Below are 66,840 nucleotides of genomic sequence, written 5' to 3' on the forward strand. Positions count from 1 at the left end.
GGCATCGTGCCGCAGGGCGACGATCCGACGACGTGCGGCCGCACAGCCTTTCGCCTCGAGTGTTACGCGCGGGGCTACAACAGCATCCGCGTGCGCTTCTTCCACGAAGAGTCAGGTTGCTACATGTTCAGTCGCTCGACGTTCTCGTGCTTCCGCGACTTGCGCATGAAGGAGCCCATGAGCGTGCGAGGCAAGTCGGGCTTGACGTGGGAGTACTCGACGCTGGGCTACCTAAGAAGTATGAACCAGCACAGACGGTACGTGGGCGCGCGTGACGACGGCTTGTTGCTGGACGTGAGCATGCGCGGCGACGCGGCGCGCGTCGAGTTTGTGGCCTGTGACGGACCTGCCGAGGCGTATACGCCGCCGGACATCCACCAGGTTACGCGCACGTACAACCACGAAAAGTCCATCCAGTACACGGAGTCGCAGAGTATGCGAGACTATAAGGCGGCCGAGCTCATCAAGTCGTCGCCCACATCCTCCACCACGACCCCCACGACGGAGCGAGCAGCAGCGGTGGCCGCGTTGCCACCACTGGTTGAATCGGTATGAACGGACAGGTTTCTGAAACTCGTCGTCTACCAAACGAGCTGAACGCGCAGCAGCCTCAGGCAACGCAGTGAGCAGGCAAGCCCGCAGTTTTGGCGTATTGCAATTTGGCTATCAGCGCGATCGCGGCATTATGAATCCATAACAGCTGAAAGGCTCTGACCAGCCTCTTCGACAGGCTTGGACTCAGAGCACAGGTCGACAATGGATTGACGCAGCGCGGCAGGGATCGTCAGCGATTTGTATTTTAATTGAAGAAGTTTTGGAGTGAGCGTCTGGCATAGGCACCAGATTGTATTCAACCGGCCGTGACGCATCCAGCGGAGAAGAAGCTGTTCTCCATAATTTATCAAGAGCCATGGACTGTCTTGTTCTTGCCGATCGGACGCAGATCGCTGCAAGTGGTACGCGAAGGCGTTTCGTTATCCAAGCTGCTCTCGACGCTCAGCATTTTGACTTTTTTTCATAGGAATGAAGTCGAGCAACATATACTTACCTCGAATGCAAGACATGTACTTGAAGTAAACTGCTCTTCTTGGCTTCGTGATGCTGCACTCAGTGAACCCGTCGCAGTTCCCAGGCTTGAAAACCACAAGTACATCAAGTCCGCTATCTTCCTGCGCAGCACTCAGTCCGACACATGCGAATCGACCGTGCATCTTGAATCACCAAGCAGATTCAATTCTCGACGAGGCTCGGACGGGCCTCATCAAATCATGAGCTTCAATGGGGTTGCAACAGACCTCCTGCGCCGCTTTTCCTAACAAATTCGTGAGCAGCAAGCAGTGCAAACTCGCTCAAACTCCAGACCAAGACGCTGCGTCTCGGAGATCACATTTTCCTCTGGGACCGCAGTTACTGGCCGTTCTCCTATCGGCGTCATGGTATGGGTGACACTGCAGAGGACAAGTTTGCCACGTGTGGACACACAATTTGTCATTAGTGAAACAACCCACTTGTTTCGAGTCCTGTGTTGTCTGCGCTAGCAGAAAACATCTCTCATTCGTCTACCGACGTAATAGTCGAGTACGGCGAGTGCGGCGAGTACCGCTGCTACATCGGCCAGCGACTACAACAGAACTGCGAGCGTGCTGTGCACATTCTCACACCAGGGCATGGCAGTACGCCATTCATGGACCAATTGCTCAAGCAGGACGTCATTGCGTTGCAGCAGGAACTTGCAATCCTGTGGATGCAAGCAAAAGACCCGCTAATAGGGACTGCGAACACTCACGCTATCGACAACCACAGTCTCGGAGCAAGGTCGACTGTTTCTCGGCTGAAATGGCCAGTGCTCGCAACGAGCCAGCCCGCTACATTTCCAAGCCCCATTCTTCTCGCCCGCCTCCTCTGGAAGAACACTATCCGGTGGCGCAGTTCGATCGACATTTTTGTGGGGATCCTCAACGACTGTGACCTCACTGTCTACAAGACAAGCTCCTTCTTGAAAGCGTCGCCTGTTAGACCCGCTCTGCTCAGCACTCGATCAAACACAGGCGCTCTCACGAGTCGTTGACTCAATGCAACGGACGCAAAGCAGACAAAAACAACACCAGACAGCCTGTCCATTGTCGCCTGGGCCGTCGGTTCGCCCCACTCGATTGTAGGTTGAACCCTATTTCGAGTGCTCGCTATCGTGCGTCACGCGCTCATCTTACCCGCGTCAATGCCCTCATAATATCCATTTGCTTGCTCGATGATTCATTTTTGGACTCACGCCCAGCGTGGTGCTTGCAGTGCTTGCCGCCACCTTGGTCTCCGCCATTGGCCTCGCTTCCTCTCTTGCAAAATCAGGCAGGTCTGCGACAGGTGCCACTCCCGTGATAAAGTGGTCCGCTCGTTACCTCGACCGACCGACACTAGCGAATTCCCCAGGAAGAGCACAGGTCGATAGCTGGAGGCCATGGGCGGCGTGTACACGCGCGTGCAGAGCATTTCGTCGCTGCGGCCGGGTGACCACATCTGCATCTGGGACTACAGCCGCTGGCCATTCACGTACCAGCACCACGGCATCGTGTGGGCCTCCGGAGACCAGCCCGCGGACATCCGCGTATGCCACGTGTGGAGCCCGTTGGAAGGGTACCGAGAGGCTCAGGCGGACTCGTGCTTCCGTATCTCGACGCTCGAGGAGTTCCTGTACAGCCGCAGTTTGAATGACCTGCGACTCGTGGAGTACCATACGTCGGCGTTCCGAGACTTCCTGTCCAAGTGGGGGGAGGTCCATCGAGGCAAGTCGGATCTACCCGAAGTGGTGCTGGCGCGGTGCAAGTTCCTGCTGGGCCTAGGCAGGGGAGACTTTAACATATTTACACAGAACTGCGAGCATGCGGCCCACTGGTGCAAGACTGGGCAGCAATGGTCCAAGCAGACGCTCACCGTCGTTCGGGACCGCGTGCCCTTCGAGAAGCGGATGTCAAAGGAGGACGTGGACGCGCTGGACAAGGAGATCGACGAGATCAAGGCCGTCTCGCAGACGGTGGTGAACAACGTGCTCAGGTTATCTGGTTCCAAGGTGTACGTCCGTGTTCATGGCAATGAGTATGCTCGTATTATGGAAGATGGAGTGCACATTGGCGTCGTGCCTCAGGGAGAGGACCCCGCCACGTGCGGACGCACAGCCTTCCGACTCGAGTGCTACTCGAAGCAGTACAACTGCGTCAAGGTGGCGTTCTTCCACGAGGAATCGGGGCGCTACATGTTCAGCCGCTCGACGTTCTCGTGCTTCCGCGACTTGCGCATGAAGAAAGCCAACTGTCTGCGCGGTACATCCGGCATGCGCTGGGAGTACTCGTCAGCTGGCCACCTCAACAGCATGAACCAACACCGCCGGTACATTGGCAGACGTGACGACGGCCTGTTGGTGGACGTGAGTCTTCGCGGAGACGCGTCCTACTTCGAGTTTGTGCCGGTGCCCACACAAAAGGCCAAGGCCAGAGGACAGGTCGGTTCGTACGTGCCACCCGACATTACGTTGATCACCCGAGCCTACAACCACGCCAAGAGCGTAGAGGAGACCAGGTCGATGAGCATGCTCGAGTTCGAGGAGGAGCAGGGCGGGCTGCCCGAGATCACCCACCTGTGAGGAGGACAACGACACAGCCGACGTCGATCACCTGGTTCAAGCTCCGATCGCAGTGACGATCCAGAGCGGTGGCCGTGGTTGAAGAGGCTTGGTACATTAGAGAACTATGAAATGGCACATCCCGTACAAAATTTGTTTGCTTTACTTGCCAAACAGCAACTTCAAGAAGAAGAAAACAATCATCAACTCTTGTCCACGAAGAGAAACTGCAGCATCTTGCTTACATTGTCTTATGAAAGCAACCGCCCTGCAGGAACACTGAAGCAAGACGAACGAGTCGTTGGTCGAGGTGGAGAGTGCATGTACATGCCAGTCTTGTTTGCCACATGTCGTGCGGTGCGTCGCGATCGTTACGTCACTACGAGCTAGCCAATTCTTGCCAACACCTTGTCGCCAACACACGATGGGTACTCTTGTGACGCTGGGCGTCTTGTCGTCGTTGCCAAGCATGGCGCAGGGTATCCGATACCCGTGCAATTCCGTCGTGTCATCGGGTCGGGCCGCCTGATGAAATGCACATCGTGCTTACGCTCCCAACACGGCGGCCGAGACGCAAATTTATCCCAGGATCGTAAATATGGGGCCAAGTGTATGTGTGACTGGTTGGCGAAGGTTCAGCAACGAGCGCAACCGTTACCGCGCCAAGTTGCACTCGCCAGTGCGGGCCGAGCCCAGCTCACCGTCCGCTGCTCATGATGCTGCAAAATTAGCACCGAGCCGTGCAAAATGATGCCATGAAGCTGGGTTGAACTTTGCTCCTCGGATTGGGCGAAATTCGCTGCATGCAATTCAAAAGCACGGGAAGAGGCCAGCTGCTTCTCCTCATTTACCAAATTGCAGCCTGTGCACGAGAGCTCTCCCACTGGAAGTCCAAGGCAGCACCTCTGCAGCATCGTCGTCTCCGTTTCCCTACGGTCCAGTGCATCTGAGTCTCGAGCCGTATCTCTGCGCGCTACAACCCCACGACTGCAAGTCAAGTGAAGGAACACGCCAAGCGTCTTCCAATACAAACCGCCTCGCCTGCAGGTCTTTTGCCATTGCCGCTTTCGCTCTGAGATCCCGACGGCCTTCACTCTGGAAAGGAAACCTTGAAGTTGCTTTTTTGCCATGAACGTCATCTACTCGGTCAAAGATTACGTGAGCAACGTCTTCCACTCGGACGCGGGCTCCGGCGCCATCGACGTGGTGGCCGTGCAGCAGCCCGACGGCTTGCTGCGCTGCTCACCCTTCCACGTGCACTTCGGCTCGCTGCACAAGGTCAAGCAGGAGGACAAGCAGCAGGTGACGCTCCACGTCAACGGCCAGGTCGTCCACGGCGTCCGCATGAAGGTACAGTACGCATCGGCAACTTGCACAATGGGGAGTGACGGTCGTCCTAACTGTTGTATCTTGTTTGCAGCTCGGCGATGCGGGAGAGGCCTATTTCGTCCACCAAGTGCAAGAACCTGTGGACGAAAAGGACTATTTAGCGTCGCCATTGCCCAGCCCCATTAGCAGCATCGGCGACGCAGAAGAACTGGTGCAAAACGACACTTTCGTCGCAGAGGAGAGTGCAACCGGCGCACTGGAGCCTGAAGACGAAGAGGATGCAGCGCTAGACGAGTTGCAGTTGCAACAAGTTGCAAATACAAAAAGAAGCGAGTCGTTGATGTGGGGCTGGGGCGCCCTGCCAATTGTGCGCAACGGCGAGGAAGAGGATGATCTGCCTCGGATGGTCAAGAGCGCTTCGGTTTATTTCGATGCGGTGGACGTTGAGGCCAATGCGTTGAACGCTGCAGCTGAAGAAGCTGGGGACTACTTCGACCACCCGTCCATGTCGCTTTGCGGCCACCTGCTGGGCCAAGCGGAGACGGAGGAAGAAGTGCATCGGATTTTTGCAGAGCACATTGTCACGTTCGATTTCTTCCGCGCAAACCCTGCAACAATTCTTGAAAACCCAAATTTACGGTTTTTCGTGGACGGGAAACTGTCGTCATATGATGCAGATATGCAGGCATATCTCGTGTCGCGGGTGCTGTTCCCGTACTCGCGACACTTATCGCTGGGTACTTCTCCAATTGATAAGAAAATATCCAAGTCATGCACGGACCTGGACATTATTACCCAACGGGACACTGAAGTCACTATGGAGGCCGCCAAGATTTCTGTTTCGAGCCTATCATTCACCCGTGGACCTACGACGCTGGAGTCGTTGGAGGAGGTCTGCAGCGACGATGACGGCACACAAGACACTGCTAGTTTTACCAGCGAACCGTACTTTAAGAAGAGTCTGCAGCCTTCCCAAGCAGAGTTACTCGAGATGGGTCTACGCGTGGGTACGAACGATATTGCGTTCGTGCTGCGGTCGCAAGGTGCGGGCGAGGTGGCCCGCGTGGAGGCGAAGCTGTATTTGTGGCCGGTTACGGCGAAGGTTGTCATTGCTCAGATTGACGGTGCGGTCTCGAGTAGCGCTGCCACAGGGAGTATGTTTAAGCGCAGGGACCCCGCTGCGATGCACCCAGGAGCTGTGGAGTTCTACTCGAAGTTGGCACGGAACGGCTACCGCGTTGTATACGTCACGTGCCACGGTCTCTCGCAGGCGAACTTGCTCCACACCTTGCTGCATGATAGCGCTGGAGAAGACGGGGAAATCGCACTGCCAATGGGTCCGGTACTGCTCTCTCCTGATCGACTTCTTGCTACGTACAGCAACGAGATGATCGACGCGCAAGACTTTAAACTTGCAGCGCTTGGCGCGCTGCGTGTGCTCTTCCCGCGAGAGGTGAACCCGTTCTACGCAGCGTTCGGCACAACCCAGACCGACAGCATTGTCTTCACCCAGGTCGGTGTTTTTTCAGGAAAGGTGTTCGTCGTCGACCCGGCAGACGGTAGTCTACGACACCGGTCTCTGATGGGTTTCCATGAGTCGTACACAAGTCTGCTGGATCGCATGGACGCCATGTTCCCACCCATCTACTCCCCGACGACGCAAGTTCCAGTGCCTCCGCATAGTAACTCACAGCTACTCGTGCCGATACTCCAGTCGGTGCCAAGCAACCTCAGCACCACTTCACGCGGGTCGTTCGTCGAGGACGAGGAGCAACTCGTGTCGGAAGCTGTGGCGTCGCAAGTTCGCTCGCGAAATCTCGCCGACGAGGCGTACAACGACATCAACTTCTGGCGAATCGAACCAGGCCTCATGTAGCCCAAGTAACCCCATTAACTAACTAATTGAGAATTGTTTTTCTAGGAAGCTCTTGTCGTGCTGCGGTGCAAGTTCTGCTGGATGCCAGGTTGTCGTGGGTGGTTTCGCGGGGATTCGAGACTCAAGTGGCCAAGGCCCGGAGCACTTCGAAACGGGCGACTGCCCGACGCTTCATTTCGAATTCGCCTCCAAGCGCAGCTTCTCGCCAGCATTCACACCTCAAGATGCGGCGTCGTTTGATGAAAGAGAAGCCCGAAGGAGAATTATCCGATCACCTCCCAGAAGTGGCGGGACACCCAGGAGCCGAGGATCGAGCATCGAGTGGACCCGGCGGACCGACCCCCCACCATGCAAAAGGCGTAGCATGGGCAACCCCGGCACCCAAGTATTTGTTCACGAGTCCGGTACCCCCTGCGCGAGGGAGTCTGGACACGATGCGTTCACTGGATCTGAGGGACAAGAAGAAACTGCGTTGCATTTGGCTCGCACCCGACGAAGGTAACAACGAGGTGGCAGCTTTGATGATGAAGTGTGCAGAGATGTGATGCTGCAGTGTTTTGCAGGTGACCAGCAGATCGTGCGGCCCCCGCCGCTGGATAGCATGCAATACGCACAAATTAGTGTGAGTCGGGACCTGGTTGTGCAATTGATTTTTTTGCTCGGTCTAATTGATTGCTGAACCTTGCACAGGCGACAATGTTCGGTCACAACGTTATGGAGAAAATTAAGCGTGCGGACACCCTCTCGGTACAACTTGAGCGCAGTGACCGCTTTATGGACGCCATGCACACTTACGAGCAGTCTGCTAAAATGCTCGTACGTTGCTTCGTATCTCGGCATTGACGTACTACTGCTAACAGATTGACCTTCATGAATTGCACCCGCAGCTCCGATGTATACAAAAGCGAGAGGAAGCCCCCGGTGTTATGATTGATGAGCTCAAATGGCTGCGCATCGACTACGAAATTCGCTGTGTACAGCTCGTTGCGCTTTGTATGTGTGGAGCACGAAAGTCTGCGGCAGGAGGAGATAACACTGCCTTTCTGGTACGCCTGAACTCTCATTATCTTAATGAACTGACCGCAGTGCTCTAACAATTTGGAGCTCGACCATCTTGTAGTTGCTGAAGAAGGCGGAGGAATTGACGGCTCGGGATGGACTCCAATACTGCAAAAAGCACGTTCAGCGCGCTGCAGTTTACCAGAATATGGCAAACTACTACAAGAAGCAAAAGAAGTACCAAGCGGCGCTACAGGTTGCAGAGAAAGCTGTGCGCATCAACGATAAGCTCTCGCCCAGTGACCGTTTCCCCATCGCGTACTTCTTGCAAGCGTGTCTACACGGGTTATTGCAGACGCCCTCCAAGGCTGGATTCATGTATACAGCGTGCCTCACAGTTGCTGAGGCACAGCGTCCAAGCCATGCAGCGAGCGAGAGTCCACAAAGTGCTGAGGTGTTTCACACGCTCAAGGCTGCAACTCTGCACAACCTGGCAATTGAGTGGGCCAATTTAAATATGCCCGACCAAACTCGCGATGCACTAGCGAGCGCTATGGAGGTTGGAGTTCACTACCTTCCCCAAACGCACCCCGTGGTCGTGCGTATACTAGAAACCTACAAGGTTATGCGAGAAAATTTCCTGTTCCACAGCAGCAGAAGTGCTACAGCATCAGTTGGGGATCCCCCACAGAGCGCTGCTCGACCAAGTGCTCCTGTTCGTCCTACCTCGCCACCGCCTCTCGAAAATGGTACCAAGCGACCCTTACCACCCAGAGCACAGAAGGCTTCACACGAATCACCAGGTGACCTGACTAGCCCTCGAACCAGACGACTATCGTCTCGTGCAGCATATCATCCGGAATCCGAAGATATTAGCCCTGTGCCGCCTTCGGCTCGGCGACCTACAAGTCCGACGACAACATCTGTAGTATCGCCACGCGCGCGGGCCGCCAAGAGACCAACCACAACGCCAGCAGTGCCAGCAGGGTTTTCAGGGCAGACCCTGCCGCTTGGAGCCACGCGCACGTCACATCTTTGGGCAGTACCAGACAGGATTTATGGCCATTCGTTGGGGGCGAAATACAACCCCCACAAAGAGCGCGTTCTTGAAGAAGCTCGGACATTTGGTATTCGACGACGAGCAGCAATCCGAATACAGGTACGTTAAAGAGAGCAAGGTAGAGGGCCCGGGAGATGCTATCGACAAAGCTAACGCTTCTCTTGTTATAATAGAAATCATGGCGGAGTGCTCTTCAGCGGCATCGCGCCGTAAAACGAAAGGAAAAGGCCTCCACCCTGATCCAGAGTACTCTACGCATGTACTATCAGAAGACCCGGTATGAGCAAACACTTCACAAGATACGACGGGTGCAAGCTGTATGGCGTGGTGGCGTGTCACGGACGCGTAGGACAGCGACCCTGGCATCGATAGTGCAGATCCAAACTGTGTGGCGCTCTCGAAACGAACGTGCCAAATATGCGATCAAGAAGATCCGATTGGTGGTACTCCAGTCCGTGGTGCGTGGGTTCTTGGCAAGAGCGACACGAACTCGAAAATTGAATGCCGCGTTGGAGATTCAAGCGCAAATGCGACGGCATTTGTGCCAGCGAGAGTTTAACAGAACCATTTCTGCCGCTGCTACAATCAATCGCGTGCTACGCGGCATGTACGCTCGGAAGATGCTGTCGAACGCGATTCAGTGCGTGGTGAGAGCTGTTCTGGATGAAATGGAGGAGTCTGTGGTTGTTAGCGAAGCGGAGCTCCGTACAGCTAAGGCAGCCGTCGAAGGCGTACTCGAGCATATTGTGACAGCGGCCTCGCTTGAGCCCGAAAATGATTCTGACCATCCCCAGCAAGACACCGATACTAACATTGTCGACGATGATGCTTATAATGACAATGTATCTGCAGCTGAAGTACACGTACCAGCTGACAAAAGTATTGAGAGCAACAAAGCAGAGACGAAAGAGGACATTGATGGTACTGAACCGATCAATAGCCAGGCGGAAGAATCGGAAGCAACTTCGATTGATGATTCCAGCAATCATGGAGTGCGCACGGTTGATCAAAAGCACGAAGAAGCAAACACGATGACAGCAAGCAACAAACGCACTGGAACACATTCACTCTTCCCGTTGATAAAAAGCGGTTCGGACTGTGCAATCATCGAAGCCATGATGAGCAGCATGATTTCCAGGTTTGTAGATATCTCAATCATCAGTGCAATCGAAGATTGCAGCAATGATATCAAACATGCCGCTATCATACCCAACCAACAGAACAACAACGACACTTCCAGCGACCTCATACCATTCCCAATTCCACAAATTAAGGAGCTGCAAGAACCGGAGCTACCAGAATCAACGAAGACCACCATTAGACCCAGTGAGTCGGATACCGAGACGACTACAGGCGACGAAGCGGTAACAACAATCATACCAAATTTGGTCACTGCCACCGCCAGCACTACACAAGCCGTTAAAGAGGTTGACTCGATAGAGTCACCCGTGACAGAAAAAATCAAGAGGATGGCGGAGAGCGTGGTGGAGACCGAGTCGGCGGTGGAAGCTACCGAGGCGGAGCCCGCGATGGCTGAGGCGGTCGCAACGGTCGAAACGAAGCCGGAGCCGGTGGCGGTGGACGCAGACGTGGACGCGGTGATGACAGCGGTGCTCTCGCAGGTGGAGAGCGTGGTGGAGACCGAGTCGGCGGTGGAAGCTACCGAGGCGGAGCCCGCGATGGCTGAGGCGGTCGCACCGGTCGAGACGAAGCCGGAGCCGGTGGCGGTGGACGCAGACGTGGACGCGGTGATGACAGCGGTGCTCTCGCAGGTGGAGAGCGTGGTGGAGACCGAGTCGGCGGTGGAAGCTACCGAGGCGGAGCCCGCGATGGCTGAGGCGGTCGCACCGGTCGAGACGAAGCCGGAGCCGGTGGCGGTGGACGCAGACGTGGACGCGGTGATGACAGCGGTGCTCTCGCAGGTGGAGAGCGTGGTGGAGACCGAGTCGGCGGTGGAAGCTACCGAGGCGGAGCCCGCGATGGCTGAGGCGGTCGCACCGGTCGAGACGAAGCCGGAGCCGGTGGCGGTGGACGCAGACGTGGACGCGGTGATGACAGCGGTGCTCTCGCAGGTGGAGAGCGTGGTGGAGACCGAGTCGGCGGTGAAGCTACCGAGGCGGAGCCCGCGATGGCTGAGGCGGTCGCACCGGTCGAGACGAAGCCGGAGCCGGTGGCGGTGGACGCAGACGTGGACGCGGTGATGACAGCGGTGCTCTCGCAGGTGGAGAGCGTGGTGGAGACCGAGTCGGCGGTGGAAGCTACCGAGGCGGAGCCCGCGATGGCTGAGGCGGCCGCACCGGTCGAGACGAAGCCGGAGCCGGTGGCGGTGGACGCAGACGTGGACGCGGTGATGACAGCGGTGCTCTCGCAGGTGGAGAGCGTGGTGGAGACCGAGTCGGCGGTGGAAGCTACCGAGGCGGAGCCCGCGATGGCTGAGGCGGCCGCACCGGTCGAGACGAAGCCGGAGCCGGTGGCGGTGGACGCAGACGTGGACGCGGTGATGACAGCGGTGCTCTCGCAGGTGGAGAGCGTGGTGGAGACCGAGTCGGCGGTGGAAGCTACCGAGGCGGAGCCCGCGATGGCTGAGGCGGCCGCACCGGTCGAGACGAAGCCGGAGCCGGTGGCGGTGGACGCAGACGTGGACGCGGTGATGACAGCGGTGCTCTCGCAGGTGGAGAGCGTGGTGGAGACCGAGTCGGCGGTGGAAGCTACCGAGGCGGAGCCCGCGATGGCTGAGGCGGCCGCACCGGTCGAGACGAAGCCGGAGCCGGTGGCGGTGGACGCAGACGTGGACGCGGTGATGACAGCGGTGCTCTCGCAGGTGGAGAGCGTGGTGGAGACCGAGTCGGCGGTGGAAGCTACCGAGGCGGAGCCCGCGATGGCTGAGGCGGCCGCACCGGTCGAGACGAAGCCGGAGCCGGTGGCGGTGGACGCAGACGTGGACGCGGTGATGACAGCGGTGCTCTCGCAGGTGGAGAGCGTGGTGGAGACCGAGTCGGCGGTGGAAGCTACCGAGGCGGAGCCCGCGATGGCTGAGGCGGTCCGCACCGGTCGAGACGAAGCCGGAGCCGGTGGCGGTGGACGCAGACGTGGACGCGGTGATGACAGCGGTGCTCTCGCAGGTGGAGAGCGTGGTGGAGACCGAGTCGGCGGTGGAAGCTACCGAGGCGGAGCCCGCGATGGCTGAGGCGGTCGCACCGGTCGAGACGAAGCCGGAGCCGGTGGCGGTGGACGCAGACGTGGACGCGGTGATGACAGCGGTGCTCTCGCAGGTGGAGAGCGTGGTGGAGACCGAGTCGGCGGTGGAAGCTACCGAGGCGGAGCCCGCGATGGCTGAGGCGGTCGCACCGGTCGAGACGAAGCCGGAGCCGGTGGCGGTGGACGCAGACGTGGACGCGGTGATGACAGCGGTGCTCTCGCAGGTGGAGAGCGTGGTGGAGACCGAGTCGGCGGTGGAAGCTACCGAGGCGGAGCCCGCGATGGCTGAGGCGGTCGCACCGGTCGAGACGAAGCCGGAGCCGGTGGCGGTGGACGCAGACGTGGACGCGGTGATGACAGCGGTGCTCTCGCAGGTGGAGAGCGTGGTGGAGACCGAGTCGGCGGTGGAAGCTACCGAGGCGGAGCCCGCGATGGCTGAGGCGGTCCGCACCGGTCGAGACGAAGCCGGAGCCGGTGGCGGTGGACGCAGACGTGGACGCGGTGATGACAGCGGTGCTCTCGCAGGTGGAGAGCGTGGTGGAGACCGAGTCGGCGGTGGAAGCTACCGAGGCGGAGCCCGCGATGGCTGAGGCGGTCGCACCGGTCGAGACGAAGCCGGAGCCGGTGGCGGTGGACGCAGACGTGGACGCGGTGATGACAGCGGTGCTCTCGCAGGTGGAGAGCGTGGTGGAGACCGAGTCGGCGGTGGAAGCTACCGAGGCGGAGCCCGCGATGGCTGAGGCGGCCGCACCGGTCGAGACGAAGCCGGAGCCGGTGGCGGTGGACGCAGACGTGGACGCGGTGATGACAGCGGTGCTCTCGCAGGTGGAGAGCGTGGTGGAGACCGAGTCGGCGGTGGAAGCTACCGAGGCGGAGCCCGCGATGGCTGAGGCGGTCGCACCGGTCGAGACGAAGCCGGAGCCGGTGGCGGTGGACGCAGACGTGGACGCGGTGATGACAGCGGTGCTCTCGCAGGTGGAGAGCGTGGTGGAGACCGAGTCGGCGGTGGAAGCTACCGAGGCGGAGCCCGCGATGGCTGAGGCGGCCGCACCGGTCGAGACGAAGCCGGAGCCGGTGGCGGTGGACGCAGACGTGGACGCGGTGATGACAGCGGTGCTCTCGCAGGTGGAGAGCGTGGTGGAGACCGAGTCGGCGGTGGAAGCTACCGAGGCGGAGCCCGCGATGGCTGAGGCGGTCGCACCGGTCGAGACGAAGCCGGAGCCGGTGGCGGTGGACGCAGACGTGGACGCGGTGATGACAGCGGTGCTCTCGCAGGTGGAGAGCGTGGTGGAGACCGAGTCGGCGGTGGAAGCTACCGAGGCGGAGCCCGCGATGGCTGAGGCGGCCGCACCGGTCGAGACGAAGCCGGAGCCGGTGGCGGTGGACGCAGACGTGGACGCGGTGATGACAGCGGTGCTCTCGCAGGTGGAGAGCGTGGTGGAGACCGAGTCGGCGGTGGAAGCTACCGAGGCGGAGCCCGCGATGGCTGAGGCGGTCGCACCGGTCGAGACGAAGCCGGAGCCGGTGGCGGTGGACGCAGACGTGGACGCGGTGATGACAGCGGTGCTCTCGCAGGTGGAGAGCGTGGTGGAGACCGAGTCGGCGGTGGAAGCTACCGAGGCGGAGCCCGCGATGGCTGAGGCGGTCGCACCGGTCGAGACGAAGCCGGAGCCGGTGGCGGTGGACGCAGACGTGGACGCGGTGATGACAGCGGTGCTCTCGCAGGTGGAGAGCGTGGTGGAGACCGAGTCGGCGGTGGAAGCTACCGAGGCGGAGCCCGCGATGGCTGAGGCGGCCGCACCGGTCGAGACGAAGCCGGAGCCGGTGGCGGTGGACGCAGACGTGGACGCGGTGATGACAGCGGTGCTCTCGCAGGTGGAGAGCGTGGTGGAGACCGAGTCGGCGGTGGAAGCTACCGAGGCGGAGCCCGCGATGGCTGAGGCGGCCGCACCGGTCGAGACGAAGCCGGAGCCGGTGGCGGTGGACGCAGACGTGGACGCGGTGATGACAGCGGTGCTCTCGCAGGTGGAGAGCGTGGTGGAGACCGAGTCGGCGGTGGAAGCTACCGAGGCGGAGCCCGCGATGGCTGAGGCGGTCGCACCGGTCGAGACGAAGCCGGAGCCGGTGGCGGTGGACGCAGACGTGGACGCGGTGATGACAGCGGTGCTCTCGCAGGTGGAGAGCGTGGTGGAGACCGAGTCGGCGGTGGAAGCTACCGAGGCGGAGCCCGCGATGGCTGAGGCGGTCGCACCGGTCGAGACGAAGCCGGAGCCGGTGGCGGTGGACGCAGACGTGGACGCGGTGATGACAGCGGTGCTCTCGCAGGTGGAGAGCGTGGTGGAGACCGAGTCGGCGGTGGAAGCTACCGAGGCGGAGCCCGCGATGGCTGAGGCGGCCGCACCGGTCGAGACGAAGCCGGAGCCGGTGGCGGTGGACGCAGACGTGGACGCGGTGATGACAGCGGTGCTCTCGCAGGTGGAGAGCGTGGTGGAGACCGAGTCGGCGGTGGAAGCTACCGAGGCGGAGCCCGCGATGGCTGAGGCGGTCGCACCGGTCGAGACGAAGCCGGAGCCGGTGGCGGTGGACGCAGACGTGGACGCGGTGATGACAGCGGTGCTCTCGCAGGTGGAGAGCGTGGTGGAGACCGAGTCGGCGGTGGAAGCTACCGAGGCGGAGCCCGCGATGGCTGAGGCGGTCGCACCGGTCGAGACGAAGCCGGAGCCGGTGGCGGTGGACGCAGACGTGGACGCGGTGATGACAGCGGTGCTCTCGCAGGTGGAGAGCGTGGTGGAGACCGAGTCGGCGGTGGAAGCTACCGAGGCGGAGCCCGCGATGGCTGAGGCGGTCGCACCGGTCGAGACGAAGCCGGAGCCGGTGGCGGTGGACGCAGACGTGGACGCGGTGATGACAGCGGTGCTCTCGCAGGTGGAGAGCGTGGTGGAGACCGAGTCGGCGGTGGAAGCTACCGAGGCGGAGCCCGCGATGGCTGAGGCGGTCGCACCGGTCGAGACGAAGCCGGAGCCGGTGGCGGTGGACGCAGACGTGGACGCGGTGATGACAGCGGTGCTCTCGCAGGTGGAGAGCGTGGTGGAGACCGAGTCGGCGGTGGAAGCTACCGAGGCGGAGCCCGCGATGGCTGAGGCGGTCGCACCGGTCGAGACGAAGCCGGAGCCGGTGGCGGTGGACGCAGACGTGGACGCGGTGATGACAGCGGTGCTCTCGCAGGTGGAGAGCGTGGTGGAGACCGAGTCGGCGGTGGAAGCTACCGAGGCGGAGCCCGCGATGGCTGAGGCGGTCGCACCGGTCGAGACGAAGCCGGAGCCGGTGGCGGTGGACGCAGACGTGGACGCGGTGATGACAGCGGTGCTCTCGCAGGTGGAGAGCGTGGTGGAGACCGAGTCGGCGGTGGAAGCTACCGAGGCGGAGCCCGCGATGGCTGAGGCGGTCCGCACCGGTCGAGACGAAGCCGGAGCCGGTGGCGGTGGACGCAGACGTGGACGCGGTGATGACAGCGGTGCTCTCGCAGGTGGAGAGCGTGGTGGAGACCGAGTCGGCGGTGGAAGCTACCGAGGCGGAGCCCGCGATGGCTGAGGCGGCCGCACCGGTCGAGACGAAGCCGGAGCCGGTGGCGGTGGACGCAGACGTGGACGCGGTGATGACAGCGGTGCTCTCGCAGGTGGAGAGCGTGGTGGAGACCGAGTCGGCGGTGGAAGCTACCGAGGCGGAGCCCGCGATGGCTGAGGCGGCCGCACCGGTCGAGACGAAGCCGGAGCCGGTGGCGGTGGACGCAGACGTGGACGCGGTGATGACAGCGGTGCTCTCGCAGGTGGAGAGCGTGGTGGAGACCGAGTCGGCGGTGGAAGCTACCGAGGCGGAGCCCGCGATGGCTGAGGCGGCCGCACCGGTCGAGACGAAGCCGGAGCCGGTGGCGGTGGACGCAGACGTGGACGCGGTGATGACAGCGGTGCTCTCGCAGGTGGAGAGCGTGGTGGAGACCGAGTCGGCGGTGGAAGCTACCGAGGCGGAGCCCGCGATGGCTGAGGCGGTCCGCACCGGTCGAGACGAAGCCGGAGCCGGTGGCGGTGGACGCAGACGTGGACGCGGTGATGACAGCGGTGCTCTCGCAGGTGGAGAGCGTGGTGGAGACCGAGTCGGCGGTGGAAGCTACCGAGGCGGAGCCCGCGATGGCTGAGGCGGTCGCACCGGTCGAGACGAAGCCGGAGCCGGTGGCGGTGGACGCAGACGTGGACGCGGTGATGACAGCGGTGCTCTCGCAGGTGGAGAGCGTGGTGGAGACCGAGTCGGCGGTGGAAGCTACCGAGGCGGAGCCCGCGATGGCTGAGGCGGCCGCACCGGTCGAGACGAAGCCGGAGCCGGTGGCGGTGGACGCAGACGTGGACGCGGTGATGACAGCGGTGCTCTCGCAGGTGGAGAGCGTGGTGGAGACCGAGTCGGCGGTGGAAGCTACCGAGGCGGAGCCCGCGATGGCTGAGGCGGCCGCACCGGTCGAGACGAAGCCGGAGCCGGTGGCGGTGGACGCAGACGTGGACGCGGTGATGACAGCGGTGCTCTCGCAGGTGGAGAGCGTGGTGGAGACCGAGTCGGCGGTGGAAGCTACCGAGGCGGAGCCCGCGATGGCTGAGGCGGCCGCACCGGTCGAGACGAAGCCGGAGCCGGTGGCGGTGGACGCAGACGTGGACGCGGTGATGACAGCGGTGCTCTCGCAGGTGGAGAGCGTGGTGGAGACCGAGTCGGCGGTGGAAGCTACCGAGGCGGAGCCCGCGATGGCTGAGGCGGCCGCACCGGTCGAGACGAAGCCGGAGCCGGTGGCGGTGGACGCAGACGTGGACGCGGTGATGACAGCGGTGCTCTCGCAGGTGGAGAGCGTGGTGGAGACCGAGTCGGCGGTGGAAGCTACCGAGGCGGAGCCCGCGATGGCTGAGGCGGTCGCACCGGTCGAGACGAAGCCGGAGCCGGTGGCGGTGGACGCAGACGTGGACGCGGTGATGACAGCGGTGCTCTCGCAGGTGGAGAGCGTGGTGGAGACCGAGTCGGCGGTGGAAGCTACCGAGGCGGAGCCCGCGATGGCTGAGGCGGCCGCACCGGTCGAGACGAAGCCGGAGCCGGTGGCGGTGGACGCAGACGTGGACGCGGTGATGACAGCGGTGCTCTCGCAGGTGGAGAGCGTGGTGGAGACCGAGTCGGCGGTGGAAGCTACCGAGGCGGAGCCCGCGATGGCTGAGGCGGCCGCACCGGTCGAGACGAAGCCGGAGCCGGTGGCGGTGGACGCAGACGTGGACGCGGTGATGACAGCGGTGCTCTCGCAGGTGGAGAGCGTGGTGGAGACCGAGTCGGCGGTGGAAGCTACCGAGGCGGAGCCCGCGATGGCTGAGGCGGCCGCACCGGTCGAGACGAAGCCGGAGCCGGTGGCGGTGGACGCAGACGTGGACGCGGTGATGACAGCGGTGCTCTCGCAGGTGGAGAGCGTGGTGGAGACCGAGTCGGCGGTGGAAGCTACCGAGGCGGAGCCCGCGATGGCTGAGGCGGCCGCACCGGTCGAGACGAAGCCGGAGCCGGTGGCGGTGGACGCAGACGTGGACGCGGTGATGACAGCGGTGCTCTCGCAGGTGGAGAGCGTGGTGGAGACCGAGTCGGCGGTGGAAGCTACCGAGGCGGAGCCCGCGATGGCTGAGGCGGTCCGCACCGGTCGAGACGAAGCCGGAGCCGGTGGCGGTGGACGCAGACGTGGACGCGGTGATGACAGCGGTGCTCTCGCAGGTGGAGAGCGTGGTGGAGACCGAGTCGGCGGTGGAAGCTACCGAGGCGGAGCCCGCGATGGCTGAGGCGGTCCGCACCGGTCGAGACGAAGCCGGAGCCGGTGGCGGTGGACGCAGACGTGGACGCGGTGATGACAGCGGTGCTCTCGCAGGTGGAGAGCGTGGTGGAGACCGAGTCGGCGGTGGAAGCTACCGAGGCGGAGCCCGCGATGGCTGAGGCGGTCGCACCGGTCGAGACGAAGCCGGAGCCGGTGGCGGTGGACGCAGACGTGGACGCGGTGATGACAGCGGTGCTCTCGCAGGTGGAGAGCGTGGTGGAGACCGAGTCGGCGGTGGAAGCTACCGAGGCGGAGCCCGCGATGGCTGAGGCGGTCCGCACCGGTCGAGACGAAGCCGGAGCCGGTGGCGGTGGACGCAGACGTGGACGCGGTGATGACAGCGGTGCTCTCGCAGGTGGAGAGCGTGGTGGAGACCGAGTCGGCGGTGGAAGCTACCGAGGCGGAGCCCGCGATGGCTGAGGCGGCCGCACCGGTCGAGACGAAGCCGGAGCCGGTGGCGGTGGACGCAGACGTGGACGCGGTGATGACAGCGGTGCTCTCGCAGGTGGAGAGCGTGGTGGAGACCGAGTCGGCGGTGGAAGCTACCGAGGCGGAGCCCGCGATGGCTGAGGCGGCCGCACCGGTCGAGACGAAGCCGGAGCCGGTGGCGGTGGACGCAGACGTGGACGCGGTGATGACAGCGGTGCTCTCGCAGGTGGAGAGCGTGGTGGAGACCGAGTCGGCGGTGGAAGCTACCGAGGCGGAGCCCGCGATGGCTGAGGCGGCCGCACCGGTCGAGACGAAGCCGGAGCCGGTGGCGGTGGACGCAGACGTGGACGCGGTGATGACAGCGGTGCTCTCGCAGGTGGAGAGCGTGGTGGAGACCGAGTCGGCGGTGGAAGCTACCGAGGCGGAGCCCGCGATGGCTGAGGCGGCCGCACCGGTCGAGACGAAGCCGGAGCCGGTGGCGGTGGACGCAGACGTGGACGCGGTGATGACAGCGGTGCTCTCGCAGGTGGAGAGCGTGGTGGAGACCGAGTCGGCGGTGGAAGCTACCGAGGCGGAGCCCGCGATGGCTGAGGCGGCCGCACCGGTCGAGACGAAGCCGGAGCCGGTGGCGGTGGACGCAGACGTGGACGCGGTGATGACAGCGGTGCTCTCGCAGGTGGAGAGCGTGGTGGAGACCGAGTCGGCGGTGGAAGCTACCGAGGCGGAGCCCGCGATGGCTGAGGCGGCCGCACCGGTCGAGACGAAGCCGGAGCCGGTGGCGGTGGACGCAGACGTGGACGCGGTGATGACAGCGGTGCTCTCGCAGGTGGAGAGCGTGGTGGAGACCGAGTCGGCGGTGGAAGCTACCGAGGCGGAGCCCGCGATGGCTGAGGCGGCCGCACCGGTCGAGACGAAGCCGGAGCCGGTGGCGGTGGACGCAGACGTGGACGCGGTGATGACAGCGGTGCTCTCGCAGGTGGAGAGCGTGGTGGAGACCGAGTCGGCGGTGGAAGCTACCGAGGCGGAGCCCGCGATGGCTGAGGCGGCCGCACCGGTCGAGACGAAGCCGGAGCCGGTGGCGGTGGACGCAGACGTGGACGCGGTGATGACAGCGGTGCTCTCGCAGGTGGAGAGCGTGGTGGAGACCGAGTCGGCGGTGGAAGCTACCGAGGCGGAGCCCGCGATGGCTGAGGCGGCCGCACCGGTCGAGACGAAGCCGGAGCCGGTGGCGGTGGACGCAGACGTGGACGCGGTGATGACAGCGGTGCTCTCGCAGGTGGAGAGCGTGGTGGAGACCGAGTCGGCGGTGGAAGCTACCGAGGCGGAGCCCGCGATGGCTGAGGCGGCCGCACCGGTCGAGACGAAGCCGGAGCCGGTGGCGGTGGACGCAGACGTGGACGCGGTGATGACAGCGGTGCTCTCGCAGGTGGAGAGCGTGGTGGAGACCGAGTCGGCGGTGGAAGCTACCGAGGCGGAGCCCGCGATGGCTGAGGCGGCCGCACCGGTCGAGACGAAGCCGGAGCCGGTGGCGGTGGACGCAGACGTGGACGCGGTGATGACAGCGGTGCTCTCGCAGGTGGAGAGCGTGGTGGAGACCGAGTCGGCGGTGGAAGCTACCGAGGCGGAGCCCGCGATGGCTGAGGCGGCCGCACCGGTCGAGACGAAGCCGGAGCCGGTGGCGGTGGACGCAGACGTGGACGCGGTGATGACAGCGGTGCTCTCGCAGGTGGAGAGCGTGGTGGAGACCGAGTCGGCGGTGGAAGCTACCGAGGCGGAGCCCGCGATGGCTGAGGCGGCCGCACCGGTCGAGACGAAGCCGGAGCCGGTGGCGGTGGACGCAGACGTGGACGCGGTGATGACAGCGGTGCTCTCGCAGGTGGAGAGCGTGGTGGAGACCGAGTCGGCGGTGGAAGCTACCGAGGCGGAGCCCGCGATGGCTGAGGCGGCCGCACCGGTCGAGACGAAGCCGGAGCCGGTGGCGGTGGACGCAGACGTGGACGCGGTGATGACAGCGGTGCTCTCGCAGGTGGAGAGCGTGGTGGAGACCGAGTCGGCGGTGGAAGCTACCGAGGCGGAGCCCGCGATGGCTGAGGCGGCCGCACCGGTCGAGACGAAGCCGGAGCCGGTGGCGGTGGACGCAGACGTGGACGCGGTGATGACAGCGGTGCTCTCGCAGGTGGAGAGCGTGGTGGAGACCGAGTCGGCGGTGGAAGCTACCGAGGCGGAGCCCGCGATGGCTGAGGCGGCCGCACCGGTCGAGACGAAGCCGGAGCCGGTGGCGGTGGACGCAGACGTGGACGCGGTGATGACAGCGGTGCTCTCGCAGGTGGAGAGCGTGGTGGAGACCGAGTCGGCGGTGGAAGCTACCGAGGCGGAGCCCGCGATGGCTGAGGCGGCCGCACCGGTCGAGACGAAGCCGGAGCCGGTGGCGGTGGACGCAGACGTGGACGCGGTGATGACAGCGGTGCTCTCGCAGGTGGAGAGCGTGGTGGAGACCGAGTCGGCGGTGGAAGCTACCGAGGCGGAGCCCGCGATGGCTGAGGCGGCCGCACCGGTCGAGACGAAGCCGGAGCCGGTGGCGGTGGACGCAGACGTGGACGCGGTGATGACAGCGGTGCTCTCGCAGGTGGAGAGCGTGGTGGAGACCGAGTCGGCGGTGGAAGCTACCGAGGCGGAGCCCGCGATGGCTGAGGCGGCCGCACCGGTCGAGACGAAGCCGGAAGCCGTTGGAAGAAGTACCTCAAACGGAAATGGTTGTTATTGATATGGGTGAAATGCTGGGTATTGTCTTGCCTGGTGTGGATGGATAAGTTTTGTTCCTGGCGGGTGACGTTGTTACCGAAATCGGTGCTTTTGTGGAGTCTTCGGATTCGTTACTATTGAAGCCCGACGGCACGCGAGCTGCCGAGGCAACATGATATTATCCATCGAGCAGAAGCGAAGTGCTCTTCCCAGGTACTCTTCAAACGCAGATCTCAATGATGATCGAGTTGTGAAATTTTGAAGCGAGAGGAATATATTTATTTGCATGCACATTGCAGCGCAATTTGAAAACGGCGCGGCGGGTACCCACCTACAGAGCCTGCTAATCACGTTCATTCATCCAATTGCTCTCGACGGCGGCGACTGCAGGCACGAACCATACATAGTCAGAGCACGATTAAATCATCAAAGTAGTATGACAGTACGTACCTTGCCGTTGGAGGTCTCTTGCTTGCACTCTTCCTGCTCTTGTCATCGCCACCGCTTGCGCTGATGCTTGATGACTTTTTAGCTCCCTCTTGGCTCTCCTTGTTCCCTCCATTTGCTGTCGATTGAGACCTCTCCTTGCTGGTCGTTGATGCCAATCCACTCGGGGCCACCTCCACTTCGTTAGCGAACGTGATCTCCACGTCCTCTTCCGTCGAGACTCCAACGCGCTCAAGCCAATAGTTCATGCTGAGGGCGTAACCAGTGCCGTTAGCAGCCTCGAAGTCGCGCGTGCGACGTTCGGGCATCTCTAGGTCGAGTTGCACTACGTTGTCGCTTCGCCAACGCACATTCATGGGGTCGATCAGTCTGTTGCGTCTTGCGTACTCGCTCTCAATTCGTCGGGCGCCTCGACGAGAAATGGGACGTCTTGGACGCAATGATGCCGGCTTTGTCTCCAAGCGACTAACTTGCCAGGCGTCGTGATCAGCATCATACCGAGCTCGCTTCTCAAGACTTTGAGCCTCATCCAGAGGCACAAAATGGCTCAGCAGTAAATGCTTGAGCTTGAGCTGCCGCGTGAGTTCACGAACCGTGTCGAGCATGTCTTCCTTCTCAGCTTGGAACTCAGCCTTGAGGTCCTCGATTTCAGTGGTCGCCGCCTTGTGCTTGGCCCACAGCTTCTTAAGCTTCCGTGTCTTGTCGTCCACTGCCTCCTGTAGCGTCGTGTACTGCTCTTCAAGCAACATGTTGGAATCTTCCTTTTCAGCGAGTTCTTGTGCGAGCTGCAGCTCTTGGCGCTTCTGAGCTTCAACACGTGCTTGAGCTTCGCGGAGTTGACGTTCCTGCTTCGCCGCTTTGTCTAGCACCCGCCCACCCGAGATGAGCTTGTGCTCAAGAGCCTCCAACTGGTTGACCATTTCATCCTTTTGCCTGGCCATAACTTCCTTCTGCTCGGCTTGAGATTGCAGTTCCCGCTCAAGCTGCTCTCGCTCCTCCTCTGTTCGTGACTGAGCAGCGAGTAACGCCTTCATTTCCTCTTGTGCCTTTTGCTTTAACTCCCGCTTCTCACGTCGAGCATCCTCCTCCAGCTTTTTCAGGACCTCTTCGCTCACACCTTCGCGCTTTACGACTGTTTTCTCAACGATGCGCTCCACGATGTGGGGGCCTGGAGCAGCACCTCCGCCACTTCCATCTTTTGAGCTCTGTTTTCCCTCGGCACCAGGCATGGCTGACCCATTTTTCTCTTGAGCAGCCAACGCCTCGCGTAGCTCTTTGATCTTCTCCTGGTACTCGCGGATCTTGGCGTCTTTAGGATCTTCGTTAATCTTGGGCTTGTTTTTGATGTTCTTGGCGCGGTTGGCATAGCGGAGCGTAGACAGAGTTTCATTGTAGTTGTAGTCCGCAGGCCCGCAGTTCGCGATCATGACAGTCTTAGCGTTACCACCAAGCGAGTCCTGCAGCAATCGCGTCAGCTTGGAATCGCGGTACGGAATGTGCTGCGACTTGCCATCCACTAGCGCAGAAATGACATTGCCAAGCGCCGACAGACTGAGGTTGATCTTGGTAGCTTCCTTCATGCGGTCACCTGTGGCACCCGTCTTGGACTGCCGCTCGCTACCAGCCAGATCCACGAGGTTCAGCTTACCAACGCAAATGTGCGGCTTCGCGTTCGCCTCGGTCTGTGCCGTCGAGCAAGCTTCGACCGTGATCGTGAACATGGAGTGCGAACGAGAGGAGGTCTGGTTCATGAGCGTGGCGCCAACACTCCGGTTTTTCTTGCCCTGCTGCATGACGGCGTCGATTTCAGCAGCGGCTGCAACTTGGCGAGACGTGAGGTCCTTCACGAAGACTCCGGCATCCACCGTCTCCTTCAACTCAAGGCGGTTTTTCGGGTCGGGTGCGAGCAGGTCGCGGATCTCCTCGTTGTAGATCTCGAGGTACGACGCGTACACCATAAACTGCTTGTTGTCGGATTCCGCGGCGATGCGGTCGAAAATGTGCGAGAACGAGTTGGGGATGATGCCCTTGGCTTCGGGCGGCTCCGAGTAGCCCTCCATGGTGTGCGACTTGCCGGCGCCCGTTTGACCGTAGGCAAAGATGGTGCCGTTGAAGCCGTTCACGACGGACTCGACGATATCCGTGGCCGCCTGTGCGTACACATCCTGCTGCGAGCTTTCGGGTGGGATGGCGGCATCGAACGTGAACTTCTTGGGTGGCTCTCGGTCGTCCGCTTCCGGGTTGGCCAGCGAGATCTCACCCTGCGCGGGGCTGGCGTGCACGATGTAGCTGCGTCCGTCCTGAACTTCCTTGGTGCTGAGAGGACGAATGCGCACGCAGACGCGAACGCTCTCGCTCTTGCTGGCCATGGCTGCCACGCGGCTTGGACAGGGCCGGGAATGATTCCGTCGCTTCAGAGCGGGCTCCAAACGGCCGAAACGGAAGCGACAGCCAAAGTCAACGGTTGCAGCACTTGAATCGGCGCAGTACTAAGATCGGCTTGCCACAGTGACTTACTGTGCCATTCTTGCAGCGCATATTGGGTAAGCGCTGCAAGGATGGCAGACCCGTGGAGCGGCCTTGGACCTGACTTCAAGCTGTCAACGAGAAAAGGATGGACTCGTGATTTTCGGGATCCGGTATGCAAAACAAAACCAAATCTGAACTTGGGGCATTCAGAAATCGAGAGCGGCACAGAATAACTGCAGAGGGACGGCCTCGCGGAAAGCCGCCGCAGCTGCAACCAGTCGATGCGCTGGAATGAGGGCAGATCGCACGCGTGGGTGTGGTCCGAAATGCGTGCAGCGCGGCGCCTTCGAGTGGCAGGTCCTGCTTCGACGTTTGGCGTCGCTCGCAGCCGCGAAAAATCATTTGGAAGCGATAGTGCAGACTACGGTGGGCTTCTCGCTGACCTTCTCCTGACGGAAGCAGCGATTGCAGCGAGCTGGTGACGACCAAGCGCGTAATATGCACGCCTTTTCATTTGCGTGGTTGGTCATGGTTGTTGGTGCTGCGGCTTAGGCTTTCGTAGAGCAAGTAGCCATGTCGAGCGTGCTAGTCGAACCAAGCCTGTCTGTCTGCTATCCTGCCTGCGGCCACTGCGTTCAGGCTGCCGTCAGGAAATTATGACTCGGATCACAACTTGCTACGTACATCAGCGCCAGTCGAGTGTCCCAACTCAGACCAGCACCGACAAGCTGCCCGCGTCGAGGTGACTGGTTCTCGCTGGCGCCGCCGCGCTTCTGATCGTTGCACCGGGAGCCATTAGCTATCTACACCGAACACCGAGCAGAGAGCGGGCTCCGCGTCGAGGATAGTCCAAGCAGGCAGCGACCAGAGTTCTCTACGCTCAATGCGGGAGCACATTGGCAACATACTGCATCTAGGCTGCAGCAAATGCATCTGCATGTACCGTATTGCTGCCTTAGGCAACTCGAGGTGGTTGAATGAAACGTCAATCCGAGCGAAAACTATTGCAATCAAGGGACTCTTTTGGGCGTTCTGAACTTTATTGCTCTGAACTTTATGTAGCCATGTGCATTATTGCTGCATGGTAAATACCATGTAGCTTTTGGCATCACTTATCCTGCTTCGGCGGCGCGTGCAGCAAGCACCTGCGCGTCAGGCACACTCCTCTTTGGACACTTCAAGCTGATGTAGCAGGTTGAGTTTGTCTTGACACCTTGATTTCTCCCCACCAGCACCGGGACTTGGAATAGGAAGGCGCTTCCTACATGTATTTGTCGCTAAAGCACGATTGCGGTCCCACCGACGCCTCACCGACAAGCGCGGCGAGCTGATGTAAGTAGAGGCGCCACCATGTCGACGCCATGAGTGTCCGATGAAAAGATCACGCACTCGGACGTCACCAGCTCGCTGCAATCGCCACTTCCGTCAGGAGAAGGTCAGCGAGAAGCCCACCGTAGTCTGCACTATCGCTTCCAAATGATTTTTCGCGGCTGCGAGCGACGCCAAACGTCGAAGCAGGACCTGCCACTCGAAGGCGCCGCGCTGCACGCATTTCGGACCACACCCACGCGTGCGATCTGCCCTCATTCCAGCGCATCGACTGGTTGCAGCTGCGGCGGCTTTCCGCGCTGGAAGCCCGAGTCGCTCGGCGAGTGAGCGAGGATATTTGTGCCGCTGTCGCTTTTCGAGCAGTCCAAATGCTCCAAGTTTGGTACGCCGAGGCCAGAGTTCAGGAGGTTTGCATACCGGATCCCGAAAATCACGAGTCCATCCTTTCTCGTTGACAGCTTGAAGATCGAGAATGGCAAAGCGCCCGTGCTTGGCCGTTCGTGTCCTGCGACGCACAACAGTCCGGGTTCACCGCAAGAGGACAACCGGAAGCCGCGGCGACTGTACCGTATCCTCCCGCTATCTCCGGAGACTTGAGACCCAGCCGGCACCGCATCGCGGTTGCAGAGCGAACCACTCCGCTACATGTCCAGACTTGCAGCAACAGCCGTGCACCACTCTCTCTGCAGTGAGGCCAGCGATACCCGAGCCCGTCCGCCCAGTCCTCCCGAGCCTATTTATGAGGCAGCAACCGCCCAAGTCGCCCACGCGCGGCGCCAATGCAATAATGCCGCCTTCGAACAAGTTCTCATGCATCGCCGTGGATTCACGGCAACTGGCCACCGTAGACAGGGCAAGATCCCGTGTCCGCCGCCGCGCGGCATAGTGAAATGCAGTACTCGCGAAACGGCCGCACATTGGCCATAAATAGTTTCGTGTGCTGCGATTGGCCAGTGTAAAACAGATGGCCACTGCTCGCGTCGTCAAGATGGCAAGCTGCTGCCTTCCTGGAGGGCAGCCAAGCGATGCGAACATGCACCAGGGCTTGCCAGCCCTGGTAGCTGGGGTGCTGGCTGCAACCCCGTGGCCAGTTCCGCTCTCTTGCTCTCTCCCTTCATGTATCTGCAGTGAAGGGATCAGACTCGCCATAGTCGGCTATGCACTGAAATGCTTTCAGACAGCCCACTGAAACCAAGCTCCAAAAACCATGCAAAAATCCCATCCGAGATACAACAGTGCAGCGCCCAGTTGCTGGCGTAAGCTTCACCCTTGGCGGCATCGCACTTCGCAATTTCCCACATCGGCAGTCGCAGCGTAGCGCTCGCTCTTCCGTGCCCAGATTGCCTCAGTGCCTGCCATGCAGCTCCAGCTCGTGTCGGGCGACGACCTCGAGCTCCCGGCGCCTCAGACGAAACTGCGGCCTGCCACGCGCAACTTCGAGTCGGCCGACAGCGTGCTCAACGCCCCGCGGCGCGCCGAGCTCTCTCGCCAGCGCAACTGCGTGGCCTTCGACCACCAGACCATCGAGCTGCGCCAGGCCTTCCGCACGGCGCCCGAGCCCGTGACGCTCGACTCGCCGCTGCACGCGAGCCCCAGCTCCATCCTGCGCGTGCGCGCCACGTCCACGTCGGCGTCACAGGCCGACAACGGTGACAAGCTGCGCAAGAAGAAAAAGGTCTCGTTCCTGCAAGCGGAGCCCGAGCAGGAGCTTGAGCAGAGCTTCGCGAGCAGTTCCAAGACGCAGTGCAGCTGTCAGAGCCTGCAGCCGACAGACGACGTCAAGGACCTGCCGTCCCCCATCCACGCGGCCTGCAGGAGAGCAGAACTACAGGCGCTCAAGCACCTGCTCAGCTTCTACTTCGGTGCGGACCTCATCAAGCTCGTGAATTCAAGCTGCGCGTGCGGCCGGACGCCGCTGGAAGTGGCGTGCGAAACGGGCGACCTCCGAGTCGTCAAACTGCTGCTCAAGCGCCACGCGGACCCGAACGGCGCGGGCAGCGCCACGCCCGGTGCCAAGCAGAGTCTGTCGAACCACATCCGCAACCACAGGAGGCGCAGCGTGGACCCCAACCTGACGCGCAAGCGGCGGCAGCGCACGTGCTTAGGTATCGCGTGCAAGAACCGCAAGACAGACATCTTGGAGCTGTTGATGCAGTACGGCGCGCGGATCGACGACGAGGCCTTGGTGGTGGCTGCTAGTCGCGGGCACGAGGACGTGATCCGCACTCTTGTAGGCTTCGCGAACGCAGACGCCAAGAAGAAGGCGAGTCCGGTGCACCAGCTTTTCCACAAGAAAGGCGCCGAGGCGAACGAGCGCACGTACGTGCCTCTGATCTCGAGCTCTTCGCTGCAGAAGGCGTGCTCGGCGGCGACGGCGGAGCACACGGAGTTGATCCGCGTGTTGCTGGGTGACGGCAAGAGCGCCACCTCCCGACAAAGCGTCGTCCAGTGCGCGTTCGATGCCGTGAACCTGCCGGACTACCGCCTGTTGAAGTGCCTGGCCAAGACCTACGAGACCCGCCTCCTGCTGGATGCGCGCGACAAGACGTCACAGAGCTCGTTGCTGCATGTAGCGGTGAAGAACGGCAGCGCCAAGACGGTGCTGCTTCTGATCAAGATGGGCGCCGACGTGCACGCGCAGGACGGCAGCGGCATCCCGCCGTTGTATCTGGCGTGTGCGCGCGGACAAGAAGTTGTCGTTCAGACCCTGCTGGAAAAGGGCGCCAAGTGCACGGCGGTCGGTCCGAGTGGCGAGACGCCGCTGCACATCGCAGCTCAGGAGAACCAGCTCGCGTGCGTGAAGCTGCTGCTGGAGGTTGGTAAGGTGCCAGTGGACGACGTGACACATGACCGCTGCACGGCACTCCACCTTGCTTCTCAGCGCGGCAACACGGCCGTAGCCGCCTGCCTTCTGGACAACGGAGCTGACGTGGACGCCATGACCGTCGGCAACGAGTCGCCGCTGCTCAAGGCCAGCCGCATGAGCCAGTTCCAGACCGTCAAGTTGCTGCTGTCTCGCAACGCCAGCACGCAGCCCGAGCTAGCATCAAGCACATCGGAGCAGAAGATGGCGGAGGGCAGCGGCGCGTCGTTCGAGTCGTCGTCATCCAACTCGTCCGGTTCGGGGGCGCAGATCTCGCGGAGTCGCTCGTGGTCGTCGTCGGGCAACAGCTCGCAGCGCAAGAACAGCAAGAGCAGCGAGCGCATCTTCATCGCCAAGTCCAACACACACACCTCGCTGAAGCACTGGTTGCGCTCGGTGCTGAACAACTAAGGCAAACAGGCAGACAGCTTTCCCATGCGAACGGAGTGTGGGAAGCGTCTGTGCCGGCGAGCATCAAGTTACACCCGAACGCCCCGAAACCACACGCAGTATACTATTCCCCGTCGCCAAGCGTGGGCGGCTGGCCGCTCAGCGGAGCAGGCCGCGTTGTATCGATAGATATGTAGATCCACTAATTTACCACAATTTTGATTATTATCTCGGCGGCTTCCTCGCATCGACACTTGACTTCAAGACAGCCACATGCACATCGGTGGTGGACACCATGACAACAATAAACGGCGGCGGAGTGCAGCCAGGATTAGCAGAGGGATCCGCTGGTAGGATACATGCCTCGACTCTCTTGAAGGGATCCATGTATCTATCTGCGTGGACAGGCGTAGCGGTGCCCTTCAATGCGGTGGTGCCGCCAATCGGGTCTTCAGCAAGCAATGCATAGTATATTACGACTTTATCTCCAGGTTCTGTAAATACGCCAGTGAGGAAAGGGGCAGCAGAGCCCAGTATTTGCCGCCACCACACCCACCGCAGCCAACGCCGAGCGGTTATACGAGCCGCGAGAAGAACGGGTCCTTGCGGAAGCTCTGCAGCAGCTCGCTAGTGCTGAACAGCAACTTGATCAGGTGTTTCCGGAGTTCCGCCTCCGCAACGAGACCCTCCTCGCCCAGCGTGTCCAGCGCGGTCCTAAAGTCGCGTTCCGCCAGCGGCTTGAACACACCGGCGTCCTTGCTCACCTCGCAGTAGCTCGAGTACAGCTCGTCCACACTGAAGAGCGGCGTGACTTCGCTTCCGTCAACTGCAGCACGGTTTGCCGTCACGATAAGCAGTCGGGTGGAAGCGAAGAGGATCATCTGCAGGTTGCGCGGCAGCGACCGGATCACCAATGCGCTTTTCGACTCGAGGGCGTGCTTGATGATACGCAGCATGTCCGTGAGCGGGAGTGGGCGTGACAGCTCCTTGTCGTCCGACGGGTTCTCGGCGTTCTCCTTGTCGCTCTGGTCCAGCTTCTGCTGCAGGATGCGGCGGCAGGTGTCCACAGCCAGTCGGATGTCACCGGTAGTGGACGCAATCTTGCGGGCCAGGAAGGAGATGCCGTGCAGACTAACCATCTTCGGCGATACAGCCTCGCCACCGAGGCGGTCGATCAGGATACGCTCGATGGTCTGGTGCTTGTACGGCTCAAAGATGACCACTCGCGGAGAGCACTCCGGAAGTCGCTGCTGAAGCATCGGCAAGTGCCGTTCGGTGAAGTCCACTTGGTTGGCAATTCCAATGAGAACGAAGCTGTGCGAAGCCCGGTGCGCGAGCTCAAACAGCCGACACAGATCGTTCTCGATACCGTTGTTCTTCAGCAGGATGTCGATCTCGTCCAAGACGAGGATCATGGTCTTGGAGGATTTCAGTTTCCTATTCGTCGCACGCTCAATCGCCTCGAAGGCCTCGTTTCCACTCGAAAACGACTTCTTTGTCAGCGTCTCTGCGAGCTTGCAGAACAGCTTCGATGAATTGGCAAGCGCCATCGCATTGACATGAGCGCGGATAGGCTCCTTGTCAGCTTGCTCAGGGCAGCATTCCTGTGAACAAAGCAGAGAGGTTAGTTTATCAGAACTTGATCAAGGCGATGGAAGAGCGCATCTTACCCGGTACAGCTCATTGATGTCAAGCTGTGTCGCCTTCAGCAAAGCCGTCTTGCCGCACCCTGGAGCGCCAGAAATGTATAGACTGGTCTTTTCCTTCTCGAGGAAACAGTCGCTGAAGAATGCGCGGATCTCACCAAACTCCTTCTCGCGGTGGCGGAAGTTGGATGGAATGTAGGCCGACGTCAGCTTCTGGATCGCACTCGAAATCATGTTCCGGGGAGTGACCTCCTTCTCGGCCTCCTCAGCGTTGGTCGTGGAGCCAATCGAGGGCGTGAGAACTTTTTCCTTTCTCACAGCATTGGGCGATGGTGTGAAGCTGTTGGAAAGGTTGCGCAGCGGACGTCCGTTTCCATGGTTCTCCTTGCCCTTAACTCCTGCTGCGTCGGGGGAAATGGTCTCACATATTTCTTCGTCGTCGTCACTGAGGTCGGCGGTTGCCAATCGCTTGTCAGTCGGAGTGCGGAAGAGCGATGCGTCCTTGTACTTCTTGCCCCCGTGCTGCGGGGCCGGCGTACTTTCGACACGCTTCCGCTTCTGCACAGGAGTAGCCGTCTCGTTGTCGCTGACGTCCATATCCTCGTCACTAGAGTCCATCGCAGCCTGTGCTCGCACGCGCGCAGCCGTCTTAGCCCAGATCCCGCTTGTGTGCAAGTACTCGATCAGCAGGTCCTTACTGATGAAGTAGTCCTCTCCTGCCTCGCCATCCTTGGTAGTGTTGCAGTGAGGCTTGAAGTAGTCACACTCAATAGCACCATAACGGTAGTGCCAACCTTTGTCCGTCAAAACTCGCCAAATCTCACCGAACTTGACCTCGGCAAGGGTTGTTTGAGATGACAGGCCGGGCCTACTACGCATCACTGACTTAGAGCGCGCACGTCGGAAGCGACTTCCAGAATTCGAGCGACCACGGTCAGCCTGTGTCTTCTTTTGTTGCGGCTTGGGGGCAGACTTCTTCACAGGAACCTCTTCACCTTCGCTCTCACTTTCACTCTCGCTGTCCATCGTGAAGTGTTCGATGTGGGCTTCTTCCAGTTTCTGACGAATGTGGTTGTACATTCCACTATCCTCGAGGTACTTCTCGAGCTCCTCGCGCCCGCGGAAGTAGTCTTTGTTCGGCTGCAGGGATTTCTTGTCCTTTGTCTTGCAGTGAGGCTGGTAGTACAACCATTGTAGACCACCACTTTTCCAGTACCATCCCCGGCTCTTCAACTCGTTCTCGAGCTTTCCGAACGCCATCTTGAACGGGGGGATAGACTGCTTCGGCTTCATCGACTTCTTCTGCACCTGCTTTGCTGGTTTGGTCGGAGCTTTCGCTGCTGGCTTAATGACCTTTGACTTTGGCTCACTTTTGTTAGACTTTGCTGGAGCCTTCTTACTAGCCGCAGAAGACGACTTCTTCGAGGTTGCAGCACGCACGATCTCCTCTTCCTCTTGGTTATCTTCCTCGTCGTCGCTCTCTTCCTCGGTGGACGCCCCACTGACATCATCGGCGACTTGGCTCGACTCCTCTTCGCCCTCAGACTCGGATTGTTCAGGTTCCTCCATTTCAATGTCGGAGTCAGCAGCGTCAGCTGTCTCCTCTTGTTTAGTAGTGCTGTCAGTGCTGGATCCAATCAATCCACACTCCTCCAGGTACTTGGCCACAGCCTGAGCTTTGGAGCGGAAAATCGTCACGTTGGGCACCCACTGGTCGAACGGCAAGTCCGCCTTCTTGTACAGGGTCTCGGAGGTGGTGGACATGGCCTGCCAGCCACTTCCAGCAGCCATGGGCCAGATGAATTCTGTCAGCTCGGAGAACTCGTCGCTGTTACTGTCTTGGGTAGCGGACGACTGAACCCAGTCGCTGAGGTAGCGCGCGCAGGCCTTCTCAAGCGAGTCGAAGAGGTTGACGTTCGGGATGAAGTCGAAGAAGCTCGTGCCAGGCATCTTGTACAGCACCTGTCCGTCTCCCTGCGTCATGGTCTCCCAGCCTGCCTCGAGCATCTGCTGCCAGCACTTGGCCACCATAGTCACCATAGTCGGCGCCTTGAGCATCTTGGCCACGTCGCCCGCGTCCATCTTCTTCTTCTCCTCTGTCTTCTTTCTCTCTGGGGCCTTGGCGGGCGACGGGATGATTTCTCTGGCCACCACGGCCTTGCCCGTTCTGTGTGCCTTCTTGGCCATCGTCAGTAGCGTCACGAACAGCTCGCTGGCTTGTGCGTCTGTGTGCACGTCACGTGCGAACGTCTCGGCCTCCTCGCAGGCCCGCAGAAAGCATGCGTTGGTCCGCGCACGCTTGACCATATCCTCAGGCTCCTGGTGGTCGCTGCAGAGCGCGGGGAAGGCGTCGGCACCGCGCCAGCTCGCGAGCATCAGGTCGTCCTTGTGGGCCACGCAGAGCTGAAGATTCGGCGCCGATCCGGAGGCCGCCACGTGGCAGGCGCGGGGCCCCACGCCGAAGAAGTAGAGCACGCGGTCTTCGCGGTCCAGCGCGGGCTTGGCGCCGCGCAGTGTCCACACGTCGTGCGTGTGCGCCACGGCGGCCGAGTAGCTCGAGTACACACAGGCAGGCCAGAAGACGTGCATGCTGCGCAGCTTGACCCATCGCAGCGCGGACTCGGAAGGCGCCATATCTACTGCTACGGAGCAGAGTGTTGGTCGCTTGAGCCTGGGCTGCTTTTGAAATGCGGAACAGAGCATTTGGGCGGGAAAAATGGCTCTTGTAGAGGGCGGGTGTTGAGTGTTCTTTTAGAGAGATACCTTTGCAATGGCATAAACTTACTAGCGTCATTTCATTTTGGCGCGTGGGGTATCAATAGAGCTCCGCACAGGGAGCCAGAAAAGCGATGGACCCCATGGACCTGCTTACGAGCGGCTTCACCACCGCATACACAGAGGAGAAGCCGCGGCAGCTGGAGACTCAGCAGCAGTGGGAACAGGAGGAAAAACGCGAGGACAACCCGAGCAGCAGCAGCTCCGCCAGCTCCGACGACGAGCCTGAGCAGGACTTGGATTTCCCCACCACGCAGGTGCTGGTGCCGGACGCCGAGGAGGCGACGGCAGCCGTGAAGAACCCGCCCAGGAGCCCCACGGTCATTCAGTCGCCTGTCAAGTCCCGCAACTCTCCTGCTAGGTCTCGTACGTCGCCGGTGAAAATGAAGTCTCCGGTCAAGATGAAGTCCCCGGTCAAGGCCGCTCGCTCTCCTGCCAAGATGCGGTCTCCAGTGAAGGTCGTTCGCTCTCCGGTAAAGGCGGTGGTGAAGCCTCCCGTTGCGCCGTCTCCGGTGGTTGAGAAGCGTCCAGTGGAGAAAAAGATAGAGGATTCGGACATTGACACGCCCGAGGAGTTCCGTATAAAGGGTCCGGAAGGCAAGTTCACCAAGGTGTTCCCCACCGTGGCCAAGTTGGTGGAGAGCGGGGGCTGGCAGATCGCCCAGGGGCACAACACGCTCTTCTGCGCGATGCCAGGTGTGCAGTTTTTCAACTTCAAGCCCAACATCAACGTGTTCGACTCGAAGGTCAAGGCGTGCTGGAAGTTCATCCAGATCGCCGGCGAGAAGAAGGACGACTCGGAGGACAAGGAGCTCTGGAACATGCTCTGGCCTATCGCGGAGAAGCAGTTCGGCTGGTTCACCATGATGTGCGGACCCGAGACGTGGTTCGTCAAGCCCGATACCAAGTTTGAGAACTTCCGACCGAATGAAACGATTTTCCAGACTAAAAAGCGCGCTGTACTTAAGTGCCTGGCGGTGGAGGTCGGTGACATTGAGCTGGGCGATTCAGCAGAGGGCCACCAGGTTATCGCCTTTGCTCCGCGTGAGGTGAAAACACTTGCGTCTGCTACGAAGAAGGCCAAGACGGCTTTGTTCAAGACCCCGTCGCCTGCTGTGAAGACTGTGAAGCGTACTACCCCGACGACGAGTTCCGGTGCCAAGTACATCACACCAGCGAAACGTCTATCGCCTGGATCTGCCATCTCCAGTGTCAAGCGCAAGCTTGCTTCGTCCACGTCTAGATTGGCTTCCAAGAGCGCAGCAACGAAGAAGGCGAAGGGAGGCAAGGCCGGTGCGAAGAAAACAACGGCCAAGAAGAAAAAGAAGCCTATATCCGACACTGCGTCGGACATCAGCAAGGGCGATGAGTTTAATTTCACGCCCCCCGAGTTCAGGAGCTCCTTCGGAATTGTGTACGCGAGGCTGCAGGACGAGGGCTGGTACCACAAGAGCGGAATGTTCGAGTACGACTACTTTTCTCCCACGTACACGGAGGCCACCAAGGAGCTAAACGTCAATTATTTCCAGTCACAGGCGGACCTCGAGAGTTTCCTCCATTCGAGCAGCACGTGGGAGCGCATTGAAGAGGGTCTTCGAGAAGAGCACGAGCAAGCGGTGGATGAAGAGCGTGAGAAAGCGTTGGAACGACACCACCAGCGACTAGAGCAACAAGCAGCACGGAAGCGAAACCTAGCGCTCTATGGACCTCCGGCGGTGAACAATGAGGTCGTTGCCCCCAAACCGAAGAAAGCGAAAAAGTCAGCACCGAAAAAGATCGCCATCAACCCACCGGCAGCTCAAAGTCTGTACCAGGCCGAAGTTGCGGCCGCTAAGGTTGCTGAGGCAGAGGGGGCGAGGATGTCCAGAATGCCCAAGATGGCATTTGGTACAGTTTTGAAGAAGTTGATTGCGCGCGGATGGTACTACCGACCTGGGCGGTTTGAGTATGACTACTTCAAGCCCAGTGCCAACCCGAGGTCTGCAGTGGCGGGTGAGGATCGCTTCGAAAGCGCGGCAGCTCTGGAGGTCTACCTGAAGACGACTGGGCTGTGGGAAGAGATTGCAGAGGAAATAGCGCACGAGGAGCTTTCCAAGCACGACAGCTACTCCGCTCCCGTGAGCGACGAATCTGCTGAGCGGCCAGCAAAGCGCAGCAAGCTTGAATCGCCTCCTCCGGCATCCGGACAGTCGCCGAAGACGACAGTAATTGCGGGCGGCGTGCACAAGGACGAGGTGAAGGCGATCACCAACGACATTTGGGCCAACTCGCACGAATTTGACTTTGACGAGTGAACTCGGAATACCCAGCGGGGCTTCACCCGCAGTGACGACGGAGGCATGATGATAATTGATCGACTTTGCTAGATCCAGGGATACATTTGAGATTAGTGGGGCGGCAAGACGCCAGCCAAGTAGCGATGCTAAGCGTTGGCACGCGCAGCAGCTCCCGTGAATATATTACAGAACTCCCTTCAGCGATGCGCCAGCACGGCGGTTGATGTTCTGGCGCTCGGCCTCAATGCGATTGATGTTCTGCTTCAGCTCCTGCAGTCACCACAGCAACAGCCACCCAGCATCAGCATAAAAGCACAACCCCCTTGCCAATTTCGGCGCAGCCTACCGTAATGTCCTCTGGCGTGGCGTCCTTCGTGGGCGTGGCCGTGAGGTTGGACATGTCAGCGTCCGCCATCTACATTCACAGCGCTATATTAGTCAGCAAAACTCTCCATTGCATGGTCAACAGGCGACGCACCCTGGAGCTCAGCCGGTTGAGCATCTCGACGATCCGGTCCTTGTCCGCTGCAGTGAGTCACCAACGCTGCAGTCAGTCCAGATACGTCCACTGGTATTGCTAAGGCGGTCTCCACGCACCGTAGGCGTCTGCGGTGTCGTACGAGTGCTGCTCCGACTGGTTCTCACTGTCGTCCAGAGACAACACATTGATACACCAGTTAAAACGCCATTTCTCCGCCTCACACAGGGCGTATCGCGCCGCAAAAGACCCCAATCTAAAGAGCAGAGACTGTAGCACCTACATCTTGTCGAAGACCGAGTCCATGAGCTTCTTGAGCTTGTGGATGTCGTCCTGCATCTGCATGATCTGCTCCATCGTCTGAAATGATAGAATAAAAACACCGTTGTATTTAAATACTTCCTGTGGGCCACATCAATATTTGCGTAGGCTCCAAAGCTCCGAAGCCGCCACCTCCATGTCGTCTCCGGAGGCCCAGTCGGGCAGCAGCAGCAGCAGCGAGGACGAGTTCGACCTCGGTGGAGGTTCCTCACTCAAGTCCAGCGGCGGCACTAGCAGCAGCAAGCCGGCCGACCCGGATAAGCTCTTCAGCGACGACAGCGACGACGATGACAAGACAGAGGGAGTCGACAAGACAGGGGTGACGTCCCCCAAGAAGGAGGAGAAGGACAAGGAGATGGAGGACCTCTTCGGCTCGGACTATGACTCGGAAGAGGAAGAGTTCAAGGCCTCGTACGTTCCCCAAGGACTATAGTGAGCGTCTCTCTGGTATACTGACATTTGTTTTTGTATGACTATTTAGAGGTGTGAAGGAATCCCCCGCCAGGGACGGCGCACGCAACAATGAGGACCTTTTCGGCGACGAGACGGGCGACCGCAGCGCTGCTGGAGCAGGAGACGGAGACAACGGCTACTCGGTCAACATGTGGCTGCCCAGGACCCCCAAGGCCCCCAAGACAGCCAAGTACTTCATGAGCAAGATGCCCAACATCCTGCGGCTCGTGCCGGAGCCCTACACCAAGGAGGCTATCAGGGCGGAGATGGAAAACCCGTCGGACGAGACGCTGTACCGCAACTACGTGCGCTGGCGCTACAAGCGCGACAATGCCACGGGCCGCGTGCTGCTGGACGAGAAGACGAAGCTCCCGCTGCGGGAGTCCAACTCCAAGCTGGTGCAGTGGGACGACGGCACGTTCTCCATGTTCGTGGGCAAGGAGGCGCTGACGCTGTCGCGTCAAAAGCTCGCCAACTCGTTCCTGTTCGTGAACGAGATGGCCAGTGACAGCCCGCAGTTCCAGGATAGCGAGGACGTGGTGCCGGGCCAGGAGAGTGTGCTGGAGTGCCACGCGCGTCTTAAGGAGAAGTTCACGATCCGCCCGATGACCACGGCCAGCAAGTCGCACAAGAGTCTCACCATGTCCATGCGCGCCAAGCACAACAAGAGTGTGCAGAAGCTGAAAGAGTACATTTCCGAGCTGGATGGGGAGCGCGAACAGGAACAGCGTGTCAAGATTACGGACGAGAAACTGCGGCTGCAGAGCCGCAAGAAGGCGCGTCAAGGCTACGAGTACGACCGCGAGCGCTCCTCTCGTATGGATGCTCAGTTCCTGGAGGAGGGCTACGATGCCATGGACTACGACGATGACGAGCACGTGGGGGCGATCAAGGAACAATTCGGCAAGCGCAAGAGCTCAGCAGCTCACCGGAAGCAGGGAGTCCGCCGCCCAGTGCCGGGTGGAGGCTTCGACGAGTACCGTAGTAGCCAGCGCCAGCGCGAACTCGAGCGCGAGCGTGACGGGGAGAGGTCAGAGAGTGACAACGACGCTGCTGTGGACGAGGGCGAGGACGAGGAGGAGGAGGAAGAGATGGTTATCCGCAGCAACAAGAAGCGACGCACCGTGGATGAAGAGGACTCGGAGTAAGCTCAAGCAGCAGCTAACCATGCAGACAATAAAGCCAATCTAGCTTCAAATCTTCGTTTCTGTGTACATGCTGCTGCTCGTCTATCACATTCTTGCCAGGTTAGCTGCGACGCAGGTGGTTGCGCTCTTGGATCAGCTGGAAAACCTCAGCACTGCCACTCCCGTACGCCACCGACAACAAGGTCGAACCCGACGCGTAGTCTTCCCACTGAAAACTAGCTCCATGGTTCAGCAGCAGTCGAGCCACTTCCAGGTGGCGACGCCCAACCGCAATGACCAACGCAGAGAACCCACCGAGGTTGTGCAAATCGATTCGCGCTCTCGCATCCAGCAGCATCTGCACGATCTCGAGGTGTCCATCGTGGGCAGCGCACATCAGCGCGGTCCAGCCTTCATCGTCCGTCGCGTCAACGAATGAACCAGCGGCGAGAAGTGCACGCACAACACGAGGATATCCATACTCCGCAGCCACAATCAGACCGGTAGCTCCGTTGTGAACTTGTGCTTCAACACTTGCATTCCGACCCAGCAGTAGCTGGACAATCTCCACGTTGTCCTCGAAAGCTGCAGCAAGAAGTGGAGTCCAGCCCGTCGTATCAGGCAAATCGATCGCCGCGTCGCTATCCAGAAGCAAGTGCACGACCTCGAGACGATTGTTCAGTGCCGCAATTCTTAGAGCAGTCCCCCCGTTGTGGTCTTGGTTGTCAATGTTCGACCCACAGTCCAGTAGCAGTTGAACAACTTCAACATGTCCGCCTTGGGCGGCTCGAATGAGTGGGGTCCAGCTTGCGTCAGCGGTCCGGCCAACCGATGCTCGTCCATGTAGGAGCGCTCGAGCAATTTCCAAGTGTCCAGCCTTGGCCGCCATTTCTAGAGCAGTAGACCCATCGTAGCGCTGCTTGTCAGTGTCTGCTCTCCGGTCAAGCAACAGTGCAACGACGCGTACATGTCCTTCTTGAGCGGCAATCATCAGAGGAGTACTTCCTATTGCATCAGCCGCTTCGACATTTGCTCCAGCATTCAACAGCACCCGTACGACTTCTTCTTGTCCGTGCTCAGCAGCAATCCAAAGCGCTGTCACCTGGTTAGGCCCCTGTCTATTGACCACTACTTCTCGTTGCAGCTGAAGCTGGATGTAAGCTTCCACCTCTTCGTTTGCGCTTAGAGGCACAGATCGGCAAGGAGGGTGCCTGTGGATGTTGACGAGCTCGTCCAGCATCACCTGGATAACTTCGACGCGGCCTCTTTGGGCTGCTCTCATGAGCGGAGTCCAGGCGATTGCATTCGCTACGTCAACATCAGCCCCAACACCAAGAAGCGTGCGAACTACCTCAAGCTGTTCATGATCGCACGCCATCGTCAGAGCTGTTTCTCCATTGAGGCAAGCTCGGTTAACGTTTGCATTCCAGTGAATGAGCAGCTGAGCGATCTCAGCGTGGCCTTCTCTCGCTGCGGCCATGAGAGGTGTACAGCCTTCGTCGTCGGCCAAGTCAACCGACGCGTCACTGCGGAGGAGGTCTTGCACGATGACTAGCTCGCCACACTCACAAGCTAAGCGGAGAGCAGTAGCGCCCGTGCAGCTTCGGTAGTTAACGCTCGCCTTCCTGTTCAGCAGTAGGCTCACAATGTCCGGTCGCCCTTCTTGTGCAGCAAGCATCAATGGCGTTCGCCTGGTGCTATCGGTGACGTTCACCGCTGCCCCGCCGTCCAACAGCGCATGCACCACAGCATAGTGCCCATGGAGAACGGCTAGCTTCAAAGCTGAGGTCCCGTCCTCACGCCGCCAATTGACTGGTATGTTTCTCTCCAGCAACCGTTTAGTCATCTCGGCGAGGCCTTCTTGAGCAGTGATCAGCAGAGGACTCACTCCTTTCATCTCGGCCAGCTGCATCACCGCTTCAACATCCGAAGCAGAGCCCGTGACGGCATCGTCCACCATTTGGTTGTCAAGTTCAGTCTCATCATCTAGCACCGACGCCTCTGGTTCGAAGAGTGTCTGGTCGGTCTGGTTCTCCTCGCTGTCTCCGCCTCGGCTTGGCTCGCAGGTGGCTCGCTTCGCCTTTCCAGAGACGAAAGTCTCACGTGGCGTTGCTGCGTTGTCGAACTTCGCCATGATAGATGTCTGCGCCTTCAACGAGGAGCTTGGGCTGCAAAACGAGCTAACACGCGGCAGCTTGCTGCAGGGTCGTGCGTGTTGGGAGGTCGGTCGCGATCTGCACGCGTTCGCGACCGGAAAACCGCCGACCTGGAAGCCAGCCGTGCCGCTTCAACCTCGTGGTGTCGTCATTGCGTTCAGTTGACTGGCCACCTAGTGCTCTCTCGGGCATGACCAGCGTTCAGTGCTTGCACGAGTGCTTTTCATTGACGTGCGTTAGGCTAGAGCCGCATCCTAGCATTGCTTCAGGCTTGTCTATCGTCTACGGACACCCAAGGCTTGGACTTTCATTTCTGCATGAGGAAGAGGCAGCCGTCCATGACACCACGGAATGCGTCGCCCACAGCGGCATGCAGCTCTTCGGGCGCCATGTCGTCACGGCTGGGCGTGGCGTCGCGCCACTTGGAACGCGTGCGCAGGCCCTTGAGATATCGCAGCAGGCTCAAATCGCCCTGGGGGAGCGCTAGCAGCAGCGTGCCCTTAGGCAGCACCTCATCGCGCACTTGCTGCAGGAACGCATCCACCTGTTCGCAGTGAGCTTGCTGCTCAGCCATCCAGACCTCGTGTTTGGCTACGAAGGTGTTGCACGCTGCGGCACTTGCGCTCGGCGGCTCGATTTCCACCCAGCAGAGGTCCGGCTGTCCGCTCGAGTCAGATGACTCCGTGCCCAAAGCTTCAGCGATACTGGTCTTCAGTGTCTCCCACGACGAGCAGTCTTCGACCTTTACAATGGCGCTACCCGATGAGTTTGAAGCGTTTGCTTCACCGTTAGCCTTCACCGCCCGAGCATGGCGGAAAGGGCTTTGCGAATGAGCTTTGTGGTCGCCACTAGCGTAGAGATCCCATGGTTTCCGCTCAGGTTCGGTAGAGCTCTGCAGGCGCAGCATAGCCATCTTTTTCTCCAACGCAAACACCTTGTCCACGATTGAATCGAAAGCGCCACTCGAGGAGACTGCCGCAGGGATACCGAACCAAGGTCCTTCACGAACCTTCAGTAGTAGCAGCTCCAATGACGCGATAGCGTCCTCGGCTGAATCGTGTCCAGCCTGGATCTGCATCTGGATGTCCTTCTTCAGGTATGTCTTGGTCAGGTATTTGAGAGACGTACGGAACGGAAACCCACGTTGGTGAGGGTACAGGATCGCCGTGTCCGCGATCGTCGGGTGTACCAGGCGCATGGCCCGCAGGTCACTCGTCAAAGAGTGCCCCACAAGAATCGTGTCTGAGAAGAGGAACCGAGTCGTTAGATCCCGCTGCACGTCCGCCAGGATGTACTTTGTGTCGCGCAGGGTCTCCTCCGAAATACCGCTGAACTCCGTGTGGTAGTTGATGATGGCGCTCTGCGGCTTCACCAGCTGGTCGTATACGACGGCACCCTTGATGTTAACCACAGTCACGCGCGTAAGTTCCATGCCGATGTCCGTCTCACACATTTCACAATCCAGCGCGTAAATGAAGCCGCTACTTGAGGGCGCACTCGTCACCGTTTCGTCCGTCTCCATCGCTTCACCCTCTTCGTCGTCCGAGGCAGATGCTGGTGTTTCTACTGCCAAGGCCGGCCGGGGTTTCGTTGCTGCATACCGATCCCGTGTGCTGCCGTTTGTGGCCTCTAAGAGTTGACGCTGCTCCTCCTCCACATCTATCGGGTAACCGTGCTGCTTTAGTTCTTCAGGTGATAGCGTGTAACTCGCAAACGCCTCCGGTGTCGAAGGATCTTCCTCTTTCTTCGCATCTTCGCCGTTCGTCTCTGTTGCTGTAGTTAACGAGGTTTCCTTCGACGAACCGTTGGTGTGCGTCTTATTTTTCAAAACCAGCGTTCCATCAGCTGATCGGGGCACATCTACGGCAACCGCCTTCGCAAGTGACAACCATATAGAGCGTGGCTTGTCGTCGCCACGGCGCTTCTTGGCTAAATGCTCAGGGACCTTGTGCGCGTAAGTCTCGTCCGTCACTGCATCTGTTCTGAACTCGTGCATGCTGCCATCATCACTGACCAGCACATCAAGCGTGTACGCGTCGTCTTCTTCCTCTTCCATCACCGCATCTTGTTCTGTCGGAGTCTCTTCAGTTGTAGGCTTGGACGTGCGCTGCCTCCACTTCAGATGCAGCAAGTCACCGTCCAGCTCCCACGTTCCGCCCATCGGTTGACTCTTACGCGTAAACTTCCCCTCTGGCACGAACACCAGTTCGTCCGTAAACCCAGCTGAGTGCTTCATCAAGAAGGTTAGCTCGTGCGCGTAAAACAACTCGTCCGCCGACAGCTCGTGCGTGTCCACCGTCGGGCGTGGGAACTTGTACATGATCTCGGGTAGCGGAGCTTCCGTTTTCCTAATCTGGTTCAGTTCCTGCTTCGTCAGCATTACCGGTACACTGGAGCATCCGTCAAAGAAGCTCAACTTAGCTCGGTACTTCTGCAGCACCGACGGGTGCATCCTGCCGAGCAGCACTACACAGACCTTGGTAGGCAGCTCTGCCTCTGGCATCAAGGACGGCAGTAGGTAGGGGCTCACCACGCCCTTCTCCTTCCTGCTGCCTCCTCTCAGCACATTTAGGACGAGCTTCTGCACGTCCTCGACGTCCAGTCGCTTCCTGCTTCGAGCAGCTCCCATCCACGTGGCAAAGTCCAGCAGCACGTGGCTACGTGGCTGTTGCCTCGGGTGCTTGATGATCAGGTCCTCTGCGTACACTCGGTCGTCCTGGTGCTCGTAAGGCGTTGCATCCCGTCTGCTGTAGCCATTACCGATGTTGTAGCGCGCTGGCTGACGGTGGGTCAGCGGCGTGCGATTGTCATATACAGTGGCCGAGTCCGCAGCTCTGGGTACCGGTAGTGAAGAGTGCAGACGCTTGCGTGGGTTGCTACCGGGCGTGGGGAGCAGCGCGTCACCGGAGGGGTGATGCGCGGCCGGAAGCGGCTCGTGTGGAGGCTGTAGAGAGGTCTGAGAGGTGGTTGGCACACCGACGGGTGCAGGAGACACAGATACATTAGGTACGGGGGCGGCGGTAGACACCGTGGCCGGCTCCACCTCCTGGCCCTCCTCGAGGATCTCGCCGTCTTCGTAGTCCGATTCGGATGCCATTTCGATGCTGGTTGGCAGATAATGACCATTACACAATAGTTACATAAAGTGGTGTAAGTGTTGTGTGGTAATAGGTTCGCCAATCAAAAGTGCAGAAAAAACACTTGGGTTTAAGTATGCTGCAAGTTGAAGTGCTTATGCGCTTGCTGTGACGGCGACAGACTGTCGCCGACAGCTGATTCACATCGCGCTGAGCTCACTAATGACCTGGTGCTGCGATTGGTGTTGACCCTAAAAGTAAGTTCAGCAATGCTCGTGTCATACCCTCTCGTTCTGTTTCACGGCTCTCGGACTTAGAGAGAGGCTGAAAGTATTCGTGCTGGTGAAGCAGCACGCGAGGTGACATTTGTGCTAAAAGCGTATCCAACTGCTTCACACGTACCGATGAGCGTCTGCACAATACGTCATAAACACATTAGTCAGCAGCAGCACCACAGAAACAACTCTCAGTGACGAGTGTATCCGATACCCCAGATTTACTAGTTTGAAGACGAAAAATTTCTGGGCAAACTCGCATCGCCCGAGAAAAAGAGCTCATTGCGCCACCGTCCAGAGGTGAAAATGTGATGAAACACTCCCCGGCGGACCTGGTATGAAATTGGAATCTCCTCTGAGCGCAGCACGACAAGACCCGTTCGTTAGATTTAAAAAATGTGTTGGTTGATGCTCACAACTTGCAAGGACACAGTCACTTACGGGCGAGTAACGACGGTTTGAACAGACCAGCACATTGCTCCTTGAAATATCGCAGTTCCAGACCGCATCAAAATGACTGCTCCCTGTAAGTACGATCTCAAACGTGTCGCCACGCGAGACAGCAATCGCTTTATCGCCTGGATGCTTGTGCATGATGCGATACCGGAAGACAAACTTGCTGTCTCGCTGCCCGATATACATGTAGTGAGTGCGAAAATCTTGAAGGTTTTTCGATGACCAAAAAAGTACAACCGACATGTCTTGGAGCAGTGCTTTCTCTCTTTTCGGCATCATCCCCGAAAGAGAATTACTTCAAACCATCGACATACAAATATATAGGGATTAAGTCGCGGTCAAGTGAGCTTAGGCAGTGAAACCAAGTGTCAACGCACCTTTGGAAGGGGCCAACATAGTCTCCAAAGTCCAGCTTTCCAAGAATAAGCTTGCCATTCAAAAAATTGATGCTCTCACGCAAATCGAGAAACTACGCCCTACGACATCAGAGGTTAGCTTCCACACTCAAGATCACAATGAGTTGTGTCCTAGCTCACCATTGCTGATCATCTAAAGTCGAGGAGCCACCTCCGCATCGATGGCCTTGTACGGATCGTGAGCTTTCATCGAACTACCACTCATGTTGAAGGGTCACCAGAAGCTGCATAACGTATAGGGTAGGTTGCATGTAACCCGCAGCAATACAAAGTCTGGGGCAATCGCTGCATGTACAGCAGTCACCGGCGCCAACAAGAGTTGTTGCCGTTCCTCCAGAACTGCATGACGAGCTCAGAGTCTAACGCACGAGTGGGCTGCCACGTGGATAGGGGTGGCGACGTTACTTTTTTTAACGTTAAATAACGTTATATTTTTAACATTTAAAATGTGTCCGAGTTAGTTGTTTAGCTCAGAATAACACACAAATCACAGACTTGCTCATTGGCCAAGATCAAGCCAATCACCGAACCAGGATTCTTAAAAATGGGAATGACCACATATAAGCTGTATGGTACTGCCATAAGCAACGCTGATTCAGCGGACGGAACTTCCAACCTGGTCGGAGGGAAGCATTCACGCTGATCGGACTTCGACCAACGGAGGGAGGCGTTCAAGCCGGCCACCGTTCAGATAGTCATGTATGGAAGGCGATTGACATCACGCAGAACTGCTTCTGACGCTAGGTCGCTTGGCAAGGAGTGTGACTGGGAGCTCAAGAACTACTTGCGGACGTCATCAGCAGAACGAGTGGAAGAACAGGAGCAACCGTCGTCACTCGACTGATGGCGCGGCAATGCCAAGACGTTTCCGCTTATCGTTTCATTAGCTCGGAAGTGGTTTTAGTGCATCGCGACATCAGTTCCTTCCGAGAGAGCATTTTCCACAGCAGGAAAACCAGTCACCAAGCGGCGTAGTGCTCTTACTGCCGACACAGTGCGCGACATTGTATTCATGGCGGAGAATCAACCTTCTTGAGCTCGACTTCCGCGATGGCAAGCCTTCTTGAGTATCATCAGGCTACGTTTCGGCACAATTCTTCATTTTACATTGAGCTCAGTTCACGTGCATGCATAGTTATTGTAAGGACCGAGACGTGACGAGCACGTCAAGGCCCGCATATCCAAACTACAACATCCACTATTACGCAAAGACAAGTGGGTAAGTAAAGACCATGCACTGTGGTGCATGATCTCTGTCGTGCACATTTACTTTTGTATAGCGCACGTCAACCCACTTCAACTTGAAGTGGATTGACCAATCAAATTCATTCATTTTAGCACCGCCTTGGGCACTGCCCAGACGGCCGGCCACAGGGCCTTAACCAACTAATATCACTTTGCAATTTGCGTCTAACCACCTACACGCTTCCACATCGCGGACTACCTTCACTCGCGGCCTTCTACTAGCTCAAGCTTTACATCTGGTAGCACTTACGGTCATTTTCGCCGGGCAAGTGGTCAGAAGATCTTCAATCGACCGACTCGACTCGCTACTTCGGCTTTCAGCTCGACTACTGCTAAATTATCCGGGTTAGGGTTACTGCTTTCGCATATACTGCTACTCTACGTGTTCTCTGACTTAGCGGCATTAACGCTTTTCGCTAGCCGTATAAAGTCTTGCATAATCGACATTAACGCTTTTCGCTAGTCGATTACGCTAACTAGCCTCACGCTTTTTGCTAACGGTTAGTTATCCGAAGGATTTGTACTAGTTTAACGCTTTTCGCTTCACTAGTCACCTTCCCGCACGTAAGCCTAGTATATTGCGGAAACCTTTGGCCTTGTATGACCAAGGTGAACAACCAAAAAAGTAAAAACCTCAACTCAAACCCAGACCCTAATCTACAAGCAGTAGATCGACTTCGTATTAAGGGATTAAACTCAGTTAATCGCCTTGCAAGCTTAACTCACCACTTACAAGACCAGGAGAAGAGTTTTCACTCCAAGTCCGAGCGTATACTTTATCGAGAAGCTTGCCGTATCCTAAGTTTACAAGTGGTGCGTATTCATAACACACTCACTACTGTATTCGACCGTGAACTTAAGGAGAGCTCGCGTAAAAGAGCACTTGAAGAGGCTCAAAAGGAAGAGCTACTTGTTCAGGGTTTCTGCCAGAAGAAATCCAATTACAAGGCAAAGCGCCAACGCTTGAATTAGCGCTATGTAGCGTTGTTTAAGTGTTGTTTTAAACTTTTTTTCGCATTGTTTTAGTGTAATTGCACTTTGGCTCAGCCAATCAGTAGTTGCCTAAACCCCAGCACCCGTATAATTCCGAATTTGAGAATCCGCGTAATTTTCAGTCGTTTCCTGAATTTTCGCGTAATTTTCGAGTAAGCTTTGGCGTAAGCTTCGGGTATTTTTCCAGTCTATGCCTAAGCGTACTGCTCGTGAGTGGGAAGAAGATCAGCAACATCGTCGCATTCTCACCATTGAACAAGCCGTTCAACGCGCTTTCACAGTCCGTGCTGCTATCCATTTGCAGTACGAGGTTACTTGCTTGACGGAACATCTCCGTGAAGTTTTCTTTCCGTTTTTCGAAACTCACCTCGACCGTGTTATCGAGACTGAGTTTGGACTGTTTCTCTACGAGACCGTCGACAACTTGAACACCTGCGTCAACCGCATCGACACCGAAGTTCGTGCTTTTGTTGATCGCGTTATCAGCATCAAGCGCGCCCGTTTCGAGTAGCTGTTGACAGTGTCGTTATAGCTCTAGTTCTAGTAGCTAGCAGCTGTACATTCGTAGCGTAACTTTAATCAGCTTTTAGCTCAAGTTACACTATCATGACTTCGTTAAATCCTGGCGGATGGTCTGCTGACCGTCTGACACAGTCTGTGGTCGAAATGGTGCAGAAACAACAAGCACTAATCGACGTTTTGACTTCGCAACGCAAGGAAGTCAAAGTTGAAGGTATAAGCCTACCTCGCTTCTATGGAAACATGGGTGACTCGGTTGAATTGTACTTCGACCAAGTTATTCATTACTTTGAGGCGAAGAACATTAATTGGCAAGATGAGAATCAGAGTAAGCGCATCATTGCCATGATGACTGCCAATTTCAGGGGAAATGCTGCTGCATGGTACATGCTTTGCAGGGATTCCATTAGTGACGTCCAAGACTTGATCCAGAAGCTCACGAAGGAATTTGTTCCTCCGGATCTTCAGGAGCGTCTTCGAGATCGATTGTACAGTCTCAAGCAAAAACGTTGTTCTAGCTTGGAGGACTACATCTCTCGGTTCCGCGTTGCTATCATGCAAGTCAAGGACATGAGTGAGCTTGACAAGATCACGTACTTCATTCGAGGTCTTGTTAGCCCCACGAAAGAAGAAGTTCAGTATCGTCGTTGCACGACGGTATCTGAGGCTCTCTCAATTGCACTCGAGTATGACAGATCGCACTTTCGTGCTGGTCCGTTTCAGAAGAATCGTTGGACACCTCCAAGATCTTTTGGACGTTCCAACTCCACGTCATTCGCTCGTTCCAACACGGCTCCACAGCGTCCTGCTGACAATGAACCTGAGCCTATGGAAATCGACACTGGTCATGTGCATAACCCCCGCCGTGACAATTATCGTCGCCCTGTTCAGAACAATAACCGCAACAGTGGCAACCCGAAGAAGTGTCGGTACTGTAAGAAGCCTGGTCACACGATTGAACAGTGCTTCAAGCTTCAAAATCGACAGAATCATGGAGCGAACAACAGCTTTCCGTCTAACACTAAGCGTGGTCAGTTCGCTGTTCACACTTTGGCCACTGAAAAGCCAGAGTCCGTTGAAGTTGTTGAGATAAATGATCTCAACGCTGCTACCATCCAGTCACTACCAGCTCCGAATGAGTTGATTCGGAAGCCAGGTCTGTGTGAAGGCAAACGTGTTACCATTATGTTAGACACGGGAGCCACATGCAATGTCATTCGTCCTGGATTGGTGGATACTATTCCTGACACCATGATCTCTCAAGTCACCTTATTTGACGGAAGCACAACGAAAAAACGTGCCGTTCACAAGGGCAAGGTCACTATTGAGATGGATGGCTATCGATTCAGAGACTTAGAGGTCCTGGAATGGTCTATGAGTCCTGAACACGATGTCATTCTCGGAAAACCTTGGTTTACCAAGTACCAACCAATTATTGATTGGCGTACTCATCACCTGCAGTTCAAACCGCAAGGAATAAAGCCAGTGTTGCGCAAGGTGGAAGTATCTGGTGCTGAGTTCAAAGCCAAAGCCAAGCGCCATGACTACGATGAGATTTACCGCGTCAAAATTACTCCAGCTCAACCCGTCACGGAGGAACCACAAGAAATTGTGCCTCTCCTTGATGAGTTTGCTGACGTGTTTCCAGACGTTTTACCCGATGGGTTACCTCCTCATCGACGCGTGGAATTCGAGCTCAACATGAAGTCAGATGCTATGCCAAGCACACGCGCACCTTTTCGGCTCTCGAAGACAGAACAAGATGCCCTTGATCTGTTTGTCGAAGAAAAGTTGAAGAAAGGTTGGATCGAACTATCCGATTCACCTTGGGTCTCCAACATCTTTGGTATCCCGAAGAAAGACCCGAAATCAGGGAAACAACTTTCTCGAGCTGAGTGGCTACGGTCGGGAAATGCTACGTTACCGATTCGTTGGGTGATTGATTATCGTTGGCTCAACTCGCAAACGATCATCGCCAGAATTCCACTCCCAAGAGTTGACGAAACATTTGACAAGATGTATGGATGCATCATCTTCTCAGTCTTGGATCTCGCGCAAGGTTACCATCAGATGAGGATTGCCTTGAAAAGTCGTCAGTACACAGCGTTCCGCACTCATTCTGAGACCTATCAGTGGTGTGTTGCGCCAATGGGTCTTGCTGGAATGCCAGGTGTCTGGTCACGTCTTATGCGTGTCCTACTAGGCAAATATCCGTTTATCGTGGTGTATCTGGATGACATTTGTGTATTTTCCAAGAACATGAAGGAGCATCTGCAGCATCTCCGCACGCTCTTCGAAGTGTTACGCAGAGAGAAGCTGTACTGTCATCGTTCGAAGTGTCATTTTGGGCAGAATCAAGTTCAGTTCCTGGGCCACACCGTGTCAAGTCAAGGTATTGCGGTGGATTCCAAGAAAACTGAAGTGATCGCCAATTGGCCAATTCCCATGAACCAAAAGCAATTGCAAAGCTTTTTGGGTCTAGCAGGCTACTACCGTCGCTTCATTTACAACTACGCGACAATCGCCTTACCGTTTGGACCTCTAGTCAAGAAGGACCATACCTGGAATTGGAATGAAGAGCATGATACCGCCTTCAGCAAGCTAAAATCAGCATTGCAATCCGCCCCAGTCCTGACTTTACCGAAATTCTCTCTTCCGTTCATCGTGACAACCGATGCTTCAGGATATTGTGTGGGTGGAGTACTTTCGCAAAAACACAACGGACACGATCATCCGTTAGCTTTCCTCTCCAAGAAGTTGGGTGTGCATGAACAAAATTGGCCTACCCACGAGAAGGAACTCTATGCAATTAAGCTGTCGCTGGAAAAATGGCGTCATTACCTCTATGGTCGTCATTTCGACATCTACACGGACAACAGTGCATGCCAGTGGTTGTTACACCACCCGAAGGTTTCTTCGAAGCTTGCACGCTTCTTGACCTTCTTTGCTCAGTTCGACTTCACCCTGCATCACCTGAAAGGATCGATGAATGTCGTAGCTGATGCACTGTCCCGTCCTCCAATGGATTCAACTCCGACTGCGTTGATATCACCACAATTGGCTCCGCCTCTTGTCTGCACAATCAGTTTTCATTATTGTGAGTCTGAAAGTGATAAACCGACATCGAGTTTTCGCGTAATTAGCAATCTACGCACAGTCAATGCTTCGCTATTGACTCCAGACAGTCAAATCGCGACGGTTCCAGTCTCACAGAGTATTGCACGTTCCGCTATCAATACGATCAGCTTTCATACGTGTACACCGCAGTTTGCCAGTTTTGGATCACGCTACCGTGCACAGCAACATGATAGAGACTCCCAGAAGGTGAATACGACCATGATATCTGCAGCTCTCTCGCCTGTTGAATTTTCGGGGGAGGAGATGGCGGATGTTTCTACTGGTCACATCGCCTTACATGATCTTTCCGATGGTTATCTCTACACTCCTGTTCAAGATGCAGAAATTGCCACATCAGTTGTGCAAATGCAACATGCAAGTTCGCTAGGATGGACTTCGAATCTCAAAGAAGAGTTCATCAAAGCCTACCGCACTGATCCCGGATTTCGTGACAAGTGTCGTAGTCCGCATGATCCATACATACTCAAGGATCAATTGCTTTATGTGCAATTCACGGACAACAAGGAGTCCAAAGTGATGAGACTTTGTGTCCCGAAATCGCAGCGCAATCATCTAAGGACGAAGATTATTGAGCAATTTCATGATTCCAGTATTGCCGCGCACCCAGGAATTCGTCGTACGTACCTCCGTATCAAGCAATGGTACTACTGGGCGTCGCTTCATGAAGACGTTTCTGATTACGTGCAAAGTTGTGAAACATGCACACGTTGGAAGCACAGCAACGCCAAGAAGAATGGCAAGCTGATTCCAATTCCGATTCCTAAGGAATGTTGGGAAGTCATCTCCATGGATTTCGTTACTGGATTGCCAGAATCAGATGGCTATGATGCTATCATGACCATCGTGGACAAGTTATCCAAGCGTCCGATCTACTGTCCCGTTCACACTACCGATGATGCCAAAGAAATCGCTCATTATTTCTTCGACAACGTCGTTCGGCATCATGGAGTGCCTGCAGTGGTCATCAGTGATCGTGATCCCAAATTCACATCGCGATTTTGGAAATCTCTCGCGCAGGTCATGGGTATACAATTGAATATGACAACGTCGTACCGCGCTCAAGCTGACGGCCAAACTGAACGTCAAAACCTGGTACTAGAAGACGCACTTCGTTGCATGGTCTCGTATCATGGTGAGGACTGGGCTGCCAAGTTGGGAACGATTGAGTATGCTCATGCCACGCTAGTCAGTGCCTCTACAGGACTTTCGCCATTTGAAGTAGACACAGGGCGTAAGGAACGCAATCCCTTCGGAACTTTTCCTACGCTGTCTACCACAGTTCAAGTACAACAAGGACTGTCTGAGTATGCAAACCGCTTCAAGGATGAACGTGACAAAATTATTGTCAAAGCCAAGGAGCACCTACTCAAGGCTCAAGCATCGCAAAAGAAGTACTACGATCAACACCGTAGCAATGTGCAATTCAAGGAAGGAGATTTGGTTATGCTGGATACACGCCGTATTCCACTCAAGCATGCTGCGAAAGACATTGACGTCAAACGTGCAAAGTTAGCTGCTCGTAAAGTTGGTCCGTTCGTTATCAAGCGCATGATCAACGACAACGCTGCTCGTCTGATTTTGCCACGCAGTATGAAGTCGCTGAACCCTACTTTCAACGTAGACGTTCTCAGCCATTACGTCTCCAACCCGGACAAGTTTGAGACTCGTGTTCTTCCGAAAGCATCTCGCATCATCACGAATGAAGTCACTGGAGAAGACCTCCACATTATCGAGAAACTTCTACGCAAGCGTCAGTTCAATCGCAAGACTGAGTGGCTTGTCAAGTGGCATGGTCTCCCAGACCACGAATCTTCGTGGGAACTCGAGAAAGACATCAAGCACGTCTCTCACTGGAAAGTTCTCGTCGACGACTTCAAGCGCCGTCAACGTGAAGTCAAACCCGGGAGGATGTAAGGACCGAGACGTGACGAGCACGTCAAGGCCCGCATATCCAAACTACAACATCCACTATTACGCAAAGACAAGTGGGTAAGTAAAGACCATGCACTGTGGTGCATGATCTCTGTCGTGCACATTTACTTTTGTATAGCGCACGTCAACCCACTTCAACTTGAAGTGGATTGACCAATCAAATTCATTCATTTTAGCACCGCCTTGGGCACTGCCCAGACGGCCGGCCACAGGGCCTTAACCAACTAATATCACTTTGCAATTTGCGTCTAACCACCTACACGCTTCCACATCGCGGACTACCTTCACTCGCGGCCTTCTACTAGCTCAAGCTTTACAGTTATCATCGGTTTTCATTCGGCGGTTTACTCACTTCCTCACTTCCTAATAAACTTGATAGTCTTTCACATTCTTGGATGTATCCTTTGCTCAGCTTGGATCATATTATTATAGCAGTAAGGGAAACCCAAAGAACCCGGTCAAAGATCAGAATTTGTAGTGTTGATTGAAAATGTACTGTAGTAGGACGCGTAGAAGAGATATGCTCGTTGTATCCAGTTGTCGTAAAAACCACTTCATGATGATATGGAATGGTTCACAAGAACAACGATCTGAAGCAGAGGACGAACCGACAGCCTCCTAGCCCGACGACGAACCCGAGCAGGCCAGAATGGACGCGTCAGTGTAGCTCGATCGATGCTGGTCGCCGTATCGGCGGCAGGCCTGGCCTTTGAGAAGCACCGGAAGTCCAGTTGGTCGTCGTCCGAGTCGTACACCCACTCACCATCAATGATGGCTCCAGCGTCGTCCATCTCAAGCAGGTAGTACCCATCGTGTACGAGCCCGAAGACACCAGAGAACCATCGTCTCGAAAATCCACGAGAGACGACGAGTCTTGACGTACACGGTGTTCTTAGCAGCCGAGGTCGGTTGTTCCTCCATGCCGTCTGGGCATCCTCTTCCAGGAACACGGCACACCTTAAAACCTCCGAACCGGCCGTGACATCAACGATGACAATCGAATTCAGGCTGCCCAGTAGGATCGCAGCGGCGATGTGGAAGTAAGCAGGGTTCAGGTCACGGTACGAGTCACTCGAGTGACGGCCGTACGAGTTGATCGAGACGCTGGCGCTGACAGCAGAGCCTTGGCGTCCATGGGCTGGGATGTCACGCCGTTGGGCGTCACGGCGCACTGGGGATCGCCTTCAGCGCAGCGGCAGGTGTCCCGGCGTGGCAGATGCTGTACGACTAGTCTTCAGCTGTGGAACCTGTGACAACCTCTGGCTCGGACACAGGACGCAAACAGAGGCGACAGCGTACCGCCAGAAAGAAACTCAGGTCAGTCGTAGAGTGTGGCAAAAGATGCCAAGAATGAATTTAGCGGACTTTGCAAAAGTATGGCGTCTACAATGCCAAAAGCACAAAAATACCTAGAGCATGTTCATGTTATTGCAAATGTCATACAGTGTTAAAGTAACGTTAAAAAAATAACTTAACCCAAATAACGTTATTTCCCGTGTTAGAGAGATAACGGTAACGTCGCCACCTCTACACGTGGAATGGAATTGCGCCGCAGCCTTTACAGTTCGTGTTGCCTGATGCAACTTGCCTCCAGAACCTGTACGACTCTGATAGAGGAAATCAAGCCATCTTGAAGGCACGCGCGCGTGGATTTGAGAACGAATCTGCACCAGCAAAAACGAGCCGTCGACGCACGTAAGCATCGGCGTCGACGAACGGATTCTGCCAAGCAAGCCGAAGCTTGCAGCGCTGCCTCTGGTACATGCAGCATCGCATGTGACAGCCTGAGTGCAGGTCATGACGTCAACGGGAGCGGATCCGTAGACGAATCAATTTTCAGCCAATGAAATCTTTGACATGGCAAACGTAGCACGCTACAGCTTGCTATTCGAATATAATGCATCCTATCTATATACATGTTTTCAGGGTATGTTATTCTACAGTTGTTTTAGTTTTGGTTTTTGAAATCATGCATACTATAACATACAGGTTATGCGATGTGTGTCGATCATTGAGCCATTCGTCGACAGATCCATGTTCTGCGTACGTCAGTTTCCATCTTGCCCTCTCAAGCACAAGTCCCTTCATCACCATGAGCAGCGCCGCCTCCAAGTACGTCGACGAGCACCACGGCTTCGGCACGACCGCCATCCACGAAGGCCAGTCGCCCGACGAGCACACGGGCGCCGTGGCCGTGCCCATCACGCTGGCCAGCACCTTCGCACAGGCATCTCCGGGCGTCGTGGCCGGCCGCGGCCAGGCCAACTCGTTCGGCAAGGGCTGGGAGTACTCGCGCACGGGCAACCCCACGCGCGGCGCCCTGGAGCGCGCACTGGCCGCATGCGAGAAGGGTCGCTTCGCCGTGTGCTACTCGTCAGGCATGGCGGCCACGACGGCCGTGACACACCTGCTCAAGCACGGCGACCACGTGCTGTGCATCGACGACGTGTACGGCGGCACGCAGCGCTATTTCCGCCAGACGGTGCACCCCACGTACGACATCGACTTCGACTTCACGGACATGGGGGACCTGGCTAAGGTGGAGGAGCTGCTGCGCCCCGGCAAGACAAAGCTCATCTGGATCGAGACCCCCACGAACCCCACGCTCAAGGTGACGGACATCCGCGCCGTGTCACAGTTCGCCAAGAAGCACAACCTTCTGCTGGTCGTGGACAACACGTTCATGTCGCCTTACTTCCAGAACCCGCTGACGCTCGGCGCCGACATTGTCGTGCACAGTATCACCAAGTACATCAACGGCCACAGCGACGTCGTCGGCGGCGTTGTCGTCACCGACTCGGAGGACATCAACACCAAGCTGCGCTTCATCCAGAACGGCATCGGCGCCGTCCCCGCTCCCTTCGACTGCTACATGGCGCTCCGAGGCCTCAAGACTCTGCACGTGCGTATGGCCACCCACGCCAAGAACGCCCAGGCCGTTGCCGAGTACCTGGAGGCGCACCCTGCCGTCGAGAAGGTGTGCTACCCGGGCCTCAAGTCCCACCCGCAGCACGAGATCGCCAAGAAGCAGGCCTCGGGCTTCGGTGGTATGGTGACGTTCTACGTGCACGGTGGCCTCGAGAAGGCCCGCGCTTTCCTGGAGAACCTCGAGATCTTTACGCTGGCCGAGAGCCTTGGCGCCGTCGAGTCGCTGGCCGAGTCGCCTGCTATCATGACCCACGCCTCTGTGCCCGCCGAGATCCGCAAGGAGATCGGCATCTCCGACAGCCTCATCCGTCTGTCCGTCGGCATCGAGGGTCTGCCCGACATCATCGCTGACCTGGAGCGCGCGCTGGCCGCCGAGCCCAAGACCTCCTCGTAGATTGATAGACTGAATTGTTTGATGCAACTAACACTCCAATTTACGCAGCATCTTGCACCACTAGAAGCTGCTAAGCTCTACGTTTCCTGGCTTATTGACCCTCGATGGTACCAATCTGAACGCGAATCGGGACCCCAAGCAGCCGTTCGCTTGCTTGCACCTGCAGCTCCGCCTGACTGAGCACTAACTCGATCTCGTCGGCCACGGTACGCGCAGTCTCACTGATCCGGACGTCATCCTGTTGAGCTGCGCGTTTAAGCCAGTAGAGCGCCTGCGTGTAGTCCACAGCGGAGCCCTGCCCGTGAATATGCATCTGACCCAAAGCGTACATGGCTTGCGCACTGCCGAGGTCGACCGCGTGCTGGAAATACTCACGAGCACGCTCGAAGCTCTGCGCAACACCTCGGCCTTGGGTATGCATCAGTCCGAGGTAGTACGAGGCGTCGGGTACTTGCTGGGCATGCGCTTGCTGGTACAGTTCGGCAGCCCGTTTGAAGTCCTGCGTGACACCTCGACCGTACTCGTGCATGACACCGAGATGAAACTTCGCCTGCGCACTTTCCGATCTGTCAGCGTCTTTCAGAAGCTCGACAGCACGACTCACGTCTTCACTGACGCCACGTCCTTCGTTATACATGCTGCAGCACAAGCACGTTGTTAGTGTGTTGAATTTCGGGATTCATTCTACAGATACTCACACGGCTAACATCCATTTCGCGTCGGTGTGACCTCGTGCAGCACTCCTGGCGAGCCACGATGCACTCAAGCTGTCGCTGGGCGGAACGCCCTCTCCTCGCCCGTAAAGCACACCAAGAGCGAATTCGGCGTCGCGATGGCCTTGCTCCGAAGCTCTGCCTAGCAAATTCACTGCTGCTCCCACGTTCTGATCGACGCCGTGGCCGTAGAACTTCATCATGGCCAACAAGTAAAGTGACTCTGGCTGTTCCTGTTGAACGCCGAGCAATATTGTCTGCATCGATCCTCCGTCAATGGGGGAGCCTCGAGGTGTCGCGACCTCTTTCAGGTCGTCTCGAACGAGAGGTACAGTGGTGCAGCAGACCACGTGCGACATCGCAGCCAACACAAGAAGCACAAACCTCGTTAGTAGTCTTGACTCCTCCATTCTGTCGATGATCTGAGTGACTCTTCGGCCCAAGTGTGATGTCTGCTGCTGGTGCTTTTAGAGACATGCTCGTGGGTCATCGGGCAAGGTAGACTTGTATCACTACAGGTTACATGTATTATACATGTAGCTCGAGCATGGAGCACTATAATACCATTCCTTCTTGCGAGGAAGGTAGTTGTTGAATCAGGATGGCTTTCATGACAACGAAGTCATGGTCACCAACGACGGATCTCCAGTTGCAGTGGTAGGAGAGAAAATATGGATTGCATTTTTTGTATTACACTTCCTGTGCGTATTTGCTGCTTTGCAACCTCTTTTCAACGGCACACAGATGATAAGTAAGCTATCGCTGCTTCATTCGTACGACGCTTCCTTTTACATACATCTGGCATTGACAGATTCTTAGCCACCGCGCGGAATCGCGGCAGCTTGAACAAGTTCCCGACCAGCGTATTGGATCATTACGCTGGTGGCCCGGGCGATCTTTGGGCCGTTGCTGAGCGCCTTGACATTGCTGGTCGTGGCTGCCGCTGCCTTGGGCAACTCCGTGATGCCCAGATCCGAGTTGGACACCGCGTCAGGGACCTTGGCCGGGAGCGCCTTGGCCTCCTCGACGAACGCAGCAGAAGACTCACCCAATTCAGGCACGGACGTCACCGCAGTCTGAACATTGTCGATAAGCTCAACCAGTGCGTCCCGAAGTTGAGCCACAGGCGGGCGAAGCTTTTTAATCTTGCGCAGATCCATCTCCTCGTCGCCGTTCATGATCTTGATGGCGCCCTTGTCATTGGTGGCGACGCTCAAAGCTCCCACGTCCTCAACCTTAGCCAACTCCTTCAAAAGGATCTTTGCCGCCTCGCTCAAACTCGTGACATGCGCCTGGATCATGAGCAGTTTGCGCAGCGTGAAGACGGCGACGTTCACGTCGCGAACCAGTACGTCAAGCTGGCCACGCTTGGTGACGAAAAGACGGCCACGCTTTTCAGCAAACGCACACACCGGTTCATCTGTCGGAGGCTTCTCTAACGCAGCGTTCAGGTTGGTGATGGCGTGCTCGCTGGCATCGAACGCCTGCCGCAGCTCCAGACTGAAACTGAGCTTCTCGTCGCGTTCTGCCGCGGTGAGTACGTGCATCTGGTCCTTCTTGTCAAACTTCCACAGCACGAGAGCCACTCGTCCTGCGTGACCCACACTGAGCCGCACTTGAGTCTCGCCTTGCAGCGCCGCGGCCGCCGCTTTGAGGTTCCCTTCACTCTCCGCAATGCTGTTGTGGATATCCACGAGCTCGTTGAGGGGTGCGCCGGCCGACTCGAAGAAGGAGTCAAACTCCGGGATCTTGGTCTTGCGCAGTTTGATCGGGTCCAGCTCCTTGTCCGCTGGGTCGCGCGGAACGCACACGTGCTTGCTGACGCCGGAACCGGAGCACACTTGACCCATGTTAGCTGGCAATGAAGCACGGCGAGTCTGCTGAGGAGTACGATGAAGATCGGAGAATGAGACTAGCGAGCGTAGAACTAAGGAAGCGAACCCAGCAGAGTAAGACGATGCCAGTAGTCAAAGTCGAGCAAGGCAAGACCAGCCATGTTCGGCATAGGCAAAAAAGCACACGGTAAGCATTTTCTTTCCACCATCATGTTGCTCACGGGTTGAAAGTTGGTCATGCTTGCCGCGCAAAACCAGCTGTGACCTTCATCCACGCCGTCTTATGCTGGACTCTGATGGACTTAGATACGTCAGTTGCCACTCAATCTATTGAGTGAAGCTTTAACCATCTGAGTCTCGAGATTTGTTAGTTTCTCGCCACTGACATGTCAAGCTCATCGCCACCACGTAAAGGCTCAGTCAAGTACATTGAAGGACTCCCTTACTTGTGTTAGCGCTTAGCGACGACTTCTGCTGCGATGTCTCCGTTCGCGACCATGACGCCGTTCACGACTCGAGCTCCGCGTACGAACCGAGCGCCTGCTGCTTTCTCGATCCCTACTCCTGCTTCTTTCACGGTCTCGCTTGGATCGCGAATCCTTTTCGCGACGTGGTGACCTCCCTCTCTCCCTGCGATCACGACTGCGGGACCGCCGACGGTCTCCACGAGTAGACGATGTCTTGGATCGGTGCGACGACGTAGCTTCCTCTTCTTCCACAAGCTTGAAGTCATCGGCACCACGCGACTTCAACCGCAGATTGCCGCCCAACTCGCGGCTCCTACCGCCGCCATTCTTGCTGCTATGTCCACCGTTTTTCCTCTCGTTAGCGAACGAGTCACCATCGCGCTTGCTCGTCTTCTCCCACGGTCGTCGCTTGACCTTGTTCCACAACTTGGACACCGACTGACTAAAATCCACCTTGATACGGCGGTCATCCAGCAACACGTTGTTCATCTTGAAGTACGCCTCCTCGCAATGGCGACGATCCGTGAACTCCACGAAGGCGAAGCACAGCGAGTCCCCCGTCTTTTGGTCTCGAATGACCTCCGCTTTGCACTGCCCAAAGCGGCAAAAGGCCATGTCCAGGTCTGCGCTCTCCGTCACAGGGTTCAGCTTGCACACGAAGAGCACCTCCTCGGGTGGCTTGACGTCTGCGTCTGGCAGGTCTCCGATCATCTCAAGCACCACGGCTCGAGACTTGGCCTCTTTCTCGCGCACGGCCTTCTCGATCTCCTGCTCCGTCCTGCCTTCGTTCTCGTCCAACTTCTCGTCCGCGGCCAGTCTCGGCTCCACTTGTTCCTGCTCGGGTCTCTCTCGCGTCGGTGACGACGGAGGGATGAGCTCGTCCAGCCCTTTCGGGTCCGGGAACGGGTCCTCCAGCACATACGTGTGCTTGATGCGGACGTCCTGATACGGTCGGTGGTCCTTGTCCACAAATAAGGCGTTGATTTCGGCCAGCACGTCCATGCCTTCAGCCACCTCACCAAAAATGGTGTGCTGCTCGTCTAGATACGCCATATCCTCCGCCCTTGTGGTGATGTAGAACTGGGACGCGTTCTGGTTCGCCGAGCTGGACGCCATCCCCAACAGTCCGCTGCGGTCTTGATGGGACCTACCTTTCGCTCGTGGCAGCTCGTCCTCGAAGAATCTGGCTTGCGCACCGTACAATTTGCCGTAAATGGAGTCGCCGCCGCCGCCCGTGGCCGTAGGGTCCCCCGCCTGCACCATGAAGTTCTCCTGCACATTGAAAAACAGGCAACCGTGATAGTATTTGGTCTTGCACAGCTTGAGGAAGTTGGTACACGCCAGTGGGCAGTCCTCCACGAACAGGTCCAGCACCAGAGCCCCCAACGTCGTCTCTACCAGCACCGACATATTCGATTGGCTCAAAAGCTGGAAATGTATGTGATGTGACGCACATCACATACACGGATATATTTCCTACGCTCCGCGCCAGAAGTTATCGACGGGTCATATCTCGGTCGATCTTTTCGATCTAAGGACTGCTATCTATTTATTGTACTGGCCAAAATAGTTGATACCAGGAATTGTAACACGAGCACATTTGCTGTCATTGCTCATCTAATATTAGACGTATGGGCGTGTAACGACCCGCAAAATGATGCAGGGCGTCAGCGCTAGCGACTGCAGTTAGTTTTATACGCTGCCATCCACAAGAAGAATGGTAAGAGGTAAACGACTATGTGATGCTGAGTGGGATATGATCCTGAGCGCATACAAATTCTTCAAAAATCAGAGGCAAGGAGAACCCGAGGCGTCAGGGCGAACGCGCAGAATTGTTCACCAGTGTATTGGGACGCCAGAGGCCACGGTAGGACGCGTCTGGAAGGCGTATCAGGACCGCGAAAGCTCTCGACCTGCGGAGGTTTGTGTGATTTACTTACCTTAACGATACATATCAATAACCTGTAATAACTAATAATGCAGGCACCGGTCAAGGAGAGTCGACGACGCCCACGGAGCTATGAGCCCGAAGACGTCTCGCCCGCCATCAACGCGTACATTGAAAAGTGCCCATTACTGCACAAATGATTAGTGATGAAGTTCTTCGGTGCACGACTATTAAGATCTCTAGGCGTTCAACGAGCCGACTTTTACGACGTCTTGGCTACAGCTACATCAAGGTCGAAAGTCGCCATTACCTTGCCGACTCTGTGCAGAATGTGGCGTATCGAGCGACCTACCTACAGCAAACGGTGGCCAATCGGGATCGTAACAACAATCCGATCAAGCCTGAAGTCTATTTAGATGAATCCTACGTGAACGTCAACCATGTCCGTGGTGCAACGTGGCTGGGTAAAGATCGAAAGCGCTATGCAGCTAGTGGAAAGGGCCCCAGGTATGGCTGTTGGAATTGCGGTTGCTTATATAAAAGTCCTACTGGAAGGCATCGTACAGACACCTACATCAGGAAGAGGTAAAATACTTGCTAGCTCTAGAAGACAAAGACATCGCGTGCGTAGATGAAGGAGAAGCAGACATTGACAGTGAAGCAAGCGATTACCTCGAGGAAAACCCTTAAGATATAATAGTGATACCACGCTTGGATGTGTCATGTTACAATCAGCCAATATCTCCCTTCAGCTGAAACAGGCGACAGTACCCTAAACACCATATGATTTGGCATGTTCAGCCAATAGAATGACTTTATGCTGATCATTCATCGTCTAACCCTTATTGGACCCTTTCCCCAAACTTTTGTGTGGCCGAGAGCGTTTTTTCTAGCGGCTATATCTCGACAACGACCTTGAATTCCTCAAATCTGACCTCAAAATTGGAATCTACGGGTGCGAATTACCCTTATATCTAACTATCGTATATGGAAAGTCACCATTTTCCTTGTGTAAAACCACGTTGAATTTTGGTATCAACTATTTTGGCCAGTACAATAGATATGTGTCTTTTAACCCCTTGAAACCGAGCGCCTGGACCTTACAAGATAAGGACGATTTCTTAACGTGGACCATACAAGTTAACGAATACTAACCTTACTTTTTGTATTGGCCTTACAAATTGTAAGTCATGAAGGGGTAGGTGATGTATCCTTGCTTCCCGATGCTCAACATAGACAGCCTTTTAGAAAGTCCAACTGCAGATCAAACTGGCATTTTGCATATGCTGTTTTGTAGACGACCGCCTTCCGCCAGTTAAGTTCGTGTCGCACTTTAAGAGTTTCCCCCTCGGCCACAGGACCCCACACTACTTTCAAAAATGTCATTCCAAGCTCGCTGGCGCGAACTGAAAAAGGCTGTCTGGACCTCGAAGCGACCCACTGGTCTTTCTGTTGACTTCACCTATCTCAAGCCTGGCAAGACGATCAATGACGTCGAAGGAGAGGATGTATTTGTGGGCGAGGAAGCACTGATGAAGTATTTGGACAAGATCGACCTTGGTAAGACGTACGTGTATTGTGTGCTGGACGACTCACACCTACTTTGTGCTAATTGTGTATGTGTGTTTCAGCTTCCTGTGTCCACACACCTGTCGGAAGGTCGCTGGATCGCTCACCTGCCAGTGGCCTCCCACGACAGGCCCAGGCTTCGCCTCCCGTATCGATCTTGGGATCGAAATCTACCCCAAGACCAAGCGCGCCACGAACCCCGGAAGCCCTACAAGCTATTTCTCCACACGACACGACGTACTCACCGGGGAGCGACGGCGACCACCCCGACAGCAGCACTGAAGGTATATCTTATATGGTTATCTTTTATGGTCCAAACTATGCATATCTAATATTGTAGCTGGCCTTATATCGTGTACTAGACTCGACTATCAGTCCCCGAAACCTCGATCCTGATTTTGAGGAAGCACATGACAGCAGCGATTCATCGAACGACTCCGAAGATGAAAACCAGTCGGAGACCAATGCGAGACAACCCGGTGTTGAGGAAGAGTCAAAGGAAGATTCGCAAATCAATAAACAATCCACTGTAGGTTTGTCAAACTGGTATATACATGTTATGATTAGTGCTAACATGTATCTCCGATTTATGTTGCACCTACAGATGTGAATCATGTTGCAGCCAACGATGATCCAAGCGAGTTTGCGGTGTTGGAATCGGACGCAGAGAACGTTGATGGAGATGACAAGGGTCAACCTGGCGACGCCACAGACGATGGAGCGGTGCAACTGCCCGTTCCTCCTGAAATGCGATTTGATGACCGGCTGCTGTCATCCCTCGGTGGGGTGGAGAACAGTGCGTCGGGCGTAGTGCCAGGAAATTTTCTGAAAGAGATGGGTGTGAATGGCTGGTCTGAGTTGGCAACGCACACGCCGTACGACTACCTGCAGGAGCCCCGGTCGGCTGGTTCAATGCAAGAAGTCTACCCACACTGTACAGAGGTGACTCGGGGCCAACCCCGAGGGCCTTAGCCGCTGCCTCGACTCCTTCAGGAGCTATGTTCTACTTCTTACAGCCTCGGCTATGGGAAGACATCACTGCTGAGTCCACCGACTACTTTTCGGCGAGCATTGACGAGCGTGTCGAAGGACAACACCCAAAACAAGTCGCGCGAGAACGCAAGCACCGTGAATATAAGGCCAAGTCGCGAGAAGCTATTCGCGAGGAGGTGTTGAAGGCGCCACCTATCGAGGCAAGAGAGCTGTGTGTCTTCATCGGCCTATTGATAGCACTCTCCATTGTGCCAAACAAGGAAAAGCTTGCGAACCATTGGAAAACGAGAGAAGAAGTGTCGCGAAACCCGGGGTGTTTCCGAAGGAGGAAATTTATTAATGAGCAAAAGTAAAGCAAAGCAAATTGAGTGTTTCCGCTAGAGCGCACTCCTACATGCAGTTGAAGTGAGAGCGTGCCGGCACCCACTCGATATGCAAACTGCGTGCCGCAGTCCACTAGCCTGCCGTACCGCAATCCTTGGCACGCGTCCTGTGCTCCGACGTGTTGCTGATTGGACACCAGCACGAACTTGTGTTGCGGCGCAGCCCAAGCTTGAACTCTGACCGTCATCATGGCGACAAGAAGGCGCGATACCCCGTGGCTGTTTTGGGCGTTTCATGATGCGCGATCGGTTCATGCATATCTCCAGAAATCTGCATTTCAGCCCGAATGATGACCCAGCGGCCACGAAGGACCGCGCTTGGAAGCTGCGTCCAGTTATTGACGCTCTACAAGAGCGGTTTGCTGCTGGCTTCACTCTACCTGCCATCATGTCGTTCGACGAGGCGATGCTGCCGTCACGCTCTACGTTCAACCGCATGCGAGTGTACATCAAGGACAAACCCCACAAGTGGGGCACCAAGTTGTTTATGCTGTGGTGCTCCACCACGGCTTACTGCATTCGGTGCGTATCAGGCGTGTCTTCGGACACGCCTGTTTTTTTTTTACCCACAAGTTTCGTTATCGTGTGTGGTCCAAACTAACACTTTGTTATCCTGTATGTTACAGGTTTGAAGTATACTGCGGGAAAAAGGAGCGAGCAGGTCAGACAAGCTCGACGGACCAAAATTCCGATCCTGCCGCCGTAGCGCGCAATGTACAGCAAGTTTTCGGTTCAACCGCCCCACCAAGTGAATAGATGAGGCTCGTCGTCATGGATCGCTTCTATTCGTCTGTGCCGTTGTCGATGCAGCTGCTGACAATGGGGTTTTACGCTATTGGTACGGTACGGACGGATCGTCAAGGACTGAGTGAGAAGCTTATTCCAAAAAAGAAAAAGGGAGACAAGAAGAAGTCACCGAAGATCCCCAAGAATAGACCCAAGAACATTGACCGGGGTACGTTCATTGTGGCTGAGTCCTTGCATGTTCCTGCGATGCAAGTTCTGCGTTGGTGGGACACCAGGGCCGTGCATTTACTTTGTACCGGTGGAAGCGTGCAGCCAGACCGCGTTGTTCGACGCGACGTGATGTCAGGAGAGCAACATGAAGTAGCTTGCCCCCGTGTCGTCTAGGATTACCAGACGTACATGGGAGGGCGTCGACGTGCATGACCAGCTACGGCTTCAACGGTAAGTGATGATATCTTGTATATACAAGTTACAGAATTTCTAATCGTGTATTATACATTGTACAGGTACTCGCTACAGCTTTGCATCAAGTACAAGAAGTACTACAAGGGACTTTTCCTAGGCCTCGTCGACCTGGCGATTATCAACGCCTACACCGTCTTCAATGCAGCTCGTGCAGCTTCGGGTCACCCCAAGATGAGCCACGTGAAATTTCTGAAGGAGCTTCATCTCGAGCTCTGTCAGCTTCGAGACGAAGACTGGGAGATCGTCAGCACTAATGCCAGCTTTCAAGCGACGCCGTCCAAGGAGTCAAATGCGCATAGAGCCCGTCGTGCTAACCACAAGCCGCTACTAAACGATGAATGGCGACCTGGGAACAACAACCAAGGACGGAAGCGCCGAACAAGAGCATGGAAGGTGTGCTCTCTGGTCAAGGACACTAGCAGCGCCCGTGGCGGTGATTCATCAACGTACTGTAGTACGTGCACGCTGCAAACCTCGTCGAAGAAACCTATGGCGCGGCGCGTCTTCCTGTGCGAGAAGAAGCGCCACGCCATGAAGGGAGAGCTGCGTTCGTGCTTCGATATTTGGCACAAATGCTGGAGCAATGGGGCACTGGCACCTGCACCGCAGCAGGGAGGGAAGTGATCGATCCGTGCTCAAGCTCCGACGCAGCTCCAAGATGAAGTCGGTGCTGAAGAAGGAGACGAAAGCGACGGGAGCGTAAGTGACGATTCCACGGCGGGTGACTCGCGCTCGTCAAAGAGAGCCCGTCGTGCGCGCGGCGCGGCGGCGACTGATTGAACAGCTAGTAGCGAGCTTTTACTTCTATTGAGTTTCAGTATAGCACAATATCGCGCCATTCTGATCGGCTCCACATGTTTGTGGGGAAGCAGTTATGCACTTCTTGTTCACGACTGTGTCCGTAGACGCAATGCCTATATCATATGCATGTACTGGTATTGTGGCACTATATACATGTTATGAGTAGTAACGTGTATTCCTCACTGCTGAACGACGGACCATACACGTTAGCGAGAGACACCATCCTCTACGTTTAGGTTTAGCCTGCGTCTATCCCTAACCACTAAACCAGTTATGAAATTATATAGAGGTTTGTATAGGAATCCTTCCCACATACACGTTAGAACGTCTGGGCCTTATGCTCATTTGGGATACGGTACTACCTCGGTTTCAAGGGGTTAATACTGTTACCGACCACATCCATGTGCTAACGACGTCGATTTCGGCGTCCCTGATAGCAGGGTTGGCAACATCGTGTTTTCGAAAGTAGCACCTGTCCTTTCTGACGGGTTTTTAGAGGTACTTTGGTGGGGGGTTTGTGGTTCTTTGGTCACCTGGTGGTTCTGGCTGCTACCGGTATCAAACCGACCTAAAGGCGGTTTGAAGCCATTGAGCGACTTCTGCCATGAAGGATCCACTTCCAAGACCGCAGTCTCCCTGAAAAGCGGTGTCGACGTCAGCGGCTTTCCCCGTCTTCAGCTTGGTGAATCTTCATCGTCTAAGCCAGCATGGGATCGTATAAAGAGCATTTCGAGAGGCTCGAGAAGACCCCGAAGAAGAAGCGCTACAAAGTTCGGTGCAAACACTGCGTTAGGGCCGGGTATGAAGTCAAAGTGGCGACAGGGAGACCGGAATACTACTCCAGATACCTCAAAAGCTGCGAAGCTTACAAGGCAACACTTCCAGAAGTCAGCAGATCAGCCCCAGATATACCACTGGAATGGAATAGATCCCAGGTTGCACTGTTCGAGAGCGTGTTGGTACAGTTCCAGCACCACCTGATTCGTTTATTGAGTGCGACGAAACAATCATGCTTTTGGAGTTGCTGGTCCCCGGAATATCTGCTTACTTGCCGACACGCCGTCAACTTGGAAGGCGTATATTGCGCGAGCAGGCAGGAAACTGTGTGGCGCGACTTGATGAATATATGCTTGGAAACTGGAGGGAGGGTGAATTTGCTTGCGATGTTTGGGAAAATATCTCAAAACAGCACATGCTGGGCTCGCAACTTCTGTTGTTCGGGTTCGTGATGATATTTTTGCTTGAACAGGTTGGAGCAGAACACCACGGAATTGCAATTGCTAAAGACTTCGAGGCACTGATTGAGAAGGCCACATCTGATGGATGGACGATTGGAGCCGTCCTGACCGATGATGCAGGCCAGTGTGCCCGTGCAAGGCGAATTTTGGCTTTACGTTGGCCAAGAATTGTATTTCTGCGGTGCTTTGCTCACGATGTGAATAATCTTGTAAAGCAAGTGCTGAAATCAATTTTTCGAGCTACCGCACGTGAGGCAGCGGCAGCAGTTATTGCACTGAATGCATCATCCGCCAAGTGGCTACGCTACTTTACCGATATCCAGAAGCGTCAGTACGGAAAGATTCGCGCGCTTATCTCGTTGTGTCCCACAAGATGGAACTCAATGCAGGGCTGCTTTGCTTCGTTGCTGCGTTCACGAACTGCATTGCGACTTCTGTGCTGCGAACACTCCACAAGCCAGAGATGGCCAGCAGCACTAAATGTGCTAGATGATGCTGATTTCTGGAGTCGACTTCA

General features: G+C 57.0%; 17 protein-coding genes across 17 annotated transcripts in view; 9 read left to right on the top strand and 8 right to left on the bottom strand.

The window, feature by feature from the left end:
* Nucleotides 1-555, top strand: part of KRP23_4858 (uncharacterized protein) — a gene marked incomplete at both ends in the record, with an annotated part of 1,221 nt that extends 666 nt beyond the window's left edge. Inside the window, one exon of the mRNA XM_067889864.1 lies at nt 1-555. This exon is cut by the window's left edge and continues 666 nt beyond it. Within this exon, the coding sequence (XP_067746460.1) occupies nt 1-555 (555 nt within the window).
* A 1,900-nt stretch (nt 556-2,455) lies between these two features.
* KRP23_4859 (uncharacterized protein) lies at nt 2,456-3,634 on the top strand (the record flags this gene model as incomplete). Its single annotated transcript, XM_067889866.1, has 1 exon — nt 2,456-3,634. One exon carries the CDS (start codon nt 2,456-2,458, stop codon nt 3,632-3,634), a length of 1,179 nt encoding a protein of 392 aa, XP_067746461.1.
* A 1,107-nt stretch (nt 3,635-4,741) lies between these two features.
* Nucleotides 4,742-6,818, top strand: KRP23_4860 (Phosphatidate phosphatase LPIN2; the record flags this gene model as incomplete). The annotated part of the gene is made up of 2 exons (XM_067889867.1): nt 4,742-4,963; nt 5,034-6,818. The coding sequence occupies 2 exons, from the start codon at nt 4,742-4,744 to the stop codon at nt 6,816-6,818; spliced, it is 2,007 nt and encodes a 668-aa protein (XP_067746462.1).
* A 224-nt stretch (nt 6,819-7,042) lies between these two features.
* Nucleotides 7,043-17,918, top strand: KRP23_4861 (Unconventional myosin-Va; the record flags this gene model as incomplete). Its single annotated transcript, XM_067889868.1, has 12 exons — nt 7,043-7,316; nt 7,382-7,440; nt 7,509-7,634; nt 7,706-7,864; nt 7,939-8,976; nt 9,051-9,154; nt 9,227-10,979; nt 11,039-11,917; nt 12,000-12,518; nt 12,601-15,519; nt 15,602-16,120; nt 16,203-17,918. 12 exons carry the CDS (start codon nt 7,043-7,045, stop codon nt 17,916-17,918), a joined length of 10,065 nt encoding a protein of 3,354 aa, XP_067746463.1.
* Nucleotides 17,919-17,983: 65 nt separating this feature from the next.
* KRP23_4862 (uncharacterized protein) lies at nt 17,984-21,143 on the top strand (the record flags this gene model as incomplete). Its single annotated transcript, XM_067889869.1, has 2 exons — nt 17,984-18,223; nt 18,306-21,143. The coding sequence occupies 2 exons, from the start codon at nt 17,984-17,986 to the stop codon at nt 21,141-21,143; spliced, it is 3,078 nt and encodes a 1,025-aa protein (XP_067746464.1).
* Nucleotides 21,144-21,474: 331 nt separating this feature from the next.
* KRP23_4863 (Kinesin-like protein KIF3B) lies at nt 21,475-23,937 on the bottom strand (the record flags this gene model as incomplete). Its single annotated transcript, XM_067889870.1, has 3 exons — nt 21,475-21,505; nt 21,572-22,877; nt 23,829-23,937. 3 exons carry the CDS (start codon nt 23,935-23,937, stop codon nt 21,475-21,477), a joined length of 1,446 nt encoding a protein of 481 aa, XP_067746465.1.
* Nucleotides 23,938-26,723: 2,786 nt separating this feature from the next.
* KRP23_4864 (Ankyrin-1) lies at nt 26,724-28,640 on the top strand (the record flags this gene model as incomplete). Its single annotated transcript, XM_067889871.1, has 1 exon — nt 26,724-28,640. One exon carries the CDS (start codon nt 26,724-26,726, stop codon nt 28,638-28,640), a length of 1,917 nt encoding a protein of 638 aa, XP_067746466.1.
* Nucleotides 28,641-29,194: 554 nt separating this feature from the next.
* On the bottom strand, nt 29,195-32,899 carry KRP23_4865 (Cell division control protein 6-like protein; the record flags this gene model as incomplete). Its single annotated transcript, XM_067889872.1, has 2 exons — nt 29,195-30,223; nt 30,290-32,899. 2 exons carry the CDS (start codon nt 32,897-32,899, stop codon nt 29,195-29,197), a joined length of 3,639 nt encoding a protein of 1,212 aa, XP_067746467.1.
* A 215-nt stretch (nt 32,900-33,114) lies between these two features.
* On the top strand, nt 33,115-35,334 carry KRP23_4866 (uncharacterized protein; the record flags this gene model as incomplete). Its single annotated transcript, XM_067889873.1, has 1 exon — nt 33,115-35,334. The coding sequence occupies one exon, from the start codon at nt 33,115-33,117 to the stop codon at nt 35,332-35,334; it is 2,220 nt and encodes a 739-aa protein (XP_067746468.1).
* A 165-nt stretch (nt 35,335-35,499) lies between these two features.
* Nucleotides 35,500-36,151, bottom strand: KRP23_4867 (uncharacterized protein; the record flags this gene model as incomplete). The annotated part of the gene is made up of 5 exons (XM_067889874.1): nt 35,500-35,586; nt 35,663-35,731; nt 35,795-35,841; nt 35,914-35,960; nt 36,078-36,151. The coding sequence occupies 5 exons, from the start codon at nt 36,149-36,151 to the stop codon at nt 35,500-35,502; spliced, it is 324 nt and encodes a 107-aa protein (XP_067746469.1).
* A 100-nt stretch (nt 36,152-36,251) lies between these two features.
* Nucleotides 36,252-37,716, top strand: KRP23_4868 (RNA polymerase-associated protein LEO1; the record flags this gene model as incomplete). Its single annotated transcript, XM_067889875.1, has 2 exons — nt 36,252-36,526; nt 36,597-37,716. The coding sequence occupies 2 exons, from the start codon at nt 36,252-36,254 to the stop codon at nt 37,714-37,716; spliced, it is 1,395 nt and encodes a 464-aa protein (XP_067746470.1).
* Nucleotides 37,717-37,816: 100 nt separating this feature from the next.
* On the bottom strand, nt 37,817-39,829 carry KRP23_4869 (Ankyrin-1; the record flags this gene model as incomplete). Its single annotated transcript, XM_067889877.1, has 1 exon — nt 37,817-39,829. One exon carries the CDS (start codon nt 39,827-39,829, stop codon nt 37,817-37,819), a length of 2,013 nt encoding a protein of 670 aa, XP_067746471.1.
* A 329-nt stretch (nt 39,830-40,158) lies between these two features.
* KRP23_4870 (putative exonuclease) lies at nt 40,159-42,948 on the bottom strand (the record flags this gene model as incomplete). The annotated part of the gene is made up of 1 exon (XM_067889878.1): nt 40,159-42,948. One exon carries the CDS (start codon nt 42,946-42,948, stop codon nt 40,159-40,161), a length of 2,790 nt encoding a protein of 929 aa, XP_067746472.1.
* An 11,046-nt stretch (nt 42,949-53,994) lies between these two features.
* Nucleotides 53,995-55,224, top strand: KRP23_4871 (Cystathionine gamma-lyase; the record flags this gene model as incomplete). The annotated part of the gene is made up of 1 exon (XM_067889879.1): nt 53,995-55,224. One exon carries the CDS (start codon nt 53,995-53,997, stop codon nt 55,222-55,224), a length of 1,230 nt encoding a protein of 409 aa, XP_067746473.1.
* A 91-nt stretch (nt 55,225-55,315) lies between these two features.
* KRP23_4872 (Sel1-repeat-containing protein YbeQ) lies at nt 55,316-56,347 on the bottom strand (the record flags this gene model as incomplete). Its single annotated transcript, XM_067889880.1, has 2 exons — nt 55,316-55,862; nt 55,923-56,347. 2 exons carry the CDS (start codon nt 56,345-56,347, stop codon nt 55,316-55,318), a joined length of 972 nt encoding a protein of 323 aa, XP_067746474.1.
* Nucleotides 56,348-56,752: 405 nt separating this feature from the next.
* Nucleotides 56,753-57,787, bottom strand: KRP23_4873 (uncharacterized protein; the record flags this gene model as incomplete). The annotated part of the gene is made up of 1 exon (XM_067889881.1): nt 56,753-57,787. The coding sequence occupies one exon, from the start codon at nt 57,785-57,787 to the stop codon at nt 56,753-56,755; it is 1,035 nt and encodes a 344-aa protein (XP_067746475.1).
* Nucleotides 57,788-58,230: 443 nt separating this feature from the next.
* Nucleotides 58,231-59,292, bottom strand: KRP23_4874 (Peptidyl-prolyl cis-trans isomerase CYP59; the record flags this gene model as incomplete). Its single annotated transcript, XM_067889882.1, has 1 exon — nt 58,231-59,292. The coding sequence occupies one exon, from the start codon at nt 59,290-59,292 to the stop codon at nt 58,231-58,233; it is 1,062 nt and encodes a 353-aa protein (XP_067746476.1).
* Between the last annotated feature and the right edge of the window lie 7,548 nt (nt 59,293-66,840).

This window comes from Phytophthora ramorum, assembly GCF_020800215.1.
Source record: "Phytophthora ramorum isolate Pr-102 chromosome Unknown Phyram_PR-102_s0004, whole genome shotgun sequence".
In the NCBI taxonomy this organism is placed as follows: Eukaryota; Oomycota; class Peronosporomycetes; order Peronosporales; family Peronosporaceae; genus Phytophthora; species Phytophthora ramorum.